This window comes from Cryptomeria japonica, chromosome 8 (assembly GCF_030272615.1).
Source record: "Cryptomeria japonica chromosome 8, Sugi_1.0, whole genome shotgun sequence".
NCBI classification, from domain to species: Eukaryota; Viridiplantae; Streptophyta; class Pinopsida; order Cupressales; family Cupressaceae; genus Cryptomeria; species Cryptomeria japonica.
The window spans coordinates 355,756,485-355,828,573 of NC_081412.1; the positions used below are offsets into that span (position 1 = coordinate 355,756,485).

General features: G+C 35.7%; 1 protein-coding gene across 1 annotated transcript; it reads left to right on the plus strand.

Moving 5' to 3' along the window:
* Window positions 1–12,719: 12,719 nt before the first annotated feature.
* Window positions 12,720–22,814, plus strand: LOC131045358 (phosphate transporter PHO1). Its single transcript, XM_057978947.2, has 14 exons — window positions 12,720–13,581; window positions 15,057–15,309; window positions 15,409–15,787; window positions 15,993–16,041; window positions 19,299–19,370; window positions 19,465–19,594; window positions 19,676–19,796; window positions 20,246–20,495; window positions 20,633–20,737; window positions 21,389–21,433; window positions 21,523–21,675; window positions 21,781–22,059; window positions 22,204–22,340; window positions 22,473–22,814. The coding sequence occupies exons 1-14, from the start codon at window positions 13,315–13,317 to the stop codon at window positions 22,558–22,560; spliced, it is 2,328 nt and encodes a 775-aa protein (XP_057834930.1). The 5' UTR covers window positions 12,720–13,314; the 3' UTR covers window positions 22,561–22,814.
* The last annotated feature ends 49,275 nt before the right edge of the window (window positions 22,815–72,089 follow it).

Consider the following 72,089-nt stretch of genomic DNA (forward strand, 5'->3'; position numbering starts at 1 on the left):
TGAGGAAATATTTGTATTTCCCAATTAATTGGCATATATTTACTAAGTAATTGAATTTGATTTATTTGTACCTACCTTTATTTTTGATTGGTCGACTTGATTGGGTAGGTAAGAAATATATATTTTTATTATGTCTTTTTTGAATTTTGTAAAGGTAAGTAAGATATATGGTTTTTGGAATTTTTCTATTGGTCGAGAAAACTATAGTCTTAAATTTAATTTTTCTATTTATTTTGGCTTGCTAGTATGTGCACAAGTTACTTATCTGACAGATCATTGCAAGAGGATTTTGGATTATGATTTAGATTTTGAAAGGCTTGGCATTTTCAGTTTTCTTCTTCAATTTTGGTTTTGTGAATTGCAGGTTGGTGGCTCTTACTTCTGCATTTTCTTTCCAGAAAAAGTTTGTCTTCTCTATGTCTGCAATTCTTGAATTTGATTCTCTCTTGGAGTTTTATTTGATTGTATAAATGATCTTCATTAGTGAATTTCAGTTGTTGTGCAAGTTTGGAATGGGAGAAGTGAAGATTTGGCTTTCTGGGTTCCTTGTGAATTACTGGTTTTTCACTATGACTATTATGTGGAAGCGTGGATATTTCCTTTCACTTGTCTTACCTATTTTTTGTCCTTGTATATCTTTTTTGAGTTCCTTCTTGTTGTTGGTTACCTTCCTCTCTTTCTCCTCTGTGCTTTTGGCTCCCATTTCTCAGCTTTTGATCAGTGGGAGAGAGATTTTCTTCTACATTTTTTTACCAGGAAGCATGAGATGAATATGTTGATGGTCTATGATGATATTTTGAGGTTTCAGACCTCTTGTGTTTGGTATAAGCATTGTTTTATACCCCTGAGGCTTCTTGAGACCTCTCCTAAGCCATATGCCTTTGTAATGAACTGATCTCTGCACTTTTATCAAAAACACCATGGAAACACCCCAAAATGCCATGAAAACTACCAAAAATTCCACCATACATACCAGGAACAACATCATGCATGCCAGGAAGGCCACTGTTTGTACCATATGCTCTGTCAAACTGACTAGGAGAGCTGAGGTCTTGATTTGCAGATTCAGCCATATTGACCAGAAACGCCACCCTAGAGACCAAAAATGTCATCATACATACCAATAATGCTACCATAATTTCCATAAATATTATCATACCTTCCAAGAATGCTACCCTAGGTTTTAGGAATGGTGAGTTGTCTCATGGGTCTCCAGAAGTCAGTTTTTAGCTTGTTTGAGTGCATCTTTGGTCTATGTGAGTACTCTAGAGGTTTGTGCAGTATGTATTAAAATTTTTAGAGTTTATTATGATGATATTTAATCCCTTATGTTGTTTCATGTTCTCCGGTAAGAAGTTTCATGCCTTATCGATGAGGTGATTCCTATGCGATTTGATGCTCCAACAAGGGGGAGAATGCCTCGTTGTTGAGGGATTGATTTTATGACTCCAGTGGGATGTGTTATGCATCACTGTTGAGGATTTTATGTTATTTTTACCTCTTTTATGATTTGCACCCATGATTGTCTTAGGTTGATGTTGCATTTGTGATGGTCTCCTTCTTTGAGTTGACCCTTGAGTCCTTGTTGCTCAGTTTATATTCAGTTGTTGTTGTGGTTATTGTACCTTCTTGAGATTTCGTGATAGTTTTACTTGTTCATTCTATTTGTATCTTTAACCTATGGCCTTGGTTCATGGATGGGGGAGTGGGCTCTTTCATGTGTTGGTTCTAGGCTGTGAGTACTAGACCTCTAGGAAGGCGGTCTAAACCTAGGATACCACAAGAAGAGTTGATGGTATAATTGCAAGTGATAACATAATAATAATTGATTAGAGGGTTGGGTATTAGGAATACATCTAATCAAGATAAATAATATGATATTGTATGCCCCAATTGGATGGACCCGGGGAGATATTTTTGGGATCCTAGGTTTGGAAGACCGTTGGAGCGCTATACCCGATCTCTCTTGAGTTACTCCAAGGTGGAGATAGATGCCACATAAGGTTAGCATGTGATGACACTCTACCCAACATGCATCCATTGTCCATATGCCTTGTTTTATTTATTTTCCCTTTAAAGGATGATTGCATTGATTTAGCACTTGTTGTACTTCGACATTGTATCCTATTGTTTAGGTCTCGTGAAGTCATGTTGTATCCTTTGGTCAATAGGTGTCAGCTTAGGTCTCGAGTGAGTTGGAACCTTTGTCATCTCCTAACATGGGAGTGGTTCCTTCATTAGTTCCACATGGTCAGGTGGTTGATTTCCTTCTTCCATTGGGATGATCTCCTTGTTGTTGTGTGTGTGGATTGGATTCTTCATGAGATTGTGCTAATGGATTCCTATGATTCATGAATAGAATACATTGTATCATAATGCAATATGCATGTGGAATAGATGATGTATTCTTATATTGTACTATCATGTATTTGAGAAAGAAGTTGTAATAGGACTTGTTGTTAGAATAAGTATTGGTCTATGGATAATTCATGTTGTAGTAGATGCTTGTAGAAGTTAAAAAGTAATCATGTAAATGGATTGGTTTATTTATACTTGAGATATATTACATTAATGAGATGGATAGTATTATGTTATTAAATGAATGATAGATAGATGAAATGGATGCATTGATCTATACTTGAGTAACTAGGTGATCATGGATACTAAAGGTTAAATGATTTGCGTAATATTATGTGTTTGGGAATTTGTATAAGATAATAATGATTATTTGATTATGTAAGAGATTATGCATTCTTGGTGATAGGTTTCTATATATAAATGTAGAAGGATATGTTGTAGAGGTTAGGAAGAATGATCTGATGTCTCTTTAATGTATATAATGATTAATACGTAAAAAAGTGCTTATGGAATCTATGTAAATGTGAAATGGAGGAAATATGTGATTTTTCATTGTATATATATATATATATATATATATATTCATTCTTTACAAATTGAGTTATGTCATGCCTTAGAATGATTGATGGAAAGAATAGAGTAGTTTCATTCAAGCTTCACTTGAGTAGTTAGGAATTTGATCTTCTTGATACATCGATGCTATGATAGAATGTTGCTAGGTAGTGACGTTAAGATACCCTAGGGAATAATATTTTTACAAGAGTATATTTGAAATATGATTATGTTGAAAGGTTTATTCAGCTGCACAGAATGTGTTTACAATGTTTCTTTTTGATGTTACATGTGTTACTGCAATTGAATAATGTTGTATCGATGTATATTAATGTTGGAATAATGTAATGGATGTTTTAAAAAAAAAATGTTAGTAGTTTTTAGTTTATTTTCTCTAGGGTATTTTGGCGGGCATTATAGTTAGAAAGCTCAGAAGATGGGTGAAATTATGGTGGCAATTTTAGAAATACCCACTTGATAACGTGCAAACCTGATGACGATGAAGTTGAGAAACTAGACTAAAAGAAAACACGTAAAAAGGACAGAAAAAAGGCTCCCAAGCCTCAACCTTGGTATCCAAGCCTAAGTACAAGGCAAAATGCATACGGGTTATTTAAATTAAAAATGCGTACGAATTTTAAAGAAAAACAAGTTCGCATTTTTTAAATAAAAAATGCATACGGGTTTTTGAAAAGACAAAACGCGTATAGGTTATGTTTAGTAAGAAAAAACATGTATGGGTTTTTCTTACACAAAGTTAGATTAGTAATATGGACTTATATGCAATTCATTTAGCATTCCATTAGGTTTTTCAGCGAGATATATACATAAAATATAACATTTAAGTATAAGTTACATTTTCTCTTTGTCTTTTAATGTAACTTATACTTTAAGTTATATTTTATGTATATATTATCAGGATGTTTGAGAGTGGTTTCAAATCTCTAGGAGTCATAATGCAAATTCTATATTTTAGGAGATCTTATAATTTTTCAGACTTAATCAAATTTCAGTAATTTGTGGGCTTGTATCATCATTCACTTGTTATCTCTTTATCTCATGCTCTTTGTATCCCCTAAGCTCTAGACCTATCTATTTTCCTATCTCTCTCATCCTCCCTTCACCTCTCTCTATCTCAGTCTCTCCTCTCTCCCCAAGCTTTAGATCTTATAATTTCTCAAACATAATCAAATCTCAGTAATCACTAAGCTCTCTCTCTCTCTCTCTAGTAAACCTATCAGTCCCCCTCTCCCCTTCTCTCCCTCATCTCTCTATCTCACTCTCTCCTCTCCTCCAAGATTTAAACCTATCTCTCTCACCCTTCTTTATATCTCCCTTCTATTCTCTAAATATGTGACACGCATTCTCTCTCTCTCTCTCTCTCTCTCTCTCTCTCTTTTTACATACCTCTTCTTCTCTTCCTCTTCATAAATATTTCTCTGTACTTTTGTCTTTCTCGCTTCCTCCCTCCTTCCTTCCCTATCTATTTTGCTTTATCTCACACTATTTATCTTCCCTCTCCTTCTCTCTACCTATCACTCTTTTCATCCCTCTCTACTTCCTTCTCTTCATACTTCTCTCTCTCTCTCTCTCTCTCTCTCTCTCTCTCTCTCTCTCTCTCTCTCTCTCTCTCTCTCTCTCTCTCTCTCTCTCTCTCTCTCTCTCTCTCTATCTATCTAACCTATCTATATCTCTCTCCTTCTCTTTGCACCTCTCTCTCTCTCTATCTATCTAGGTATTTAGAAAAATATTTTATGGGAGGAGTACAAAAAGGTAGGTTGATATAGATAAGTAGAAAGAAATGAAAAGAGAGAGAGGTAGATATATAGGTAGGGAGAGAGAGAGAGAGAGAGAGAGAGAGGTTGAGAAAAAGGTAATAGAGAGAGAGAGTGGGGAGAGAGAAATATTTATAGAAGTGATAAGGGAAGGTTTGGGATATAGAGGAAAAAGTTAGAAATAGAGGTATTTTAGGGAGGGGGATATATATAGAGAAAGAGAGAGAGGAAGATGGGAGATAGTGATAAGTTGAGAGGGGGAAAATAGATGGAGAGAGGTGGAGAGAGAAGGAGAGATATAGAGATAGGTGATATATAAAAAAGTGGAGGGAAGACTTGGAGTAAGAGGAGGAGAGGTATTTAAAGAGGGGTCTTGGGTAGATAGAGATAAGTAGCTAGAGAGAAAGGGTATGGAGATGTAACGGGGGAGGGAGAGAGAGAGAGAGAGAGAGAGAGAGAGAGAGAGAGAGAGAGAGAGAGAGAGAGAGAGAGAGAGAGAGAGAGAGAGAGAGAGAGGTGAAATAAATAGTAGAATGGAGTGAAGGAGGAATATAATTAGGGGAGACAAAAGTAGATAGGGATGGAAAGAGAGGGAGAGAGGAGATAAAGAGAACAGGAGGCAAGATAGATACCCATAGAGAGAGAAGAGATAAATAAATAAAGGGAGAGGGAAGATAGATGGGCACTTGATAGAGAGGTGGAGCAAAGAGTACCTCTCCTTCCCTCCCTTTCTTTGAATACCTCTCCTTAGGACCCCATATGACCCCTTAGGACACAATATGATGTCCTAATGGGCCATATGGTGTCCTAAGGGGTCATATGGTGTTCTAACACATGTGTGGCCCCTTATGACCCCTAATGACACCATATGACCCCTTAGGAAACCATATGACCCCTTACGACAATATGATGTCCTAAGGCATCATATGGTGTCCTAATGGGTCATATGGTGTTCTAACACATGTGTGGTCTATTCAGGCCTTATATGACCCCTAACAATACAATATGACCCCTTAGGACATCATATGCCCCTTTAGGACACCAAATGACCCCTTGGGACACCATATGAGTCCTTAGGACAATATGATGTCCTAAGGAGTCATATGGTGTCTAAAGGGGTCATATGGTGTTCTAACACATGTGTGGCCCTTTAGGACGCCATATGACCCTTGATGACACCATATGACCCCTCAAGACACCATATGACCCGTAACGACACCATATTATACCTTAGGACACTATATGACCCCTCAGGACACCATATCACTCATTAGGACATCATATGGTACCCTAAGCGATCATATAGTGTCCTCAGGGGTCATATGGTGTTTTTAGGAGTCATATGGGGTCCTAAGGGGCCACATATATGTTAGAACACCATATGACCCCTTAGGACACCATATGACCCCTCAGGATGTCATAAGGTGTCATTAGGGCTCATATGGTGTCCTAAGGGGTCATGTCATGTACTAGGATAAAAAGGGGTCATATGGTATCTTGAGGGGTCATATGGTGTTTTAGGTGTCATAGGGTGTCCTAAGGGGTCATATGGTGTCATTAGGCATCATATGGGGTCTTAAAGGGTCATATGATGTCGTTAGGGGTCATATGGGGTCCTAAGGGGTCATATAGTGTCATTAGGGGTCATATGAGGTTCTAAGGGGCCACACGTGTGTTAGAATTCCATATGACCCCTTAGGATGTCATATGGTGTCCTAAGGGGTCATATGCTATCCTATGGGGTCATGTCATATACTAGGATGTTAAAAGGGATCATATGGTGTCGCTAGGGGTCATATGGTGTCATTAGGGGTCATATGGTGTCCTAATGGGTGATATGGTGTCATGAGGGGTCATATAGTGTCCTAAGGGGTCATATGGTGTCGTGAGGAATCATATGGTTTTCTGAGGAGTCATATGGTATCATTAGGGGTCATATGGGGTCCTAAGGAGCCACATATGTGTTAGAACACCATATGACCCCTTTGGACATCATATTGTCATAAGGGGTCATATGGTGTCCTAAGGGGTCATTTTGTGCACTTAGATGTTAAAAGGCATCATATGGTGTCCTAAGGGGTCATATAGTGTCCTAAGGGGTCATATAGTATCCTAAGGGGTCATATAGTGTCCTAAGGGGTCAAATGGTGTCATGAGTGGTCATATAGTGTCATATGGTGTCTTAAGGGACCATACATGTGTTAGAACACTATATGACTCCTTAGGACATCATATTTTCCAAGGGGTTGATATGGTGTTTTAAGGTATCATATGGTGTTCGAAGGGGTCATGTCATGTACTACGATGTTAAAAGGATTCATATGGTGTCTTGAGGAGTCGTATGGTGTCCTAAGGGGTCATATGGTATTGCTAGGGGTCACATGGGGTTCTAAGGGGTCATATGGTGTCGTTAGGGGTGATATTAGGTCTTAAGGGACCACACATGTGTTAGAACACCATATGACCCTTTAAGGCATCATATTTGTCCTAAAGGGTCATATGGTGTCCTAAGGGTTCATATGGTGTCTTAAGGAGTCATATCATATACTAGGATGTTAAAATGGATCATATGGTGTCCTAAGGGGTCATATAGTTACCTAAGGGGTAATATGGTGTTGTAAGGGGTTATATAGTGTCCTAAGGGGTCATATGGTATCCTAAGAGGTCATATGGTGCCATTAGGGGCCATATGGGGTCCTAAGGGGGGACACATGTGTTAGAACACCATATGATCCCTTAGGACACCATATGACCCATTAGGACATAATATGGTCCTAAGGGGTTATATGGTATCCAAAGGGGTCATATGGGGTCCTAAGGGGTCACACGTGTTAGAATGCCATATGACCCCTTAGGGTGTCATATGGTGTCCTTAGGGCTCATATGGTGTCCTAAGGGGTCATGTCATACATATCAGGATGTTAAAAAGGGTCATATGGTGTTCTGAGGGGTTGTATGGGATCCTAAGGGGCCACACATGTGTTAGAACACCATATGGCCCCTTAAGACATCATATTTTCCTAAGGGGTCATATGGTGTCCTAAGGGGTCATGTTGTACATACCAGGATGTTAAAAAGGGTCGTATGGTGTCCTAAGGGGTCATACGAGGTCCTAAGGGGCCACACATGTGTTAGAATACCATATGAGCCCTTAGGACACTATATGACCCTTTAGGACATCATATTATCCTAAGGGGACATATGATGTCCTAAGGGGTCATGTCATGTACTAGGATGTTATAAAGGGGTCATATGGTGTCCTAAGGGGTAAGTAGAGAGGTGGATGGAAGGAGGCAAGGATGTATGACTAGGGACAGAGGAAGAGAGAGAGGAAGAGGGGAGATAGTGATAAGTTTAGAGGGGGGAAATAGATAAAGAGAGGTGGAGAGGGAAGGAGATAGAGGTAAGTGAGATATACAAAAGTGGATGAGAGAGTTGGAGTGAGCAAGAGAAGGAGAGGTATTCAAGGAGAGGGAGGGAAGGAGATAGAGGTGAGTGAGATATACAAAAGTGGACGAGAGAGTTGGAGTGAGCAAGAGAAGGAGAGGTATTCAAGGAGAGGGAGGGAAGGAGAGGCACTCTTTACTCCACCTCTCTATCAAGTACCCATCTATCTATACTCTCTATCTCCCCTCTCCCTTTATGTATTTATCTCTTCTCTCTCTATGGGTATCTATCTTCCCTCATGTTCTCTTTATCTCCCCTCTCCATCTCTCTACCTACTTCTCTTTCCATCCCTATCTACTTATATGTCCCCTGATTATCTTCCTCCTTCCCTCCATTCTACTATTTATCTCACCTCTCTCTCTCTCTCTCTCCATCTTCATACTCTCTCTCTAACTACTTATCTCTATCTACCCATGACCTCTCTTTAAATACCTCTCCTCTCACTCCAAGTCTCCCCTCCACTTTTGTATATATCACCTATCTCTATATCTCTCCTTCCCTCTCTACCTCTCTCTATCTATTTTACCCCTCTCAACTTATCACTATCTCCCATCTTCCTCTCTTTCTTTCTCTCTATATATCTTCCTCCCTAAAATACCTCTATTTCTATCTTTTCTTCTATCTCCCAAACCTTCCCTTACCACTTCTATCAATCTCACTCTCTATTACCTTTTTCTCAACCTACATCTCTCTCTCTCCCTACCTTTATATCTACCTCTCTCTTTTCACTTCTCTCTACTTATCTATATCTACCTACCTTTTTGCACTCCCCCCATGAAATATTTATCTAAATACCTAGATAGATAGAGAGAGAGGGGGGTGCAAAGAGAAGGAGAAATATATAGATAGGTTAGATTGATAGAAGTGGAGGTGATATTTAGAGAGAGAATAGTATGAAGGGAAGGAGGTAGAGAGTTAGGGGAGTTAAAAGTAGTGAGGGATGAAAAGAGTGGTAGGTAGAGAGAAGGAGAGGGAAGATAAAGAGTGTGAGATAAAGAAAAATAGATAGGGAAGGAAGGAGGGAGGAAGCGAGAAAGACAAAAGTAGAGAGAAAGAATTATGAAGATGAATAGAGCTAGGGAGGAAGAGAAGAAGAGATATGTAGAGAGAGAGAGAGGGAAGATAAAGAAGTAAAGGCAGAGCATGGGAGAGAGAGAGAGAGAGAGAGAGAGAGAGAGAGAGAGAGAGAGAGAGAGAGATTTGGGGAGGGGGGTAGAGAGGTGAGATACAGAGGAGAGATTGTGTCACATATTTAGGGAATAGAAGGGAGATATAAAGAAGGGTGAGAGAGATAGGTTTAAATATTGGACGAGAGGAGATAATGAGATAGATAGATGGGGGAGAGAAGGGGAGAGGGGGAGTGATAGGTATAGAGAGAGAGAGAGAGAAAGAGAGAGCTTAGTGATTATTGAAATTTGATTATGTTTGAGAAATTATAAGATCTAAATCTTGGGGAGAGAGGAGAGAGTGAGATAGAGAGAGGTGAAGGGAGGATGAGAGAGATAGTAAAATAGATAGATCTAGAGCTTAGGGGAGACAAAGAGCGTGAGATAGAGAGATGTCAAGTGAATGATGATACAAGCCCACTAATTATTGAAATTTGACTAAGTCTAAAAAATTATAAGATCTCCTAAAATCTAGAATCTGCATTATGACTCCTAGAGATCTGAAACTTATCCTTAAATGTTATATTTTATGTATATATCCTGCTGAAAAACCAAATGGAATGTTAAATGAATTGCATACAAGTCCATATTACTAATTTTACTTTATGTAAGCAAAACCCATGTGCGTTTTTTCTTACTAAACATAACACGTACGCATTTTTTCTTACTAAATATAGCGCGTACACATTTTGTCTTTTCAAAAACTCTTACGCGTTTTGGCTTGGATTGGCTTGGATTTTGGCTCGGTTATACGAGCCTTAACACGAACGGGTTATTTAAATTTAAAAATAACCCGTACGCGTTAGTAGTTTTTAGATGTTGTTTTAAGAGGGTGTCCACTTTTTTGCACACCATCTTGGTGCACTTACCCAGATATTTATTTTTATAACCACCTTCATTAAAAATTTGACAATAAAATTTTAGTGAACCATTACTATAAAAATTTTATTAAATTTGTTTCAAAGAAGTATTCATGAAAAAAAGTGAGCCTAATGTGTCGTTAGATGATTTAAAAATGGTGTAAAACTCATAGCATGGTTATTGTGTTTTATTTTATAAATTAAAGTGGGATTTATATTTTATAAAAAATATGTATTTCCTTTGAATATTGGATTAGGTTTTCAATTGACTTGGAACAATTTAGATCTTTCTTCTTGTATTTATTTTTTGAAATATGAAAGTAATTTTTTAATATTTTTTTTATAATTCAAGATATAATTTTATTGAAACATGGTAGAATTCACTACAATCTGATCACAAAATACCAATACAATAGTGATCCAAGAAAAAATAGTGGAGAAGTATTGTTTTGAACTAAAGCTCAAACTTTATTATTAGGAACCTTTGTATCATGGTTGTGTCCCATACTCATTAAGACCTCAGATTTTAGTTAGATCCCTTGTATTCTATTTTTTTTCTATTTTATGATGTTCACAAAACATGAGTTTGTATGTAACATTTAGATATTTATATCATTATTGAATAAATTATGTTACCGGAGAAAAAATCTATGTGTTGTATAGTCAATAAATGTCTCAATAATGTTAGTTTGTAAGTTATTTCCACCTAAAATTTCTTAAGTCCATATAGTCAAATGAACAAAAGTATCTTTTTCTCAATCTCCCTCCATCTACTTACCTTATCTCTTCTTTGGATAGTACGTGTCCCTGAATTCAAAAAGATTACTAACAAAAATTATTAATGAAAATTTAAATCAAATAATTCAATCTTATTGAATATATTCTAAATGTTTGAAAATGAAATATTATTTATTAAAGCTAATCCATTTCTATATGCTCTCTCTCACATACTTGAGAAAGATAGAAGGATTTAAATAATAACAACCAATTAAAGAATGAACATATAAAAAGTTGTTCACTTGGTTAGTAATGATAATCAAATCAAACACTCTAAGTTATTATTTCATATTATCAAGTTTGGGATAACTATAACACATCATATTATCAGACATCTTACATTGACATCTATGTTGTACAATTGATTAAATATCTTATAGAAAAGCTATTTAAATTGGGTCTCATGAATTTTATTAAAGGGGAAGATCCTTTTCTACAAAACTCCATAAAAGTTCTCATTAATAATTCTTTTTTTTAGATTTGAATTTCAAGAGGTGAGGTGAATATAGGTTTTAGGTGACCAAAACTTCAGAAGTCATTTTGTATGTAGAAATTGAATCCATGAGAAAGATTATTTTTAAGATTTAGATTTCAAGAAGCAAAATAAATAGGTTTTAGGTAGTCAAAACTTTACAAGTCATTTTGTATATAGAGGTTGAGTTCATGAGTAGGGTTCACTTCTACTTGTGCAAAGTTTGATTAGCAAATGCAAATTTGATCTAGACTAAATAGAAGCTAAAATTAGGTATCTATTACAGAATTGTAGAACTAGATTCAATATTAGAGCACATTTTACATTACTAAGAAACAATCTGGAGTCAAATATCACCAAGTCTCACATGAAGATAAGTTTCATTCTCTTTCTATATAGCTTTGAAAAATATGCTTACATACCAATCATTAGTCTCAACTTTTAATCTAAAATTAGTTACTTATATTTAATTTATTACTAAATTATCAAAAATTATATTGTTCTTTAAAAAAAATTATGAAAGTTTTAATATCAAACCAAGATCATTTTTACAATTTCATTTGAGAGTGTGAGTCTAAGTTGACACTTCTTCAACTAAGAATCAAAAGATTAAGAGATGTTTATTTTGCCAAAGTTGTATAACCTATGATCTCAGCCTATTTCTTATGATGCCAAAAACCTTGTAATGAAAACACTTAATAAATTCATTTAAAATCATTCAATTTTATTTTTTTTAAAAGATAGAATATTCTTATAATATTCTTATATAAGATAATTTAAACATACTATTGTGAGCATGAAGAGATTTTAGCATGAGCATATTGCATTTTATATCAAGATTAATGATGTTGTGCTTGAGCACAAAACAGTGAGATCTAAGAGAATCTCCAAGTTGGGTTTTAAAAATCCTTGAGCTAGGATCCTTGATGCTATTAAATTTGGAAAAGAACATGCACCCCAGGGAAAGGGAAAGATACGTTTATGGTCAGCACTAAAAACAAGTTCTATTTAAAAAAGCAAAAGCAAGGTTAAATAAGTTATCTGTCGACAGAAATGGGCTGTTCCACTATGAAAAGACGATCCCACTTCATAATATCATGATTATCTCCACTATAATTCCAACTCATCAGCGATTAGCTATTCCCAAATGCCATGCCTGCCATTACTTTATTTCCAATCCATAAAGCATTCCCCCAATTAGGTCATCTTCCATTGGCCCATACTCATACCACCACCACCATCACCATATTGCTTCAAGTTTTCAACCCACTACAAATTAGTTTGTCTTTCAATCACCATGCCCCTATACCTCTTTTCTTTCTTTCTATATTATGGGGGCCCCTGGCCAACTTTGATAAGAATGAAGAGAAAGAGAAAGAAGAAGAGCAGAAGGTCGCCGGGAATAGCGAAATGCAAGTGAAACAGTCACCTGCATAAAGGGTTGTCGCAATCGTATTGGTGTGGTGTCGGCTTTCTGTTTGTTCTAAGAATATGTACACACTTTTCATCACTCTTTTAATTCCACTGTCAATCTTTCCATCTCTCTCTCCCTTACTAATTCATTCTTCAAATCGCTCACTAACTATCCAGGGATTAAAAAATTTGCAAATGGTATGGAAATCTATTGCGAGCCTACGTTTACAACACATTACATTTGAGTGTATATATAATATTCACCAAGTGTGTGTGTCATGGGTGCAAATGACTCTTGCAGTGGCGTGAAATTCGAGAATTCAGTTGGGTTTATATGCCCAATAGTTGTTAACAGAAGAGGCAGGCTTGTTATATTTTATAATCGTGGTCACTATGTGTGGTGAGTGAGTGAGTCGTACATAAAGCACAACAAGAGGGAGGCATTTTTCATTAGTTAGTGTTGGTAGTCTTGGGAAGGGAAGGGAAGGGAAGAAATGGTGAAGTTTTCGAAGCAGCTGGAGGCACAGTTGATACCTGAATGGAAAGGAGCGTTTGTAGATTATTGGGAATTGAAGAAGGATATCAAGAAGATGAAGCTCATGCGTAAGAAGGCTGCTGGGTGCAGAAATCATCATGATGCTGGTGATGAGCCAGGATCCATGTTTAGCATTTTTGGATATACCTCCGACTCCATTGGGGATTACTTCAAGACTAGAACCAGAGCTTGGATGACTAGAGGAACGGATCCCCATGTAATCCAGGTGGGCAACCCATTTTCAACTAAACTAATGTCATGAGAGGACGTTCTCTCTTTTTTCTTCCTTTTGTTTTGTTTTTTACTCTGTGGGAATCATTATTGTTTCATGATATCATGAAAAGCAACAATAACAGTTCTGAACACTTTGTTAAAGAATCATTGTACCTTCAAATGGGGAGCTTTTTGTTTTTTTGTTTTTTTCCATTGTGTGTAAGCAGTACAGCATGTTCATGGACACTTCATTGATTTCTTTTTGGATTTGATCATCAGTGTAATCGGAAATGTTGTTGAATCGATTCCAAAAACAACTATGAGTACTATAACTTGTAGAAATCTGAATATCATTAGTTAATTCATAAAGCTCCAAACTCTCTGATTAACCAGCTTCAATAGTTGTTAAGAAACCCATTTGCAATAGAATGTTTGTAAAACTTATAAGCATTACTGGGAAAGTATGAATCTTATTTGGAAGAGTTTAGATAGCCCACATGCTATGGTTAGGACCTCACCTAAGCTTAGCAGCTATGTTAAGAGTTTAATTGCGAGCAAGGTTGATAAGATAGTACATATGGATTCAATTATGTATGTTTTTCATTCAACATTTTAAATTGCATTTACTGATTCTATCATCAATTAATGAGAGAATAATAAAATGTAACACTAGTGATATATCTTCTGAGAAAATATAATCAATCAAAGAACCAATGAAAGTTTGAATTTCAGGTTGCACAAAATCTTGAAGTTGGATATGGAACGATTTTTTTTGGTAAAATCTTTAGGTGCCATGGTCAGTAACTCCACCTTTTACAGTCACATCAACGGATATTTATGATGTAATAGCATCCATTACAAAGATGACTACAGTGCGTAAAGGACACAACGAAAAGACAACCCACAACACTTTTAACCTATAGCAAAACCCTAGCAGCCATTACTTAGTTTCTACTAAACCTGATTATTCAATACTGATTTGTAGTATGTCTGCAATCTTACTTTTCAACATTGGAATGAATGCATGTGCAATTGATTTCAAAAACAAACTCTTGATTACTTAAAATATCTAATATCAATACATCACATATCTAATATCATGTATCACACATGAATGTAACTCAATACATCACATATCTAATATCATGTATCACACATGAATGTAACTACTGGTTTTTAATGTATTTAACTATTTCCATATTCCTTTTCTATGTGAAAATGTTTTTATAGAAACTGCATATGCTCCAGGAACTGTTGGGGTTAAATTCTATTGAAATCTGCTATGAATATGTATAATAAGCTCCTAAACACAATTGCATTCATTATGATTGCTTATATCTTTATTGGGCATACATATTTCAGAACTTTCATTATAATTTCAAATGAACAAATCAAAGCTTCAAATATGTTAACTATTATTCATGTCATATTTGAAAACATTGAATCCTGGAAAACTGATTTTTGTGTTATGATATTCCTGTTTATCAGGTACGTGAGCGAGGAGAAGATGTTTATGAAACAGAGTTAGTGCAGGTGCTTGAAGAAGGGGATGCAGAGGCAACAAAGACCTTCTTTGCAAGGCTGGATGCCCAACTCAACAAAGTCAATCAGTTTTACAGGAGTAAGGAGACGGAGTTTCTTGAAAGGGGGGAAACCTTGAAACAACAAATGCAGATTCTCATCCAATTCAAATCAAGTCGATCCTTTGCCTGCAATTCACCCTCCTCTACACCACTGCAAGGTATACCACACTCTTTTTACTTTATTTTGTTATTTGGAAAGTTTTTTTCTTTCTGCCTCCTCCATCTTAAATCGCTGAATGTTTGGGTTTGAGGAGCAGGTATGGGAATGGGAATGGATTCAAATGAGGTGGAGGGAGAGGAAGGATGTGAGGAAGTGAATGAGGATTTAATGGAAAAGAAAAATGTCAAGTTTGTTGATTCACCACGAGGGAATCGATTGTGGAGAAGTAAGAAGGAGAAAAACAAATGCTGTTCAGTGAGGGGAAAGCATATGCGGGTGGATATTCCTGCCACCACGCCCTCCAGAACTATTTCTGCCATTACCCAAGTGGTTTGGGAAGACTTCATTACTCAGTCTAATGCGGGGTCGGGAGGAGTCACGCCCATCACTAGCAAGAAGATCCAAACCGCTGAAAAAATCATAAGAGGAGCTTTTGTGGAGCTCTACCGAGGTCTAGGTTTGCTTAAAACCTATAGGTATTACTATTCTATCACTTTACTTACATATAGGTCAAAATAGCCAATAGTAACATTTTTGTCATATTTTAAGGGATATATTTTATTTTTATTCAAAATTTATCTCTCTCTCTTTCTTTTTCTTTTTTTTTAAAAATAGTTCTAATTTTTGGATTTAAATTCAATTCATTTTCTAATTTTCATCTTATTATTTTTATTTATGTAGTTCTTTGAACATGGTTGCATTTGGAAAAATATTGAAGAAGTTCGATAAGGTACACTAAAAGCCATCTTTTCTATCTAAATTCTTGATCTTTTTGAAAATTGTCTTCTTATATATATTTTTACAAGAAGTCTATATATAAGACATCCAACTTCACACAAATATTGTTAAATTTTAAAAACTAAAAATTATTATATAAATTATTAAAAATAAGACATACTAATGTTAAAGGGGTTATAGCTTGATTAATGAAGATTTTGTATTGCGTTATCAATTAGCATATAGATTCCCCCAAATTTTATTTTCTAATTTAAATTCATGTTACTAAATTGAGTTTAAATATACTAGAATGTCCCATTTTAAAGTGAAAAAAACTTTAATGATGTTTGAACAACTAATTAAAATTATTTAAAATGAATTTTATAGTTTTATGCAATCTTAAACACCTAAAAATTATGTGGACTATTAATTTTTGTTTTAAATTAGATGTATTTTCCTTCTTATTAATATATTATATTATAACTTGGTTTATCTCATGGATCTTCCACCTAGAGAGTAGATATACCTTTATAAATTGAGGTTGGGAAAGAGACAAATGCCAAAGAAGATGAAGAACTATGTGATCCCTAAAAATATTGAATAATAGTTTGTTGAATATCACTCTCATCACTTGATCTATTGACAAACATTTAAATCAAATGGTGTCAAACACAATCTAATAGAACTCTTGAAAGAGAATAGGATGGGGTTATATTGTATAAGGGAATTTTGTGTGAGTCAAAACCTTATAACATTAGGAAGGTAATCCATAAGGTTAGAAAAAGGTTCTTTTTGAGAAAAAACTATTTCATATTTTATTGAAGTAGAAGAATCAATTCTTCTAAAAGAGGTTTTAATTGTGCACAAATTTATTTCTTGTACAAGGCCACCTATGAATTGAGATAAAAATAACCAAACATAGTAATATGAAGTACATTTCCATGAATTATGCCTTTATCAAGAATACGATTAGATGTGAATAATTTTTCTAGGATGCCAATATATAAATCCTTGTAAAGATGAGTATAATGTCTCAACTCAAAATTTTGTTATGAATTCCTTCACTTGAAAAGCAATCAAGAAGAATGAGTCACATAACATTACACATCCTTGCCTTGAAAGTTTGGCATGTGACATACACCTTTCACAGGGTTCTCTTAATATGACATCCTCTCCATCACAACTTCCCTTTCAATATGTCAAAGTAAATTTGGAATGCATTCACAATCACAACTTAAAATTCTACCCTTATTCTTGGATACCTCTTAGCCAAAGAATGACAATTTTTGATACAACTAGTACCTACAAAATTTTAGAAAATATCAAAAATATTAAAAAGATAAAATTTAACCTTCAATTCATTTGTCTCCTAAAATTTCAATTCTTCAAATATGAATTATTATAATTCATATAACATTTAATTTTACAATATTAAAACAGTAAATTAATTAAATTTTAAATTATTATTGACTAAATGTATTAAAGAATACACCAAATCTAATCTTTATTGCTATTAAGTAAAAATACTCATATATGTATAAGAAACTAATAAACAACCATGATGATGGTGATAGAAAGATTATAGACCTTTAGATACTTTATATGGAATTTGAGATATATTCCATGAATGCTATTGATGTAATACATCATTGAACATGGCAAACCACCAGAAATGGCAAACCTCCTCCCAGGTTCCCCATTTTATACTTTGAGGATGAAAAATCGTTAGAAAGGAAGTTTGTCGTCTAGAAATATGCAAATATCTTCTAGTCCTTGTTCCAGTTAACAAAAATAGCAGATGAAAACTGGATTAAGGATCATTTCAAGTTGTTTGGTTTAATAGAAATGGCTTTGATGAAAAGGTTGGTGGAATGGGAAGTTGAACTGAAAGTTATTATGGTTAAAAAGGGTCCAAAACCTTTGGAAGTGGTTGATTGCTTCCCCCTTCCTCCAAAACAGTCTGGACAAGAAAAATAATTCGAGTGATTGTTAATTGGGTGGATAGCTCTGCAATTCCTGCTCCTTCTTCACCTGCCCGAGGATTTCCTTCAAATAGCAAGCTTGAATGCCAGGTTAGATCAATACAATTTTTTCATATTTTTAGTTTAGTTAGGTTAGTTATAGAATTATCTTGCATACGAATTGGTTTTGGGCAAGTATTGTAAATCTTATGCTAGTAGATTTTGGCCCCGGAGGTTTTTGTCTTGATCGAATGTGGTTGATATTAGGGTTATTTTTTGTCTGGCTAAAACTCTTTAAAAACTCTTTATTATGTATTTACTGTTACTTTTAATATATTCGACTTCAGCCCATGGTTGATAAAAAAACATCATTGAACATATAAATTATGCTCATATACCAACAATTTAAGAGTAACTTTTTATAGAGAAATCAAACACTTTAAGAACCAAAATTAGGTGGTGCAGAAGGTAAGACCTAAAGATACCTTTACTCACTAATTAATAAAAGAAAATACATTAAATCCATATTTAATTTCAATATACCAATTCATAACTTAATCTACCAATTTATAAATTTTCTTTCTTCCTAATTATACAATGCATCCTTTCACCCATATGGCAATTGTATTTTAAGATTCAATGTTTTATTTATGCATGTATTTTCTCATTTTTTTTTATAATTATATGATAATTAATAATAAACTAATAAAATTTAGATATATAAAATGTCGTATAAATTTATTAAGAAATAAAATGTAAGTTTTCAATTATAATTTTTTTATATAATTGAAATTATTTCAAAATAAAATAAATTTATACTTTAAATTCAAGTAAAATTATATTTTGTTCAACATATCTACAATTTAGTTATATTGTTTAAATCATTAATTTTAAATATTTTTCTTTAAAAAATGATAGGTTATCTTGCATTTTTGTTTGGGTATTATTTTTTTTTTTCTAAATACATATTAGAATCTTAAGTAATAGCTTGAATATTTAGAGATTTGATTATGTAAACATTTTTTTAATATTTTAGATTACATTCTCTTCTTCTATTCGGTTAGTATGGTCTATTGTTCACCTTACATTTCTCTTTTTGGACTATCTACATCTAGATGATGAATCATAAAATGTATTCCAAAACATTGATAAAAGGAAAATTATCCAAATAAATAAGCTAAAATATTCCAATTAAGCTAAAATATTTAAAATATATATATATTTTTAATAGATATAATTAAAATCAATGGACAAAACTTAGTTTGTATTTTGTTGAATACAAAATGATATCTGGATCTGTAAATACCAGGTAAGCGACCAAGAAGTTGCTCCCGTGTATCTCAAAGCTGTGGAGAGGTCGTACTTCAACAGTTCTGATAAGGTATGATTGCAAAGGGTATTAGATAAACGTTAGTCATACTGGAATTCAAATATTCTTATTCTTGATAACAGAATTCATGGTAGCATATGCACAGGTGGTGAAACTTGCGGACGAGGTTGAATGTATGTTCATTAAATATTTCACAGAGGATGACCGTAAAAAGGCCATGAAATTTCTTAGGCCAAAGCAAATCAAGGATTCTCACGCTGTAACATTTTTCATCGGTATGAATATCTTTGACAATTAACAGAGCTAAGCAATGAATTTTAATTCATGTGTTGGTGATAATTTAAGAAATGGTGCAGGCTTATTCACGGGATGCTTCTTAGCTTTGTTTGTGGGTTATGCCATCCTGGCCCATTTGAGCGGAATGTATACAGATCCTACTCATTCTGGATATATAGAAACTGTTTATCCAGTTTTCAGGTTGGATTTTCTTTTTCTTTTTCCTTAAGATTTTGGTTTAAATCAGTACTCTTTTTGAAATCACATTAATATATGAATTTTATTATAGAAATTAGTGTGACTTACTACTCTAATCTTCAATTTGTTTAGGTTGTTCATGTGAAATCACACTAGCTTCTATAATAGAACCCACTTACAAGTATGATTTTAGATGCATAATTTAGACAAGTCAAAATATTTTGACTTGTGTGATTTCAAATGCACAATCTACCTTAGACTTATTTAGATTGCACGTCTAAAATCATATGTCAAAAGATGAACAACCAATAAGTAGGTTCTACTATAAAAAGTTGTGTGATTTCATAAACAAGTCAAAGCTTAAAATATACTGTTTGAAGCTCTCTTATTTAAAATAATGATGAAATCTGCACATACTTCTTTTTTTATTGTATGTTTGCATCCATTTGCAGCATGTTTGCGTTGTTAAATCTGCACATATTCTTATATGGATGCAATATCTTCATGTGGAGGAGCGCAAGGATCAACTATAGCTTCATATTTGAATTTTCGCCAAATACAGAGCTGAAATACAGAGACGTGTTCTTAATGTGCTCAACTCTGATGACAGTGGTGGTGGGAGCCATGGTTGCCCATCTCACACTGCGAGCCAAGGGATTCTCTCCAGTTGAGACAGATGCAATTCCTGCTTTCTTGTTGCTGGTATATATATTTCTACAATTTCACTATTATATAACTTGCTTCAAACATATATTTCTACAATTTCACTATTATATAACTTGCTTCAAACTTTTATTTGCAGACTTTGCACTAACTAAATTTGTTGGAATGATTGGCAGGTTTTCGTTTCTCTGCTCTTTTGCCCTTTCAATATTGTTTATAGGTCTACTCGCTTTTCCTTCCTTAAGGTTATGAGGAATATCATTCTTGCACCTTTGTATAAGGTATGCAATAAATAAAGGAGGTGGTATTTTTTTGTGTAGGGTGTGAGGTTATCATAGTAATATCATAGTTTAATTGTGTAATATCGGGATTTCATTGTATAATTATAATTAGACTGTCAAATATACTAATTCATAACTCATGTAAATAATAGTTTATACAAAAGAGATATGATTGATTGATGAATCATCATTGGTAGCTTTTGTCTGTTGGGTTAAGATGTTAATATCAGGATTCAATCTTGTAATATAAGGATTCAATTGTACAATTAGGATTCACTTGAATCAAATTCATTAAATCATATTTCATCAATAGTATTTTATACAAAACCATCTCATGAAAATGAAAGAGACATAATTGATTGATGAATCACCATTACTAGCTTCTACATGTTAGATTATGATGTTAATATCAAGATTCAATCTTGTCATATGAGAAGAAGCCAATTGTATAATGAAGATTTACGTGCATAATCTTTGAATCAAATTTATTAACCCGTATTTCATAAATAGTTGTTTATAATTGATGAATAAATCATTATTATTTGCTTCTATCTGTTAGATTACAATACAATCTTGTACAATGAAAATTCAATTGCATAATAGTTGAATAAAGAATGAAAGAAGTGATGTATCATCGTTGCTGCCCTGCAGGTGGTCATGACAGACTTTTTCATGGCTGACCAGCTAACCAGCCAGGTTACTTTAGCCTCCCCAGTTTCATGCTAGCATTTTATTCTGGAAATAATTTCTCATTTCCTAAACCTCAGGTGGATATGTTATTTCAGGTGACACTTCTAAGGCATTTAGAATTCATTGTATGCTATTACATAGGAGGAAGTTTTCGGTCAGATGATTATAGTACTTGCACTCACAGCAAGACGTACAGAGAAATGGCTTATGTTGTTTCATTTCTCCCATATTATTGGCGAGCATTACAGGTCTGCTTCTCCATTCTAATTAAACAGCCTGAGAAATGTATAATTTCGAATAATTTTTTATTTTTATTTATTAAATGTGTGCCTCTGGTTTGGGTGTGTATATAGTGTGCGAGGAGGTGGGTGGAAGAAGGAGACGCAAATCATCTTGCAAATTTAGGAAAGTATGTGTCAGCCATATTTGCAGCTGGCGCAAGGCTAACATATGCTATGTATCCAAATACCTGCTGGCTTATACTGGTTGTACTCACCTCAACTATTGCAACCATATACCAACTGTATTGGGATTTCGTTAAAGACTGGGGATTGCTTAATCCCCATTCCAAGAATCCCTGGCTAAGAGACGAACTCATTCTCAAGCACAAGTCTCTGTACTTCATCTCTATAGTAAGCAACACATCTCTATAACTCTCATTACCATGAATTCACACTTGGGTATGGAAGTGTGCACGGAAAAGTTTCTTTTTCTATTTACTAATTTATATGATAGTATGAATTTATGTTGATAAATATTTTCGTTTGAAAATGCAGGCATTAAATTTTGTACTTCGACTTGCATGGGTGCAAACGATCATGCATTTGAATCATGGGAGTTATGGATATAGAGTAATTGATTTTGTCTTGGCATCTCTTGAGGTTGTTCGACGTGGTCATTGGAATTTCTACAGGTATAAACATTTCAACCAGATATAAACAACATTTTACTTGTTTAAATAAGAAGCTAGCTAGTTGTTTAAACCCATCCCTCTATGTAGTGGAATTGAAAGGTATTGATAGATTTTGGTGGAGTGTTGGTCCAGGTTGGAGAACGAGCATTTGAACAATGTGGGTAAGTACAGAGCGGTGAAGACAGTGCCCTTACCGTTCCGTGAGCTGGAAGTGGAGTGATAGAAAGATAGAATAAACATCAGACCATGCCATCCAACCAAGCAAGACCTTGTGTTGATTGTTACTGGTTTGATTGTGTGACATAACCAGTATTAATTTGTATTTACGTACCATTTCTTTCAATGGAAGCCATGGAATCAAGGTATGATAGCTTTGAGATCCACGAACTTAGACTCCCGGGTAAATATTACATGGAAATGGAGATGAATAATCGTTGCCAATGAATTTGAATGGCCAATTAACTAAATTAACTAGTAAGGAGTTATATGCTTTTCTTATTTATCAGGAAACCCTGAGTCCTTCACATTAACATTAACAACTCAACAAATATAATTTATATTAATTCTACTTTGCTTCAAGAAACTAGAAGGGGAATGCCCCAAGGGGAAGGTCCCGGAGGGGACAAGCATAGAAGGCATTTCCTTACAGATCTATTTCCCCATTTGGGAAGGTTTTGAAGGAGTGCTTCTTCTTTGGAGAAAGGAAGGGCGCATTAAATATATAATATTTTTTCAATATAATAGTATTTTAAATTGTAACATTCAAAGTCTATTATAAATTTTATAGACAATATATTTTTAAGAAATAAAAATTATGAAAATATAATTTTAAAAGGTTAAATGAATTATTTATATTCAAAATATTTATGTTATATTTGATTAATATTTTTATAAAGACGAAAACTTGCATAATATCTATATTTTAGAAGTTGGAGATTAAGAAATTTCACTTAAAAAATAAGATGATAATAATATATTCTTTTCTTAATAAATTACTTAAAATTATTTTAGAAAATGAAATATTTTTTAAGTATAAAAAGATATAAGATAAGAATCAAGCTAGTTTTAAAATTTAGCATTCTATAATTGATTAGGTTTTATATTCAAAATTATTCATTATAATTTAACATTTAAAAAGATAAATCTTTTTTAATCGTAAGTTGACCAAAATATAATTATAAAGATTAGCACGTCTAGTGACTTATAAGGTACTAGATGAAGATGAAGAAAATTAAACAATCAACGGATTCTAGACTACAATGTATGTTGTGATTAAATATTATTGCAAAAATATAAGCTTGTATATGAAATATACACTTAATATTTAATTGAAAGAATATGAATGAGGAGATTTATAAGATTTGGTTAGGTGAAATTCAAACTAAGAAATAATAAATATTGTAATATATGTCAATTATGACAATGAAAGAAAAAGTAAGTATGCAATACATAAGAAAATGGTAAAAACAAAATTTAAAATTATAAAACAGGGTTACAAAATGTACTATTCATGATTTCTCAATTCTAAAATAAAAAATAGATTCAATAAAAAATATAAATCCCTATACTAGATTTATTTATATGTCATTTATTAAATTCTACCTTGAAAAAAAAAAGATTTCAAATCCTCAATATACAAAACTACTGGCGGTTAAGATATAGAGATTTTACCTTCTTAATGTAGACCCTCTCAAATTTCTACATAGAGAAGTGTCTTAGAAGACAACCCACTAATAGAGAAAGGGTTCTTAGGTTGTAGAGTAATATGATGGAAAGAAGAAATCTTTTGCATTAATTAAATGACTAGTCTCATTGACAAAAATATAATGGCTATCCAAAAAAAAAATGTATTTTAGAATTGTGAAATTCTAGAACAAATTAGATATTTTGTAAGAAAATTATAAAAGATAACATGAATCCTAAATATAATCTTTTGGATTATTTAGTGTACCTGTTTACGAGATCTAGTATATTTTAGCAATAGTGAGTATAAATAATGGTATCTACAAAATAATGTTTTGTGATGTGAATATATATACAAAAAAAATAGGATAAAGTCTTAATGGCTGAGATAGTCATAAAATTTAGGAGCATTTTGAAGATCATGCAATCTACGGTTGTTGACTATGACTTAGGACCTCAAAATAAATAGTTGTAATATATACTTTTAAAATTGCACAATTAAGAACTAATTTATGCATAAATATGTAGATATATTCTCTTAGACATCATTTCCAACAATTTTTTTGGTTATTAACTCTATTAGAAAGAAATCTGAGGGATGTAGACTAGATTTTTGTACCCTAAGGCTTTTTGGTGTTGTAGTCTACCTTGGATTTAGTCTTATTGAGGCAACAAGGAAGTATATATCCTAACCTAAGATTAGTTGTGAATTAGAATAAAAATCTCATAGACACATAATAGATCAAAACTCAAAAGTATTTGAATTATTTGTATTCAATTGGCATTCATTACATATCCTTATACTCCTTATATTCATATATTCACTCTTTCATTCTCTCTTATTCATCGTTACTACTAGCGAATAGATCTCACTATATACTTAAAATTACAAAATGGAGCGTTGTTCTCAGATAGTATCCCTATATTATGTTATATACTTTGTATCTCACATTATGGAGACTTCTTCTGGTAAGATGTGGAAACTTCTCAAGATGTGTTTTTGTGCCATGTTTCCCTACCAATATAATCCCCTCTTCAAAAATTTGACTTGTCCTCAAATCAAACTAGCTTTGATGGAAGTTTGTCCTTGTAGATATCTTGAAGAGAATTAAAGTTATCATCCCACTACCTTTTCATTGAATGAAATTGATTGATGTGAATCTATATTTGTACTACTTATTTGTCAACTTTTGGAAGCATAGTCAATATCTAAGTACATTCTTTGAAAAATTATAATCCTTATATAGTATTTCAACGATGTGGTCTAACCATAGGCTAAAAAGCTCTCTTAATTGTCACAATTTTTTTTTAAGATTTATCTCTTTGCTCCTAAACCTACTAGTATTGATCATGGAGGTCTTCAATGTTTTCTTTGTCACATCCATCTATATCTTTCATCGCATCATAAGTCTATGATATCTAGAGGATCCAGAGTTCTATGTTTTCTAGCTAAGCTTTGATTAGGACCATAATGGTTGGCCACTACAAGCAATATTGATATAGTTGATTTATTTCTCCTTTTGTAATCTTTGTTGCATTGATGTGAGTCCCTAAGGTAGAGTGGGAAATAGCACATATTTTCCTCTCTTCATCCATCTTTTTAAAAAAAATTCTTGCAATTTTTGTTTAAGTTTATCCTTTTGTATGGAGAATCTTGAAGTAACTCATCTATCAATGTCCTCAATTGTACCATAGCCGATTGTGGAAGGTTCCCCTTGAGGTCAAGGTACTTTCCATGTATCTCATTTATTTCTTCATATATCTTCTCTAAATATTGTGCATGTGGCTTTAGAAGCTCATCCTGAGCCACTTATGAAAGATATCCCCCAATTGAAACTTTTGCAAGGGAGATACACTCCCTATATCAACTAGTGACCTAGCCAATGGTAGATAATGTAATCATGGAGATGGCAACGATTGTATCTATTGTTGTTTGGCTAAGAAATCTTTGATATGTTGCATTAGAAAGATTGTGGAGGTGGAGGTTGTATCGGTCTAGGTAGTGGGGGGGGCTCCTCTATTGTGCAATTTATTTTGCTTGTTCTTCATGTATTTAGTTGTACACTTCTGTTGTTGCATGTACTATTTATGATTAGACATGTTGGGTGGCTTTTGATTTCTCCAACATTAGTTTGTGTATTATTTTCTTTGTCTTGATCTCTTTTGTTTGTATCTCTTTGACCTTCTATACTTGTTGAGGTGTGATGGTTAGGAATACTATTTTGATAGACAAGCCATTTGACTTCTCTTCTTATTTGGTTTTCATTTATCTTTGGAGCTTGAGTGTAATGGCTAGGGGGTCTAGTAATCTAATCATGAGTTAAAGGATATCATATACTTGATTAGTGCCTATTTTATCGTTTTCTTGTTAGGAGGCACCCGTCACAAGGTACTTCTCTAGTGTCTTGGTTAAAATATTGGGTTGGTAGAGGGTATTTTATAATTAGTTTCATTTAGCAAGGGGAATTTGGTTGGTGTTGATGTTCTCTTGGTCAGGTAGCCTCTTCCGAGATTATTTCTATTTCTTCCTCCATGTTTGTCTTTGGTTCCTTGTGTGCTTGTACTTTTCTTTGAGGATTTTTATTTTTATTTGAACCCATCCATAGTAGAGCCTATGCTACCTATTTTCTAATGATTCCTATTTTTTATGTGTCGTGTGTAACTTCCTTTTGACTTGTCAACTAATTCTGGCTTCCGTAGGTACTACATGGGGAGTTGTTGTATGCAATCTCCTAGAATTTATTCCAGGGGTGGATCCACTATCTATATTTTTCTCTTTTGTCTCTTCTTCCTCCATGGACTCCTTTTTAGGCATCTCGCATTTCTCATGTAGATTTGGTATTTTTTTCTATTTTTTTGCAGATGTCTATTTGGATATTGATTCCATGTACTCTTTTTCTATGGGGATTCTCTCCTCTTTAGGGTCTCTAGGTAAACTTAACAATCTTTCAACATAACAATCCAATGCTTCATCCAATGCCTCATATGGAATTGACAATATCCATGAATTTTAGAGCTCTATCACATCCATAATTGTGAAATTTTTATCTACCCAAAATACTATGGTATCCAAATATTTTTGGACTAATGCATTTGAGATTCTCCACTAATCCTATATTTTCTTTTGAAAGCCCTTAAAGTATTTTCCAAATACTTGTGTGTAGACATTAGGTTCTAGAAAATTCTTAACATACACTTAGATTTGTTTGATATCAATCTATTTGTGTCCCACACTTTGAGCTGTCATTCTAGGATAACTACATAAATTTAAAGGAAAGGAAAATCAATAGAGTATCATACTAGAATTGATATCCTAGTTTCTTAATCTAGGATGCATTCTCCAACAACTCCATTATTAGAACTTCAAATTGTCAAAGTCTTTACCCTTAATGACTATCTAAAATGTGGTGTGGATTGCAATTGTAGTGGAAAAACCTTCTTGATTGGTGAAATAAATTTTGTACACTATCATCTTTGTTGCATATTGCACCACTAGGTTTGTAATAGGATTGATCTTTAAGCTCCTTCCGTTAATAGTGGCTATCATAAAATTTTGGACCTCTATGTTTTTGATGCCCTTCTTTGAAAGAATCTCCTCTTGCACTTATAATCTAGTAACAACTTGGATGACCTCTTTTGTGATGCGGTGAGGTTTATCTAGGTACAAATATTCATCATTTAGTTGGCTCAATACCAATTGGAGACATTTTTTCTCTATGGTGAAATTTAGGAAGTCTTTCCACACATTAAGTTTCTTCTCCTAAATTTGGGCATACTTAGGTTTGTACATTTTAGTACGTAGTTGTAACAAAGTTTTGTGCAACTCCTCAAATCTGGTACAGTCGGTCTCCTCTAGTGGTGAGTGACTATACCTTGTCATGTCTTATTTGTATTTGACATTGATTGGAACCCTCAAGAATGAATCCTCCAGATCTATGGCCATTGTCTTGTAAGGAAATGTTTTGTATTACAGTTGGGGCTTGTCTATGGTAGCTACAAGAACAGGGGCAACAATACTGATGAGTTGCAATAATGAAATAGGGAGGGGTAGCTAGGATTTTTCACAAATTGTTGATTTCACTAGAGCACAATAGTCATGATACCACAAGTGAGATGAAAGTGAAAAGTGAGTGTGATGATAGGAATCGGGATATTTTCATAGACTTTCCTAGGATAGTGTTGGTGCCCAAAACCACAGATTGGAAAACCAAAGACTTGCCTAATCCTCAATTGATCCAATCAGCCTTGGCCAAAACAGGGATGGTCAAAGACCAAATCCCTCTACACTTTAGGCTCCACTAAACCCAGGTGGGTGTACCTTACACTCTCAAGCACAAAGGAGGTTTGTTTATAGTGAATTTAAAGTTTTATTAAGATATCCTTCTGCAAGAATGAAAATAGTTTCCTGCTACTATACCTTATTATGTGCTTTTATTTGAATGCTTCTTGAATGTTGATAAAAGGAAATGAATGAGAATGTATTATAAAAAATGATTGCTCTTAAGACTTGCAGAAATTGTGTACAGATCAATTCATATAGGATTCAGAAGAATGTTTCTCTGATAAGGACCTTATGCATAACAATCCCAACCCACAGAAGATAAATAACAGACCAGTGCCTCTATCCAGATATATAGATGTTGCTTTGTGGACAACCAATTCGATCAACTCAAGAGAAAACATTAACTATCACTGTGAAGGTTTCAGTATGTGTTACATAAATAATAATAAAACTTATTCTGTATTTAGCGCAACATCATGTGATGGCACATCACATCAAGCCCAAAAGTAGATTTATCAAGAGGACAAAATTAATTCATCAACACAGAAAGTATACACAATATTTTGAATAGAAACAATGAACCTTGTATATTAATCTTGGAATAGGTATTGCATACAAAAGATACACTTGAAGATACTCCATTACAATCAATTTGCATCAACAGGTACTTCTTCTTCCCATAGACTTCTCTAGTACATAATACTACAACCCTTACAAGCAGTATGAAAATCTATCTCCTTTACATACAAAATGACCCATTACAAATACACATGCTAAGAGATACGAATGAAAGGACACACCCTTTCATTATCCTAAACAACTAACTGAACAACAACTAAACAACCTAACTAAAACATCAATTGCACTATAAACATAAAACTAAACAATGAACTAAGATTTTCGATCCAGTCACTATCCGCACTTCTGAATGTGTCGCAAATAGCCTACATCTTTGTAGGTTGTAGTGTTGAATACTGCATCCTTGGCTGTGTTCTCTATCACGTAAAAGTTCTCAAACTGATCGGCCATGTCATTCATATCAAGAATATCTGTCTTGGCAATGGATTGGGCTGCACTAAGCAAAGACTTACACTCAGAAAGCCATACGGTCTTATCCTTAATTACACCTGCATCATCTACCAAACTAGGAACCCCATGCTAAACAATTTGCTGGCACTCATCAAATTCAGATTCATCATGTGTGACCAGCAAACCCTGAACCTTCTTCTTTACCTTTTCCCTAGTTGATGCATCTTGTAACAATAGGTTGAGTCTATCTCAAACTCTCGTATAAGAAACCATATTATCCATGTTCCTCTGATATACATCCCAAAATTTGTCCAATGCCTTCTCCATGTTATCATATCTTTTACTCATCAATACACAAGTAGTATCAGCCCTGATGCTCTTCATCTCCCTCCTCAACTTAGTGTGCTCATAAGCTAGTTTTTAAAATTTCTTCTTCCAGTGGCCTCCTGAATCAGTAATTTGAGGGATCGGATGCCCACTCCTCTTAAGGGTTTCCTCATATAAAGCCTTATATTTATTTTTCTCTGCTATCTCATGTTTCATCTGAGCCTTATTGAATTTTGAGATATTAATACCTATGTCAGCAGTGACCATAGGATCTCCCTCTCCAACTTTCAGGGTCATCATGTGACCAAAAGCTTTATCCACATCTATGATTTTTGGCCTTTTATTCGGGGGGCACAATGCCCATAACAACATTGCTTGTTCATCAGGATCATACCTCGATCCAATGAATATATCATTAACCCCTTGGACATTCAACTTGAAGTCCTTATTTTCTGCATGTAATAAATTATCAAAAATGAATGATGCACTTAGATCCCATCTTGGGAAAAGAATATACTTGCTTCCACTAGCAACTGTCTTCCTCTCTAAGGGATCATTGTCTCCAATTCTGCATCAATATCATATTTAAGCTTCTGCAACATTTCCTCCTCGTTCTCTGGTGTGATATTTGGCATTTCTTCCCTCAGCTTCTTCCCTTTGAAGTGGTATAAGAAGGATTTAAACTCTTTAGACTTGATGAATTGATCCTCTGAAACAAATGAAGTGTGCTCTGTCATCCTTTCATATGTTTTTGCATTTAGCACAATGAGGAGCTTATCCTGTGCTTCTGGTTCCTTCTCTTTCTCAGGTGCATAGAGCTTGGAAACTACTTCGTTCTCCCCTGAATCACTTTGAGCTTGGTCTCCCTCCATGTTTTCTAGTCTCTATCTTCTCTCCTCCAGTTTCTTCTCCAAGGTCTCCATAACCTTTGCAAGCTCCTCCACTTCCTTATTTTTACAGATGTCTTCAAACTCATCTTCTGAATGAAAGTAATGTCCCAACTCTTATATCTTCTTGCTTGTATGGATATAGCCCTTAGGATCATAATGCGTTCTAGATGTGTGCTAGAACAGGTTGTACTCATCCACCAACTTCCTTTCAATAACATCATATGCTCTGGTAGATACAATTTTAAAATCTAGGAAATGAAGTGTGCCAGGGAGGAAGGTTTGCTTGTGTGCACCTCCGAAATGTTTGTCATTAGAGACACTTAATTGCCTTACAATTTCCAAAAAAGCAATCATGTCCGGTGCAGGCTTCGGTAGCACATAGGGGTAACCTTCAAATCCATAGCATCGAACAAAATTGAAGTTTTGGAATGAGTACCAATCACCCCAAGTGTGATTAACCTTTGGATTTTTGTGCTCATGAAGCTTAAGAAACTTCTTTAAATCCTCAAAAAATGATCCCTGCAGAGGCTCACCAAAGAGAAAGAAAATTGGCTTAACAGAGAATTCTTCAAATTTGAGGTAATGAGAATTTACATATCTGTAATCCCAGAGAGAAACCCATAACTGCACTGGTTGATCATGTCCATTCTTCCCAACTGTATTTACATTCAAACCTTTTGACCATAACCCTCTAAATCTCTCATAAAATAAAATAATATGCATTAACAACGAATAATGCTTGAAATGCTTGTCTGGATTTTCTTTCAAGTTTATGAAGCCTTCATGAAGTCTATCCACCAGGTATGAAGCAAAATCAAAATCTCTAGGCTCATGTCTCTGAATATCTGCTGCTAAAACCAATGGTCCTATGTTTGCCACATCAGGAGCTTCAACTCCTCCAACTTGACCACATGCCATATATGTATACTATAAATATTTCTTGAAAATAGTCATGTCATAAGGAGGACCATCTTCCTCTGTTAGCCTCCCCTTCTCTGCTTTGTGGATAGCGAGGTTCCAAACCTGGTATGTAGTATCCATTTTTTTGTATTCCTCTTCCAAATCCACAAAAGATAAGAGCACATTCGCCTCTAGATCTACTGCAAAAACTTCCTGAATTGTAAAGTGAACTAAAATAGTCTCGTTGGATGACAAAATGCATCGCTTGTTTGTATCATTATGTCTTACCAAGAGCTTCAATATATCAATATTTACAAAGACATTAGGTACCATGAGTTTACCTATATTCGTACTCCACGGGTTTGAAATTGGCATGGGCTCATCCCTATAGAGGTAATGAAAAAGAAACAGCTCGTGCCCTTGCACTGTTGTGAATACAACTCCAATTTATATGTACCTGTCTTCCAACTGGTCATGAATAGGCAAATTCACCTTAGCTCTACATGACCTAGCTCCTGGAGAGCCCATCTGATCTATCATGTCTTGATTTAATTTCTTTTGAGCCTCACTGACTTCACCCTTTGATTTTTTTGACGTGCTATTGGATATTTCAATGACCTTTCACTTCCCTTTTGAGCTTGACCCTTCCATCTCTGCAAATTCTTCTGCTCTATGCTCAACAACTCAAAATATTTCTTAATGAGCACCTGATAACTTTCTGCAATAACTTTGTGCAAAATGTTGTTATGCAACACTAGCTATATATCCCCAAGGAGTCCAATCTTGTATTTAATTACTACAATCTTGATGGATCTTCTTTGTGTGGTATCGGACCTACTCAATGGAAGCCATTTTGTCAGTTTCTCACATCAAGACCTTCAATGAGTAATCGGCGAGACTTTTCTCAATGATTCAATTGTCTGGCGTCGTTTGTTATGACTTTACTTCTTCTTACCTTCTGATCAGCACAAGCTATCCCGATTGACTTATCGGGGTCTCAGGATAGCAATTTTTCTCCTATCCCGATGGTTCACTTTATCCTGATGGGCACTCCTTCAGTTTCAGCTTTGCTTTTTGTTTTCACGATCCATTGACATAACTCTCCCCGATGCGTCCGCCTTTGGTTTTCTTTTACTTAACCCATCGGGTATCAGTATATTTCATTTTATGTACCTCTGATGCCCCGATGATCTCAATATATCAGTCTACAATCTGATTAAGCTCCCTATGTTATAGACATAACTCACCCTGAAGAACTCCTTGCAACTCACCACCCATCCTAACAGTCCTATCGAGATTCAGCATAGCATAAAATTTCTTCTTTCGATGTCCTAATGAGTCCTCACTTAATGTTTACTTTATCGATATAATTTACACCGATATCCTCGTAGGCGCTTTTATCTTCATCGGGGGTCGGAATAGCCTTGTTCTATTCCTCCCGAAGTCCCGATGAGTCTCTAATGCACTTTTATGCTTTATAATTCTGAGTCTGTTTTATCAGTATAGGTAATACCGATGGTTTCGCCTTCTGATTCTCCATGTCATCAAGGATCGGCCTAACTATTTTTGCACTATTCCGATATGGTCTTTTTATCTGATGGGCCCACCTTCAGTTCCCTTCAGTTATTGGGTATCAGGATAGAGTTGTTTCATTATTTCCGATAGGTCGATACATACCGATAGAAAATACCCACCTTCTGCCTCATCAAAACAAGCTATCCCGATGGTATGATTTTCCAAGAGCGATGTGCTGAATATTACTTAAGTGCTCTAATGAATCTTCCCTCTAATTCATTGGTATATGTCATGCCGATAATCCTTCTTTTGCTTGCTAATGCTGTTTCATCGGGACTACTTATGCCGATAATTAATTTTTTGCAATTTTGAACAAATGAGCCATCCACCTTGAATATTAATGATCCCAACTACCCCACATGGTCTGATACATACTAGAAAATTTTTTTAGATTATACCATAATGACTTCTCCACTGATAAATGCTTCCATACTGGATTCCTTATGCAGTCTATACTTAGTGCATGCCCTTGGTGTGCCCAAGTGATACCTTGACATTCCTGAAACAACTGATCCTTAGAGAACTTTACTCGTGCTAATAAGGTTCCTTCACATGCAAACCAGCAATAAATGCTCATATGATAAAAGAAAAGGCCTCCATATAGCACAAAATATTTTGTAAAAATATGTGCTAATAGTGGCTCTTTCTGGGGATGTATGTTCTCTTCAAGGACATAGCAAGATCTTATTTATCTCTAGAAAGCAAACCAAAAATAAAAATTGAAAACAGAAAGCAAAAAGAAATTTAAACTATTATGATACAAAAATACTTCGTGCTTATCAAGAGAAAAAATGCTTAAGATACTGAGCATGAACCGAGAACTCTTGCACGTGACCATCAGTATCCTTCAAGTAATAAGAGTTTTCTCCACCTTTTTCTGAAATGATAAAAGGTCCTAGCCAAAGTGCATCGAACTTTCCATGCTTCCCTTTATCCCGATCTTTGCCATTCCATTTTAACACCCATTCCCCTTCTTCAAATGACCTGTCACATGCTTTCTTATCATGTAAAGCCTTTACCATTTGTTGTCTTTGTAGGTTTCTTTCCCGAGCTTCTCTTCTACATTCATCCAACTCAGCCAATGCTATCAATATGTCTCCCATAAAGTTTACTTCTTCTGAAAATTCCTCCGCAACAAATTTATAAACTGGGAGCAGATTATTCAAGGGTAAATGTGCTTCTTTGCCATACACAAGCTCATATGGAGCAAATCCCGTGGACTTCTTAACTCTCACTCTGTCAGCCCATACTGCTAATGTCAATTTTGAATCCCAAGCTCTTTTATTATTACCCAACATCCTTTTGATAATTTTAAACAAGTTTTTATTGTTGGATTATGCTTGTCCATTTCCCTGGGGATGATATGGTGATGAATATGACAAAGTGATGCCATAATTTTCACAGAAATAAAAACTCATTTGACCTGAAACACATCCCATTATCTACCACAATCTTTCGAGGTACCCCAAATCTAGTCAAAATGTTTTCCAAAAGAAACTTTATCACCACTTTGCTGGTAGCCTATCTTGTGGGAATGGCTTCAACCCACTTAGTAAAATAATCATTAGCCACCAAAATCCATTTATGCCCACCACTACATTTTTTTTCTATCTCATCTATGAAGTCAATACCCCACATCTGGAATGGTTCCTCTATATGCATGGGTCTGAGAGGAATGGATATATTATATTTAAGCTTCCCTGAAAACTTTTGACAAGCCTCACATTTCCTGATATAAGTATGGAAATCCTTGAAAACTTGAGGCCAATAATAACCAGTATTAAGAATTTTATGAGCAGTGGTCTTAGCTAAGAAGTGGCCCCCACATACACCTTCATGTAAATCTTTTAAAACAACAAATTCTTGACACTCATCTAGACATAATAAAAGAACACCATCTCTATTCATCCATTATAGGTCTCCATTAAGTAATACATACCTAGATGTTTGAAGGTTTAAATTTCTCTTCTGACTATCATTTAAGTTATCCAAACATTTCATGTATTTCAGGTAATATACAATATTTGCATACCAGGGACACCTCTCAATGCTAATTCGTATATCCTCTAGCTCTACCTGATTTACTTGTGCTGTTTCAAGATTGGATTCTGCCATCAACTTTGCTAGACCTTGACCTCTTACCAACTTTGTGATTTGTAAATCAATATTGAATTCTTGGATCTATTTTGTCCATTTGCATCTTCTTCCAGTAGTTTCTAATTGTCTGAAGATGTCTTTAACAACAACGTTTGGTACATAGGCAATAACAGTGGCACCAACTAAATAAGGTCTAAAAGATTTCACAGCTTTCACAAGAGCATAAGCTTGTTTTTCATTCAAATCATAATTCAATTCTGATGCTTGCAATGTTTTTCTATAAAATGCCACTGGTTGTTCATGACCCTCATCATTCTTTTGTAATATGACAACAACAATAGTATGGAATGAGGCAAATGAAAATACTTGAAAAGGTTTAGAGAAATCAGGTGATTTTAAAACAGGCGCTTCCTTGATGGCTCTTTTGATATTTACAAAGGCTTCAAGAGCTTCATTAGTCCATTTTATTTTATCACCCTTTTTCAACATTTTAGAAATAGGCTTTATGATTTCAGAGAAATTTGAATCAAACCTTCTCACAAAGTTGATTTGACTGAAGAAAGATTGGATTGCTTTAACAGTTTTGGGGATTTGAATTTTATCAATAGAAGCAATCCTTTCTAGATCAATTCTAACTCCATCTTTTGAGACAATATGACCTAACAATTTTCCTTCAGTAACCCCAAAATGACATTTTTAAGGATTCAAAGATATGCCATATTCTAGTGCTCTAATAAAAATCTTTCCTAGATCATCACAATGATTTTCTGCCTTTTTAGAATAAGCAGTCATATCATCCTGATACACTGCCAAGATACAATCAATCATACCCTCAAAGGCCACATCCATAGCCCTCTAGATTGTAGCTCCTGCATTTGTCAGTCCAAAAAGCATCCTAGCATAAACATATGTACCCCACAGTGTAGTGAAAGCAGTTTTGAACTTTTCTGCCTCCCTAACTTTGACTTGATTATAGCCTGAGAAGCCATCCATCATAGATACCAATTCATTCCCTATGACTTTCTGCAACAGAGATTCCATGTTAGGCAAAGCATAGTTATCTTTCAAAGATGAAACATTTAGATTTCAAAAATCTATACACAACCTAATATCACCATTTTTCTTTCTTACTGGTACTAAATTTGACACCCATGTTGAATGCCTTATAGGCTCAATAATCCCTGCATTTCTCATTTTCATTAACTCCTCCTTCATCTTAGGAGCCAAGGTAGGTTTTATAGGCCTTTGCTTTTGTCTGAAAGGTTTTGCATCAGTCTTCAAAGGTATCTCATGCTAGAACAAATCTTCCCTGTATGCTTTAAGGTCATCATATGACCAAGCAAAAACGTGCCTATACTTCCTCAGCAGATTAATCAATTTTGTTTAGATTTTTGGTGTGAGCTTCTTTCCAATATATACTTCTCTTGGGTTGCTTTCACTTCCCAAGTTTACCTTTTCAACATCCTCACAGCCTCTTGAATTAGGCCTGAAATTCACTACATCTTTATCATCAAACATTCTTTCAAGCTCTATCAATCCTTTTGGGATTTTATTAGTTTTTAGCTACAATACTTCTTACCCAAGTACAGTTGCTTTGTCATCCTTGTACTCCACAAGTCCATTCCAATCAATCCGTTGGTGCTCATACTGATCTTCACAAAATAAGAATTTTAGTAAATCCTTGTCATCATCAAAGACTTGCCAACTTTTTACATTATCAGGCACTAATGGTTTGGTCTCGATTTCCACTTGGGTAATGTCATCCAAAGGGATGTCATTGTGCTTGATAGACAAGTTAGCCATGAAGTCTGCCCAAATATTATTGGATCTTTCAGTCCAATTGATGGAGAAAGCATCAAATAATTCAATGTGATGCCAAAATTCGTTCCTATAGTTTCTTAATTTTTCATTTTTTTCAGCAAATTTGTCTCTAACTTGTGAAATGGCTAATTCTGAAAGTTTTCCTTATTAGAATGGAAAAAGCAAGTTACTTCATCAGGATCAACCTCTTCTATGAGATATGGAGATCTTGGCTCTCTATTTATCCTCACCGTTGTCCCTTCTACTGGAATAGTAGCATAGGATAGATCGAGTTGAATGTGATCACCCACCAAATTTGACCATTGCCTAGACAACAACATTCCGTAGTTTGCAAGAACTTGTACCACTGTGATGTCTGTCTTATATGTGGTATTTGGGAAAGATGGAAACCTGAACTCTACGTGTTTCATAATACCCATCACAAGTATAGACCTTTTGTCCATGGCATAACACTTACCATAAGGTGTGTCAACATGTATCCCGAGCTCTCTCATGACATCTTCAAGCATGATGTTCAATGCTGCCCCTGAATCTATCATACAGTTCTTGACCATTTTATTGTTAATTAACAATGTCAAATAGAATGGATCAAGTTGTGTGAGGGTTTTTGTGATAGACGTGCCTAAGTAAATCACTGGAGGATCCTCTTTCAACCTAGAAGCATCTTTGTTTATATCACCAACATTTGATATAATTTTCAAGGTCTCATCCTTATATTCTGGAAATTTCATCACTTCAAGCAAGGGCATACAAACTTTTACCTGAGACAATGCTTTAGACATAAAAGTTCCACAGTTTGAAGAAGGCTTACCGATCTATTTTTTCTCCACTGGTTTGACCAATTTTGGCATTTCAATTTGTTTAGTCTTTTCTGGTTCTATCCCTCTCTTGGTACCCGCATCCTTGGCCTTGGCTGCGTTATTATTGGTTCCTCCTGATTTTGTGACCTTGGAAAAGATACCTACTGGCTTGCCCTTCTCATTATTTACATTCCTATTCCTCAACTGGTAATTACTTTTCACTTGTTCCACAACTGCTATAGTGAAAGCTTTCTTCTCCTCTTCAATCAAATTTCTCAAAGATGGCAATGCTTCCTCTTGAAACAATTTTCTCAAAGTAGGGATATCTTCATCATCATCAGAAAAAACCTATTGTATACTATATTGCAAATTCTCTCTTCTTTGATGCACATCAGAATATTCTTCTTCTTCAGATAAATCCTCATTCATTCCCCAATATGGATTAGATGAAAGGGCATTCATAGTTAGTTCATAATCCTCATTTTTATCTTCTTCTTCTATCAAACCCTAGGCAATCATGCACTATTTTGTAGCATGAGGCAGATTACATACATCACACCATGGATAGTCATCTACAAAGTTTGTGGCTTTTTGTAGTGGGTCAGGAGTCTCTTTGTTTGTATTTGGTTTTACTGGTTTTCCATCTTTCCAGTTTGTGTTATTTGGCATGTCATGCAACCTTGTCCTATTGTATTTTATTTTCTTATTGTTCTTGTATGGTGGCCTTTCATTATTAGTTTGCTTACCCTTCAGGTCCTTAAGAATGTCCATGATCTGAGTAAGATCATCTTTCTTGGGAATCTTGGAGTTGTACAACTTTGGATCATCTCTCTTAGCAACCTTACTAGCCACCTTCCTATTATTTTCAATAGTAGCAGTTGTCTTGAATGCTTTCTGCAAAGTGTCAGGTCTATGAGACAAAATCTCATAATGATTTTTGCTATCAAAAGCACTCAAATAAAATTTAATAAAAAATGAATCAATAGGTCTGACATCTCTGGGTATTCTATTTAATACTTTATTATATCTTTTATTAAATTCAGCAACTGATTCATTTTGATTTTTCCTTATACTTGTTAATTCATGGGATGCAAATGAAGGATCACTGTGATCTCCAAACTCTTCCAAGAATAGCATTTTAAATTCCTACCAGCTACAAATACATCTATTAGGAAGGCTTCTATACCATTCTCCTACATCCTCTGTTAAAGATTGAACAAACAATTTCATAAATACATCTTCATGAGGAATCTCAAATTCCTCGATGATATTTTGTACATTAACTACGTGCTGCTCTGCTGAATCAACTCCATTTCTTGAGAATTTGGGGGTTGCTAGTCTTAAATCATTAGTGATCTTATTTGGATAACCAACAATACTAGTGAAATACAACTGTCTGTATCTTTCAATGATTAAGGGTTGTCTCCCAACATGATGGTTGCTTTGATTGTTCATAATTCCTATATTGAATCCACTATTATTGCCATGATTTCTGTTGTTCCCATTGTTTCCACCACCATTATTATTGCCATTATTATTATCATTATTATTGTTCCTACCTCCACCATTGCCACTTTCATAATTTCCATTGTTACCTCTATTATGCCCATTATTTTGATTGTTGCCATATCCATTATTTCCTACATGGTTACCCCTATTTGTGTTAATCCAGTTTCCATCATTTCCCCCATCTCCACTCCGTCTTCCATAATCCTGCCTCTCCTCACTTTGATCCCTATGCACATCCCTCCATCTTCTACTTTCATTTACCAATGGGTTATCATAGGTTACAAAAGGCTGGTACATTCTTCTCATATGAGGGGGACTATATTTTGGAACTACTTGTTTCACCTCTCTCTTCTCCTACCTTGTTTGTCTTGGGGCTTGAAATATTATTTCTCTCTATTCTAAGTTTCTGTAACACCCACTCTGGTTGCCTTTTAAGTTCCCTCGCCATCTTGGCATCATTGGCATTCATATCAACCATCCTAAGAATAAGTTCATCCCACTATTTTTCTTCCTGTTCCTTAGCAGTCATGATCTCATCATGGCTATGTCTATTATCCTTTACATTTATTTTATAAAAAGGATTTTCCTCTCTATTCTCAAATTTGCCAGTAGATGAAGAATCTTCCTCCCTACTAGAAATCTCTTATATCCTTCAAATTCCATGTTTGATTTTTTTCCCTTTGTTCCTTTTCTTGGGACTCAACTAAACAAAATCTTCTTGTCCTTTGTGCAGAGACCTCCTCCCCTGCATAAATCTTATTGACAAATTCCTAGGGATTTCTCTTATTTTTGCAACATGCCAATTATTATTCATGTATTAAATGTAGAGTCGCCACCTCCTAAGAGGAAGTATTACCAATTTAATTGATCTTCCAGGATCTCTCCTTTGGTAGATTCTAAAACAAACTACCAAAGATTCTGAAAAAATCCGTATGAACAACTCCCTAGTAGAGTCGCCAATCTGTTGTGTGACTCAGATGGGGAAAACCAAACTTATCAAATCTTCAATGAAAAAACACTAGAGCTTCTAGGTGAATGTCAAACTATGTATGATAACTCCCCAGTAGAGTCGCCAATCTGTTGGTGCCCAAAACCACAGATTGGAAAACCAAAGACTTGCCTAATCCTCAATTGATCCATTCAACCTTGGCCAATGAATAGGGATCGTCGAAGACCAAATCCCTCCGCACTTTAGGCACCACTAAACCCAAGTGGCTGTACCTTACACTCTCAAGCACAAAAGAGGTTTGTTTATAGTGAATTTAAAGTTTTATTAAGATATCCTTCTGGAAGAATGGCAATAGTTTCCTGCTACTGTACCATATTATGTGCTTTTATTTGAATACTTCTTGAATGTTGATAAAAGGAAATGAATGAGAATGTATTATGAAAAATGATTGCTCTTAAGACTTGCAGAAATGGTGTATAGATCAGTTTATATAGGATTCAGAAGAATGTTTCTCTGATAAGGACCTTATGCATAACAATCCCAACCCATAGAAGATAAAAAACATACCAGTGCCTCTATCCAGGTATATAGATGTTTCTTTGTGGAAAACCAATTCGATCAAATCAAGAGACATCATTAACTATAACTGTGAAGGTTTCAGTATGTGTTACATAAATAATGAAAACCCAATTCCGTATTTAGCGCAACATCATGTGATGGCACATCACAGCAAGCCCAAAAGTAGATTTATAAAGAGAACAAAATTAATTCATCAACACAGAAAGTATACACAATATTTTGAATAGAAATAGTGAACCTTGTATATTAATCTTGGAATAGGTATTGCATACAAAAGGTACACTTGAAGATACTCCATTATAATCAATTTGCATCAACAGATAATTCTTCTTCCCATAGAATTCTCTAGTACATAATACTACAACCCTTACAAGCAGTATGAAAATATATCTCCTTTACATACAAAATGATCCATTTCAAATACACATGCTAAGAGATAACAATGAAAGGACACACCCTTTCATTATCCTAAACAACTAACTGAACAATAACTAAATAGCCTAACTAAAACATCAATTGCAGTATAAACATAAAACTAAACAATGAACTAAGATTTTCGATGCAGCCGTTGTTTGCACTTCTGAATGTGTTGAAAATAGCCCGTGTCTTTGTAGGTTGTAGCATTGAATACAACATCCTTGGCTGCGTTCTCTATCATGTAAAAGGTCTCAAACTGATCGGCCATGTCATTCATATCAAGAATATCCATCTTGGCAATGGCTTGGGCTGCACTAAGAAAAGACTTACACTCAGAAAGCCATACGGTCTTATCCTTAATTACACCTACATCATCTACCAAATTGGGAACCCCATGCTGAATAATTTATTGGAATATAGATTTCAATTCCTTCGCAAATTCATCATGTGTGACCAACAAACCCTGAACCTTCTTCTTTACCTTTTCCCTAGTCGATGCATCTTGTAACAACAGGTTGAGTCTATCTCGAATTCTCATATTAGAAACCATATTGCCCATGTTCCTCTGATATACATCCCAAAATTTGTCCAATGCCTTCTCCATGTTATCATATCTTTTACTCATCAATACACAAGCAGTATCAGCCCTGATGCTCTTCATTTCCCTCCTCACCTTAGTGTGCTCATAAGCTAGTTTTTCAAATTTCTTCTTCCAGTGGCCTCCTGAATCAATAATTTGAGGGATTGGATGCCCACTCCTCTTAAGGGTTTCCTCATATAAAGCCTTATATTTATTTTTCTCTTCTATCTCATGTTTCATCTAAGCCTTATTGAATTTTGAGATATTAATACCTATGTCAGCAGTGACCATAGGATCTAACTCTCCAACTTTCAGGGTCATCATGTGACCAAAATCTTTATCCACGTCTATGATTTTTGGCCTTTTATTCGATGGGTACAATGCCCATAACAACATTTCTTGTTCATCAGGATCATACCTCGATCCAATGAATATATCATTAAACCCTTGGACATTCAACTTGTAGTCCTTATTGTCTGCATGTAATAAACTGTCAAAAATGAATGATGCACTCAGATCCCATCCTGGGAAAAGAATAATACCTACTTCCACTAGAAACTGCCTTCCTCTCTAAGGGATCATTGTCTCCATTTCTGCATCAATATCAACTTTAAGCTTCTGCAACATTTCCTCCTTATTCTATGTTGTGATATTTGGTATTGCTTCCCTCAGCCTCTTCCCTTTGAAGTGGTATAAGAAAGATTTAAACTCTTTAGACTTGATGAACTGATCATCTAAAAAAAATGAAGTGTGCTCTATCATCCTTTCATCTATTTCTGCATTTAGCACAACGAGGAGCTTATCCTGTGCTTCTGGTTCCTTCTCTTTCTTAGGTGCACAGAGCTTGGAAACTACTTTGTTCTCCCCTAAATCACTTTGAGCTGGGTCTCCCTCCATGTTTTCTAGTCTCTATCTTCTCTCCTCGAGTTTCTTCTCCAAGGTCTCCATAAACTCTGCAAGCTCCTCCACTTCCTTATTTTTACACATCTTCAAACTCATCCTCCTAATTAAATTAATCTCCCAACTCTTGTCTCTTTCTGCTTGTGTGGATGTAGCCCTCAGGATCATAATGTGTTCTAGATGTGTGTTGGAACAGGTTGTACTCATCCACTAGCTTCCTGTCAATAACATCATATGCTCTGGTAGATACAATTTTAAAATCGAGGAAATGAAGTGTGCCAGGGAGGAAGGCTTACTTGTGTGCACCTCCAAAATGTTTGGCATTAGAGACACTTAATTTCCTTACAATTTCCAAAAAAGCGATCTTGTCCTGTGCAGGATTCGGTAGCACATAGGGGTAACCTTTGAATCCATAGCACCAAAAAAAAGTAAAGTTTTGGCTTGAGTACCAGTCACCCCAATTGTGATTAACCTTTGGATTTTTTTGTTCATGAGGCCTAAGAAACTTCTTTACATCCTCAAAAAATGATCCCCACAGAGGCTCACCAAAGAGAAAGAAAATTGGCTTAACAAAGAATTCTACAAATTTGAGGTAATGAGAATTTACATATCTGTAATCCCAGAGAGAAACCCATAACTGCAGTGGTTGATCCTGTCCATTCTTCCCAACTGTATTTAATTTCAAACCTTTTGACCATAACCCTCTAAATCTCCCATAAAATAAAATAATATGCATTAACAACGAATAATGCTTGAAATGCTTGTTTGAATTTTCTTTCAAGTTCATGAAGCCTTCATGAAGTCTATCCACCAGGTATGAAGCAAAATCAAAAGCTCTAGGCTCATGTCTCTGAATATCTTCAGCTAAAACCAACGGTCGTATGTTTGCCACATCAGGAGCTTCAACTCCTCCAACCTGACCACATGCCATATATGTATACTGTAAATATTTCTTGAAAATAGTCATATCATAAGGAGGACCATCTTCCTTTGTTAGCCTCCCCTTCTCTGCTTTGTGGATAGCGAGGTTCCAACCCTAGTATGTAGTATCCATTTTTCTATATTCCTCTTCCAAATCCACAAAAGATAAGGGCATATTCACCTCCAGATCTACTGCAAAAACATCCTGAATTGTGGCTACTGCAAAGTGAACTAAAGCAGTCCCATTAGGAAACAAAATGCATTGCTTGTTTGTATCATAATATCTTACCAGGAGCTTCAATAAATCAATATTTACAAAGACATTAGGTACCATGAGTTTACCTTTATTCATACTCCACGGGTTTGTAATTGGCATGGGCTCTTCCCTGAAGAGGTAATGAAAAAGAAACAGCTCATGCCCTGGCACTATTGTGAATACATCTCCAATTTCTCTATATCTGTCTTCCAACTGGTCGCGAATAGGCAAATTCACCTTAGCTCTGCGTGACCTAGCTCCTGGAGAGCCCTCTACTCTATCATGTCTTGATTTAATTTCCTTCGATCCTCACTGACTTCACCCTTCAATTTTTTTGATGTGCTACTAGATATTTCAATGACCTTCTGCTTCCCTTTTGAGCTTGACCCTTCCATCTGTGCAAATTCTTCTGTTCTATGCTCAACAACTCAAAATATTTCTTAATGAACACCTAATAACTTTCTGCAATAACTTTGTGCAAAATCCATTTATGCAACACTAGCTATATATCCCCAAGGAGTCCAATCTTGTACTTAATTACTACAATCTTGATGGATCTGCTTCGTGTGGCATCAGACCTACTCAATGGATGTGTTGGCATATGCACACTCCAATGAGACATTGTATGTGATTGAAGGTTTTGTCATTGATGGCAACCTTGCAATCTTATGGCACCAGCAAAAGCATTACACTGGTATCAGCAGATCACACTCTATACCGGCACTCAGGACACCGACACCGACACAGAAGAAAGGAAGTATACCGGCACAGAGGCCGACAGGATTTTGTTATATTATATTTTGTTTATTATTGTAAAAATGTGTACGCCAACTTGGAAAATTGTAAAATGACTCTTATATATAAAAGAGATCATTGTAGACATTTGTGATGATGTGTAGAAGTATTATAGGAAAGTATTAGGCAGACTTATTGTGCGAAATATAGGTCAAGGGGTATATGTAAAGAACAGAGTAGGAACTAGTATTGAATTAGGCATTGGAGATGCTATTGTAAAGTAGTACAAGATATTGGATTTGTATAATCCTTATTGTAAGTCAGTGAGACTTCCCATTGAGCAGTGAGCTCTAGGCAGTTGGCCTTCTTGCATGTGCAGGCCCCTATTGTAAGTAATATTCTCTTATTGGCCAGTGAGTGAATATTGTAGGTCACAAATCCCACTGAGGTTTTTCCCACACGGGTTTCCTCGTTAAAATCTCATGTTATGGTGTGCTTTTCATGTGGATGTTCTTGATTTTGTTTATTGCATTATTTCTTGCATACCGGTACACTGTTATATTATGTTCTGCATGTTTTAAGTTAAGAAATTCTAATTACCAGTTAGATACTGATTCACCCCCCCCTCTCAGTATCTCGGGATACCTAACAATTGGTATCAGAGCTTGGTCCTCTATTTTCAAAAGCCTAACAGCTTGAGGAAGATCTTGACACCGGTAAAGATGGAAAATCTGATGAAGCAACTAGAAGGAGCTCTTACAGACTATGATGCAAAAAAACTGAAAAATATCAAACTAGAATACGATTTAAGGGCAGCTCAGGACATCATTCAGGTAGTTCAAGAAAATTTTACTGTTGCAAGAAATAAGAGAAGAGAACTTTGTGAAAAATTGCAAAATGAGAATGATGAAAAGGAATCACTTAATGATATGATAAGCAAGTTGAAACAAGAGATCATGACAACAAAGAATGAAATGCAGGATATGACTATGAGATTTTGCAAAGAGATTGAGGATAGGAAGAAGAATGAAGAAGAATTGACCAGAAGACTAAGTGATGCAACAAATGAGAACACAAGACTTAGCTATGAAAATGACATGTTGAAGATAGATATGATGCATACTCAGAATGACTCAAATGAACTTATGAGACAAAAAGAAGTCTTAGAAAGAGAACTAGAAACTGCAAATCAACATAAAGAAAAATTCAAGAAAAGCTCAGAGGAACTTGGCACCTTGCTGAAGAATCAAAAACCTAAAGGTGACACTTCTAGAATTGGCTTTGAAGTTGGTGAAAGCTCCGGTACTGCAAATACTCAGGATCACAACAAACCAGTAAGACAACATAATGCTTATAAATTCAATGGAAAATGCTTTAGCTGTAATAAGTATGGTCATAGAGAAAATGAATGTAGATCTAGAAATTATCAGAATATCAACACACCCATCGGTCAATGTTCTAAATGCAACAAAGTAGGTCACAACTCTGAAAACTGCAGAATGAATGTGAGATGTTATGTTTGTGGAAGATTTGGACATTTATCTAATCAATGCAGAGCACAAACCAGCATAGGTTATGGGAAAGCTATTCAAAAAAATAATGTAACTTGTTATGCATGTAACAAGATTGGGCATATTGCAAAATTCTATAGAAGTAAAGGAACATCGGTAAATAACAAAAGTTCTAGCTTGAAAGGTAAAGAAAAAGTTGAAGAAGTTAAGCAAGAATTCTCAAAACAATGGATTAGAAAAGTTGATCTAAATATTGGGAATACTCCTCCACCGGTAGAACAAACCAATACTTCACCGGTAGAACAGAGTGATGCTTCACCAAAAGAACAGAGCAGTGCTCCACCAGCAGGAAGTTCTTCATCTAATTGAAGAAAATTTCCTTGAGGGTTTGGCAATCTATTGATACATGTGCTATTATTCCCTCGGTTAGAGATAAGAAGTTGGAAATTACTTATTACCGGCAAAACAATGTTAAGTGAATACTTAATCGGCATGCAATTAATGTGGTAGATAGCGAATAGACACTATATAATCAAGGTTTTGGCTCCATTTCATATCACCGAGATTTAAAATTTATGAAGAGCATGAAGACTCCGAGCTAAGGCATTTCGAGCAAGAAGCAAGAACACTCAAAACAATCATCCATCCTAAGGCAGTAAAAGAGATTTAATCATGGCATCCTTCTCTGCAATTGAATATATAGCAAACCCTACTATTGTTGAAGTGATAAAAAGACCTAGGCCCGTATTTTAGTTAGTTCCCAAGGTAGCAAAGAAAGATGATACCTTAGGTGCTTTTTCTCAAATTCCTAAGGGAGTTGTTTATGCTGAAGACCCCAGAATGTACATCCACTGCAACATTGAAGAGTTAGGAGATGAAGAAATTAAAACCATGTTTAAAACTATGATATGTGATAATACCAGCAATGTAAAAGTTGAACACAAGATCATTGAGACCCTAGGATTTACAAAGATCCTTAGCATTCCTGAATTCCCTAAGGATGTGATTAGGATAGTCTTAAGAAGGGTACATGGAGAATTTTTCTGGTTAGATGCAGTCCACAAGATCACCAAGGAAGTTGTGAAAGTTGTCATAGGGTTACCGACCACCGGTAAAAGACTAGATAAAACCAAGAAGGTTTCCAATGACCTAGTTATAAACCTAACATTCGACAAGAGGTCCCTAAGAGTTAATGATGTAACATATATCAATGTGAGATTCATCAGCATGATATTAGGATATAAAGCTACTCATGCAAATAGACTTAATTTAGTTTCAAGCTTATGCATTAAGACTGCTTATGACATGGTCACAGACAATGCAAAAATTGATATATGTGAGTTGTTAAAGGATGAATTAATTGACAACCTTGGAAAGATCGAGAAGGACAAGAAAGGAACTTTTAGGTTTGGAAATTTGTTAGTATGTCTGATGCTACACATAACAAAACAAGTTCCCGGTATAGGTTACAAAGAACTTGGATATGATATACCGGTAGGCAAACAATTAACAAAACTATTCAATAACATGGGTGAGAACAAGGAAAACAATATTCATGACTTTTTTCAAGTATTAAAGACCAAAATGAAGAAAACAATAAGGTTATCACAAAAGATTGTAGACAAATACAAAGATGAAATATGCTTTGTAATCAAGAAAGATGAAATCTGGATGGAAGCAGTCATCCCAAGGATAGTTTGGGTAACCGAGATGGGATATGAAATAGATGATCACATAGTTGAAACATATGCTAAAGCACTTCTGGAAGCCCCCAGAGAACCTAAGGAAGAAGTATTTGGTAGTGCAGAAAATATTGAAAGACAAATTCAATCAAAGAAAAGGGTGAAAAAGGTTGAGGCAGTTGTAAGGAAAGGTTCCAGACAAGCAAAAGCCATCAAAGAAGATGTATTGAAGAAAACCGGTATAACAGAGGATGAGTTAACAACTCCACAACCTGAAACTCACCTATCACCAGTAGGTACTTCTTCAGGAAGTGACATGCCTGCAACTTTCAAAAGAGTTGTAAGAAAAAGAGATCACCGGCAACCACACCCTCACCCAGGAGGACAAGGCAAAAGCAACAAGAAGTGAGATCTCTAGTAAGAAAGGCCACACCAAAGAAGAAACTGACACCCAAGAAGAAGAAAAGGACAAACAAAGACTTGGCCCCTCTTGATATACTACTAAATGAAATCATAGAGGAAGGTAAATTGAAGAACATAGAGAAAATATATGACACTCTAACAACTGATGAAAAAGAGCAAGTTGAAAATAGTGTTATATTACATATGGATATGTACAAGAAATTTTTGATGGAAGTAGTCAATGAAATTCCTGATGAACTATTCAAAAGACTAGAAGCAAGAAGACAAGCAGTGATAGAACTAGATAAGAAAATAAAGATTGAAAAGATACTTGTTGTATATCTAGTAAACTCTCCACAAGAAATTGATGACCTAATTGCTCAAGCCAACCGGACAGTATTTTCTACTGCACACCGGCACGTTGCTTTAATGGTAGGAAGAGTTAATGTGGTAACAGAGGAGACAAAAAATGGATGGGATATATTCCTAGTTGAGAAAGAAAAACAAGAAGAGTATAGGAACCCAAAACCCATAAAAGTTTATCAGAAAGATAGAGACAAGGGGAAAGGAAAAGTTGGTGGACCACCTAGTATCAAGGTTAGAGACAACTTACCCCCACCTCCTTTAAATACTCCACCAGTAAAATCAACAACTACTAAAGATCAACCGACAGTTGAGAGTATGGATGTAAGGGATAATAATCCTAATCCTAAAGTTTTATATACTGTGGATGTTGATACTTAGAAGATCAACATAGTGGTAGACAAAGATACAATAGATAAGACAGATATGGCTAGTGAGCCTCCGGTAGCTGAGGAAACGGAATAACTCACAGGAGAAACCGACAGAAGATAAAGAACAAAAGGTAGAGACTCAGACACAGACTGAGGCAATGCAACAAACAGAGGAACAAACAGAGCATAAGGCTTCGGAACAGGAATAGGTACATAAGGAAACAGTACCACCGACAACTAGTGAAAAACCATTGCTTAAAGAAATGAAGACACAAACAGACCTACCAGAGGTCAATACAAGCATGGTTACTTCCACCAATACTCAGATTGTTGATACATCATCAAGCTTCAAATCAACTAATGTGACTGAGGTACTACTTGATTCTATCAAGAAAATAACCAACTGCAACTCACAAGCTTACAAAGCAATTGATGATACCATACCAATTTTGAAGGCAATTTCTCCCAAATGTAATATAGACAATAAATATTCTTTAGGACAACTGGATACACTATGTAAATATATCTTAGAAAACATCAAGAAAATAAAAGAAGAGTCAGTGAAGGATAAAGTAGAAGTTGAAAAACATAAATTCTTTGATGAGCAAATAAAGAAGTGTAACAGAGATTTTGACACACTTCTACTGGAATTATGTAATTTGTTGAAAGAGTACAAAAATTTGTACAAAGATACCTGTAAAACAAAATTTTTGGCTGTAGATATAGACAAGAAAATGAGCAAGGTATAGGATGAGATCAATAAACTTGCAAATAGTTTTGTCAACTCACCTGATACATTATCAATTTTTGAGGAGAAGATAACAAATTTTGAGGAAGAACTACTTAAATTGGAAAGAGAGAAAGAAAGGATAATAAATAAGGCAAAACATTTGAGATCTAAACTAAGTCCAAGATTGGACTATCTAGCATCTCTGCAGAAGGAAATTTCTGAGGCACTAATACAGGGAAGCAAAACACCGGCAGAGCATTTGCAGCATCTCACCAGTATAGTGAAGAGAATAGAGACAACAATAAAGGATAGCAAAAAGTTTATGGACAATATAAACTTGATTTTGGGAGATCTTTTTCAAATTATAACTACCCAACTACAAGGTTGAAACTACAAACTCTACTGACATCTTGACAACCTTTGTCATTGATGCCAAAGGGGGAGTAGTGGGATGAGAAAATTCAAATCACAGAACAGGAATCATATGCTCAGGGGGAGCACACACATTTTTGGTAACATTTTTGGACTTCACATTTTTGGATCATTTTTGGACTTCACATTTTTTAAATTTCTCATGAGTGTTGCCATCAATGCCAAAGGGGGAGATTGTTGGCATATGCACACTCTAATGAGACATTGTATGTGATTGATCCATGTCATCGGGGATCAACCTAACTACTTTGCACTATTTTGATATGGTCTTTTTCTCTGATGGGCCCGCCTTCAATTCCCTTCGGTTATCGGGTATCGGGATAGAGTTGTTTCATTATTTCCGATAAGCCGATACATGCCGATAGAAAATTACCACCTTCCGCCTCATCGAAACAAGCTATCCCGATGGTATGATTTTCTAAGAGTGCGCACCATGCTCAATATTGCTTAAGTGCCCTAATGAATCTGCCCTCTGATTCATCGGTATATGTCATGCCGATAATCCTTCTTTTGCTTGCCAATGTTGTTTCATCGAGACTACTTATGCCAATAATTGAAATTTTGTAATTTTGAATAAATGAGCCATCCACCTTGAATATTAATGATCCCAACTACCCCACAGGGTCTGATACATACTAGAAAACAATTTTAGATTATATCATAATGACTTCTCCATTGTTAAATTCTTCCATACTGGATTCCCTGTGCATTCTATACTTAGTGCATGCCCTTGGTGTGCCCAAGTGATACCTTGACATTCCTGAAACAATTGATCCTTAGAGAACTTTACTCGTGCTAATAAGGTTCTTGCACATGCAAACCAACAATAAATGCTCATATGATAAAAGAAAAGGCCTCCATATAGCACAAAATATTTTTAAAAAATATGTGGTAACAGATAGATGCATGTATTATTGTAGTCATTTCTAGTCTTTTCTTGTCATTTTTTGCCCATTACTTTTTTTACAGCTAACATTTCTAGCCTTTATTTCTACCTACTTATCTAGTCCATGATACAATATAATGAAACTATTTTACATGTGGATGTGCTTATGTCAAATGGTGTTTATCATACTTTCCTAATACCATATGGGATTTTTAGGGTTTGTAAATAGGGTTAGGGTTTTACTGATTAGGTTTTTTTAATTTTTCTTTGGAATATTTTCCTTATACTTTCTTGTTGATAAGATATCCCTTTTCTAATTATTAGTGCAAATATAATTGTTAGCGATTTTTCTTGCTACCTTCAGTCCTAAGGAGAAACACAATAACCTAGAAAATGTAATCAATACTATTAATAGGTTGAAGACAAGGAAAATCAACGAACAAGGCTATAGGGTAAGTGCACCAAGATGGTGAACAGAAATTGGCCACATGCAAAAAAAAAAATGAAATTTTTCATAACCTGTTTGTGTTGTATGAAATTCAAAAATGTGCTAGGCTTGGTTGGGACTAAAATTTGAAGATTTCCCATAACCCGTACGAGTTATGCAAACCTAATGGGAACATTCACAATTTCTCATTGATAATATGATGAAACTATAAGGATCAGGTCAACTAATGAGAGGGGGGTGAATTAGTAGATAGAAAATAAACTAAACTTTCACCAAACAAACTTTCAACTTAGAATCTAATCACTAAACTAACTGGTTTAGTCACTGTATCAAAAACTACAACTACATTGTCAAACTTTACCGGTTGACCAAAACATTAATGATACAATGTAACATATCTAAAACTCAAATACCATTTAACCAAAATATTAAACCACTTCACTAATATATGTAATAACTCATTTTAGATCATTTTCAGTCATCTAAACATATCTAAATGGATTTGCCAGTCATTCATATCAACCATATCAAAAGACATCCACAAAATCATTCACCACTTGACATAATGATTTTTCACGTGGAAACCCAAATGGGAAAAACCACGGTGGGGATGAAGACCCACAAGTATTCTGATGGTCGCCCTGTTAGGAGACAAGCCTTGTTAGAAGCTTATACAATAATGTCCCATTAAGAATAGATCCAGTTAAGGACCACCCGGTTAAGGGATTGACTACAATACCCTGTTAAAGGCAATACCCTGTTAGAGGTAACCTCGATGGAGGATTTGAAATCCAAGCTAATGAATCACCTTGATAGAGGATTTCAACAAGAAGCCTATTAAAGCTTACCCAGTTAAGGGATTTAATTGTTGTAATGGTGAGAGAACAATCAGTTCTTTGCTGATCTGGTAATAGCGCTTCCTTTCTTAATTAGATCCTTTATTGCTCATATCTACCTTCACAACATTCTGCAGACACACCTTCTAGTTAGACAACAATCACACAACCAAATTTGCCAACAAAATTACAAACAACTCATTGACCTTAAAAACAAATATAATAGGTCGGTAATACAACACAAAACCTACAAATCTCATAGAGATTACAAACATATCAGTTCAATCTTGACCATTAGATTACAAAGAAATCAAATACACATTGTTCTAGACAACTTCAACCGCTCCTGGATCACCACACATTGGATCATGTAGCTCATCACACATTTTTCACTTCATGCTATGCATTTGATCATTCCCAAGATAAATGATTATCTCTACATGCCAAATCCACTTCAAAACTCATCATGTGCATCATTCTTACGTAGCATCTTCATCTCCGATCATGATTTGGTCATAGATCATCACAACCGATTCTCCAAGCTCCATCAGTTAGGGTTATCAGTGTTAGGTCCTGGGGACAACTGAGAGGGGGGTGAATCAATTGTCAAATAAATTCAAACCAAAACAACTTAACCAACTTTAATGCTTAATACCGGTGAACCAGACTTTTATGCCAGTAGATAGTTTTATTAGTTAATTATAGTACTGGTAAAGATTAATGCATGAAATAGAAAGACAATAACATCCACAACACATTACACCAATATTTGTACGTGGAAACCCTGTAAGGGGAAAAACCACGGTGGGAAACCTTACCCACAATCAGATGATACTACTGCAGATAGTATGTGTATACAAATGGGGTCTGCACATGCAGAAAGGCCAAGCACCTAGAGCTCACTGCTCAAACAAAAATAGGAGTCACACTGACTACAATTGGATGGTTAAATCCAATAAGGATGTACTGCTCAAAATAGCATCTTACTATGTTGGATTCAGTACCGGTTTAGTTCTGATAGTCTTCACAAAAACCCTTCACCTTCAAATGATGTCTGCATGTAAAGCTCTGCTTATTCTTGCATATACTGAATTATTTCTTCCTTTTCATTCCACACTTGATCTTATAAATAAGATCTTACATTTATATCATAACCTAAGACCAATTTTAGTAGGTTGGCTCTAAAGGATGTTACAATAAAATCAATTGACAAATAAAACAATATCTGATGCAATAACTAATTCAACATGTCGGCTTGATGCATTTACAATAATAATAAAACATCTCCATAGTGTGTCGTGCTGATCTGGAATAGATAAGCCTGTCGGTGAATGACTTGGACCTATTTGTTGGTAACAACAAATATGCAAATACGCATATGCCAATGAACAAATCTCCAAGACAAAGTGTCCAAATAATGTCTTCAACATAACCAGGTGTTTTTCATGCCATTCCAAGTGCCAGTGAACATTATATCATGTCGGTGTACCACATACCGGTGACTGTGCATAAGTCATTTGCTTGTCGGTGAACATTGTCAATTCTTCAAAATGCCAGGGTTGATAAGTAATAGTAGGTGTTGACATCAATGACAAAACCATACCAAAATACCAACAATCTCCCCCTTTGGCATTGATGGCAACACAAGATGGAAAAACCATCAAAGTGCCAAAACAAAAATGACAAATACCAAAAACCAACAATCTCCCAAAAGGAGATCTTAACCAAAAATCAAAATACAGATACAGAGAGTAATCAGTTTCTCTCAAAATAACAATCTCTCCCCAAATGAATAATCTCTCCCCAAGAGATAAAGTGTTTTTCCATAGATATCTCTCCCCCTTTGACATCAAATGCCAAAGACAATACAAAACCAGATTCAAATACAAAATAGCAACCACTTCTGTCTACCAACTACTCCCCTTGAGAAGTAGCTTCCTCATCAAAGCCGGAGTAAAAAATTTATTTGTTAATTCTGCTGGTTGATGACAAACATCAACTGTCTAAGTCTCTACCAGTGGGGGTATGACCCCAAGCTGATCTCTAAGATATTCAAAGGTCTCCTTAGGCAGAGGTTTAGTGAAAATATCTGCAATCTTCTCTTTAGTATTCACATAAACTAGTTTTACTTCTTTTTCTTCAGCATTCTCTTTCAAAAAAATCAGTTTGATAGAAACATGTTTAGTTTTAGAATGTAATACCAGATTCTTAGATATATCAATTGCTGCAATGTTATCACAATAGATAGTTATGGGTTCCTTGCATTTTACGTTTATGTCCTTCAACATTTGCTTAAGCCATAATACCTGTGTACAGTTAGTTGTTGTTGCAACATATTCTAATTTAGCTGTTGATAAAGATGTACAACTTTGTTTCTTACTCAACCAAGAAATTAATCTGTTGCAAAGAAAAAATGCTCCACTGGTGGTGCTTTTTCTATCATCCAAATCTCCTACCCAATTTGCATCTGTGTATGCACATAATTCAAAGTTTTCATCTCTAGGATACCATAAGCCAAGATTTGTAGTGCCTTGTAAGTACCAGAAAATCCTTTTTACTATTGATTCATGATTTTCTCTAGGATTACTCTAAAATCTTAAAACAATACATATTGTATTCATAATATCAGGTCTTGTTTGTGTTAAATACAGTAGGCCTCCTATCATAGATTTGTACCTAGTCAGATTAACAGGTGTAGATTCATCCCTTAGTGATAATTTGTCATTTGTAGTCATAGGTGTGCTTACCAGTTTAGAGTTTTCCATCCCAAATTTCTTTAGTAACTCCTTCAAGTACTTGGATTGACTCAAGAATATACCTTTATCAATCTGTGAGATCTATAATCCTAAAAAGAATTTCATCTCTCCAATCATAGACATTTCAAATTCTTGTTGTATTTCAATAGAAAAGTCTTTACATAATCCATCTTCTCCTCCAAATATTATATCATCAACAAAAACTTCTATAACCAAGATGTCATCATTAGTCACTTTGTAGTATAAGTTGTTGTCAGCATTACCTTTAGAAAAACCAATCTTCAAAAGATACTTATCCAATCTTGCATACCAAGCTCTTGGAGCTTGCTTCAACCCATACAAAGCTTTTCTTAACCTACAAACCATATCTTTGTTATCTGTCAAGGAAAATCCATCAGGTTGTTCAATGTAAACTTCTTCTTCAAGATCTCCATTCAGAAATGCACATTTAATATCTATTTGATATACTTTGTAGCTCTTGTGTGCTGCAAAAGCTAAGAATAATCTGACTGCCTCAATTCTAGCTATCAGTGCAAAGGTTTCATTATAATCAATTCCTTCTTTCTGAGAATATCCCTTACACACTAGTATTTCTTTATTCCTGATTACCTTACCATCTTCATTAAGTTTGTTTCTGAATACACATTTTGTTCCAATCACATTTTTATCTTTAGGCCAAGGAACTAATGTCCATGTGTTATTTTTCTCAATTTGTTCTAGTTCCTCTTCCATATCTTTAATCTAGTGTTTATCTTCACATGCCTCATTAATTGATGATGGTTCAATTTGAGAAATAAGACATACCTCTTCATTTTCTAGACTTCCTCTTGTCATAACTCCTTTATGCTTGTTTCCAATTATCTGATCTTCAAAGTGATTCAATCTTACATATCGAGGTGTCTTTGTTTGTTGTTGTTCCTCAGTTACAGTGGAATTTTCAGATGATACCAGTGTAACTGGATCTTCATCTGTACTGGTGGGTTCAATGTAGATTCATTTGTTAGAATCTCTATTGCTAGTTTAGAGTCTATATACCTTGAAGTTCCTCTAAATTGTTCATCAATCTTTACATTTGTACTCTCAACAATTTTCTGCAATCTTTTGTTAAAACATATATATGCCTTGCTCTTAGATGAATAACCAAGAAATATTCCTTCATCACTTCTAGGATCAAATTTGCCAATATAATGATCTCTTCTAATATAGCATTTACTTCCAAATATTCTGAAATATTTAAGAGTAGGAGTAATACCAAACCATAGTTCATGAGGGGTCTTACCGGTTTCTCCTTTGATGTGAACTTTGTTGAATGTATAGACTGTTGTGCTTACTGCCTCTCTCTAATATACATGTGGTAAATTTTCTTCAGATAACATACTTCTAGCTGCATCCAAGATAGTTATGTTTTTCCTTTCAACAACTCCATTCTGTTGTGGTGTCTGGGGTGCTGATAACTGCCTTCTGATTCCATTCACTTCACAAAATGCATTAAATTCCTTAGATGTAAATTCTCCTCCTTGATTTGATCTTAGACATTTGATTTTCTTACCGATTTCATTCTCTACCATTGCTTTGAATAGTTTGAACTTTCCAAGTGCTTCTGATTTTTCTCTGAGAAAAGTAACCCAACACATTCTAGAATAGTCATCAATGATTAGCATGAAATATCTATCACCTTGTAAACTTTTAGTTCTAGCTAGACCACATAAATCATTATGAATTAAGTCAAGAGCATTATTGGATTTTTCTGCAATACTTTTAAAAGTTTCTCTAACTTGTTTTCCAAATTGACATTCCTTACATACCGGATTGTGAGGTTTGACAATCTTGGGTAAATCTCTAACTGCCTTAGTAGTACTGATTTTTACCATGCAATCAAAATTTACATGACAGAGTCTTTTATGCCATATCCAACTTTCATCAATATGTGCAATCAAGCATGTCTTTTCACTATTATTCAAATGAAAGATATTACCTCTAGTTTGATTACCGGTTGCAATTTCCAAACTAGTTCTGTTCATAATTTTGTATTTACCATTTTTGAATTGTAACTGAAATCCTTTCTCAACTAATTGACCAACACTCAAAATATTATGCTTTAAACCTTCCACATAGTAAACATTGTTTGTATTATGCTTACCATCAAGAGATATTGTACCTTTACCTTTGATCAAGCAAGCTTTGTCATCTCCAAATCTTACTAGACCTCCATTATATTCTTGAAAGTTCAAGAATTTACCTTTATCACCAGTCATATGATGTGAGCATCCTAAATCAATGATCCATTCATCCTTAACTTCAACTTTAGCTTCCAGGGCCTTCTCTACCGGTTGATCTTATGTTATAGCAACAAAAACCCATCCATTGTCTGTCGGATCTTCGTCAGAATCATTAGTGACACCTTCATCAGCAAGATAACAAGATTTATCTTTATTCTTCTTAAATTTGTATCTCTGATATTCAGGGTTAGGCTTGTATGTTCTCCTAGCTTGTTCTCTTAGTCCAACATGTCTATCAGGGCATCTAGAAGCCATATGACCAATCTTATTACAGTTAAAGCATTGAAAGGGTGCTTTACCTTCATACTTACTTCCAACTGGACCTTTAGGCATTTTCCTTGCAAATAGTGCTTCAAGTTCTTCAAGTTCTTCAGTTTCTCTCCTGCTTTCTTCAAATTCTCTTGCAAAAAAAGAATTTCCAATAAGACTTGTCAAATGATGGTGCAGATGATGTTGATGCCTTAAAAACTAAATCTACCTTTATAGTAGCAACAAGACCAAATTCCTCAATTTCAAAAGATGAAAGTTTTCCAATCAATGTATTCCTAGTTACTGATGTATTAGGCGTTGTTCTTAACTCATTTATAGCGATAACCTTCATTTTATATGCCGGTGGAAATCCTCTTAAAACTTTTGAAACAATTTCATCTTCACTTAAGGTTCCTCCACAACATTTAATACCCAAAACAATTTCATTTACTCTTTCCATAAAAGCAGAAATCCTTTCATCTTCTTCCATTTTTAGATTTTCATACTTGACCCAGAAGCTTTCAAGTTTTGCAATTTTGACTATGTAATTTCCTTCATTTAATGTTTCCAAGTGATCCCAAATAGCTTTAGCAGTTGATCTATCTGATAATCCCATGATTTGCTGATCTGATAATGCACTCAAAAGTGCTTCTCTAGCTTTGCAATCATTTTCCACATCTTTTCCTAAGGTAGGTGGATTAGGCTGACCAGGAGTAGGAGCAGTATAGCCATTCTTTGTAACTTCCTAGATGTCCTTTCCAATGCAATTCAAGTGTGTCTCCATCCTGATCTTCTGTATGCCATAGTTGGTTCCATCAAGTTTAGGATTGTCTTTCCTAAAATAGTTAGTAGACATTGGATCTCCTCAAGTTGTTAAACTTCTGCAAAAAGAGGACTAGGCTCTGATACCAATTGCTAGGTCTCGGGGACAACTGAGAGGGGGGAGGGTGAATCAGTTGTCAAATAAATTAAAACCAAAACAACTTAACCAACTTTAATGCTTAATACTGGTGAACCAGACTTTTATGTCGATAGACAGTTTTATCAATTAATTACAGTTTCGGTAAAGATTAATGCATGAAACAGAAAGACAATAACATCCACAACACATAACACCAATATTTGTACGTGGAAACCCTATAAGGGGAAAAACCATGGTGGGAAACCTTACCCACAATCAGATGATACTACTGCTGATAGTATGTGTATACAAATGGGGTCTGCACATGTAGAAAGTCCAAGCGCCTAGAGCTCACTGCTCAAACACAAATAGGAGTCACACTGACTACAATCGGATGGTTAAATTAAATAAGGATGTACTACTCAAAATAGCATCTTACTATGCTGGATTCAGTACCAGTGTAGTTCTAATAGTCTTCACAAAAACCTTGGTTCACCTTCAAATCATGTTTGTGTGTAAAGTTATGCTTATTCTCTCATATACCGAATTATTTCTTCCTTTGCATTCCACACTTGATCTTACAAATAAGATCTTACATTTATATCATAACCTAAGACCAATTTTAGTAGGTTGGATCTAAAGGATATTACAATAAAATCAATTTACAAATAAAACAATACCTGATGCAATAACCGATTGAACATGTCAGCTTGATGCATTTACAACAATAATAAAACATCTCCATCACGTGTCGTGTTGATCTGGAATAGATAAGCCTGCCAGTGAATGACCTGGACCTATTTGTCGGTAACAACAAATATGCAAATACGAATATGCCAGTGAATAAATCTCCAAGACAAAGTGGCCAAATGATGTCTTTGACATAACCAGGTGTTTTTCATGCCATTCCAAGTGTCAGTGACCATTATATCCTGCCAGTGTACCAGATACCAGTGACTGTGCATAAGTCCTTTGCTTGCCGGTGAACATTGCCAATTATTCAAAATAACAGAGTTGATAAGTGATAGTAGGTGTTGACATCAATGACAAAACCATACCAAAATACCAACAATCGGTTGATCTCTTTGCTTCAATAATACTACCGTTTGCCTTCATTACTTTACTACCAGTTGCTTTATTGCATCATTACCGGTTGCAATACATCTTCATTACCAGTTTCCATTGACATCAATGATGACACTATACTTCATCAATGCAATCTTCATGCAATGCCAACACTCATAACCCATACATGTTATGCAAAACTAGAAGTTTTGGCCTTAGTTCTACACCCGTACGGGTTATGTAGAACTAGGAACCAAAGAGGAAGTGGGGAGATAAATAGATGGAGAGAGGGAGAGGGAAATAAATAGAAGAGAGGGTGAGAATGGGATTAAGAGAGGGAGAGGAAGAGAGAGAGAGAAGGGGGAGAGAGAGAGAGAGAGAGAGAGAGAGAGAGAGAGAGAGAGGATCCATAGGAATAGAGGGAGAGAATAGGATAAGGAGAGGGGGTGAGAGAGAGTTAGAGAGAGAGTAGGGAGATGGGGAGGGAGAGAGAGTTGGAGAGAGAGTAGGGGTAGGAAGAGAGGGATAGAATAGGATAAGGAGAGGGGGAGGGAGAGAGTTAGAGACAAAGAGAGAAGTGGATAGGAAGAGAGGGAGAGAGATAGAGAAAGAAAGATAAGGGAGGGAGGGTGAGCATAGGATTAAGAGAGGGAGAGAGAGAGAGAATGGGATAAGGAGAGGGGGTGAGAGGGAGAGAGAGAGAGGTAGAGAGAGATTAGGGAGAGGCAGAGGGAGATAGAGAGTTAGAGAGAGAGAGTAGGGGTAGGAAGAGGGATAAAATAGGATAAGGATTTGGGGAGGGAGAGAGAGTTAGAGATAGATAGAGAAGGGGATAGGAAGAGAGGGAGAGAGATCTAGGGAAAGAAATAGAAGGGAGAGAGGGTGAGAATAGGAGAGAGAGAGAGAGAGAGAGAGAGAGAGAGAGAGAGAGAATAGGATAAGGAGAGGGGTATGGAGGGAGAGGGAGAGAGGGGTAGATTGGGAAAAGGAGAGGGAGAGAGAGGGAGATTGGGAAAAGGAGAGGGGGAGAGGGGGAGAGGGAGAGAGAGGGAGATTGGGAAAAGGAGAGAGAGAGAGAGAGAGAGAGAGAGAGAGAGAGAGAGAGAGAGAGTAGAGAGAGGTGGAGGGAGAGAGAGTTAGAGACAAAGAGAGAAGGGGATAAGAAGAGAGGGAGAGAGATAGGGAAAGAAAGAGAAGGGAGAGAGGGTGAGAATATGATATATATATAGAGAGAGAGAGAGGGAGAGGGGGTGAGAGAGAGAGAATGGGATAAGGAGAGGGGGTGAGAGAGAGAGAGAGAGGTAGAGAGAGATTAGGGAGAGGCAGAGGGAGATAGAGAGTTAGAGAGAGAGAGTAGGGGTAGGAAGAGGGATAAAATAGGATAAGGATTTGGGGAGGGAGAGAGAGTTAGAGATAGATAGAGAAGGGGATAGGAAGAGAGGGAGAGAGATCTAGGGAAAGAAATAGTAGGGAGAGAGGGTGAGAATAGGAGAGAGAGAGAGAGAGAGAGAGAGAGAGAGAGAGGAAAAGAAGAGAGACATGCATGTATACAAACATATATACATATATGTATATATAACTATATATATGCATATATACATACATAAACACATATTATATATGTATGTCTATACATATGTGTAGTAAATCCTAAGTTTACAAGCATACATTTTGATGTCTTCATAACCCATATGGGTTTTGTGAAACTCAAAATGATGGTTTTAGTTCTACATAACCAGTACAGGTTGTGTAGAACTATGAATGGTACTTTTTGTTTTTCAAAACCCAAGAGGGTTATCTTGCACATTAGAACCCATGTCGGTTTTGGCTTGGTAAGAGGGTTGGAAAATGACCCAAGGCTTGCAAGCCCATTTTCCCTCCATTTTTGTCCCTTTACACATTTTTTCATCTTCCAACATGATTTATTGACTTCATTGCTTCGTCGTCATCAGGTTTACAAATGATCAAGTGGGTATCTCTAAAATTACCACCATAATCTCACACATCTTCTCAGCTTTCTAACCATATAATTTTTTCTATTTTTGGACAACATTAGCATAGTAAAGTTTAATTTTCTTTACTAGTTCCTTGACAGTTCTCACAGGCATATGTCTACCATTTTTTTAATAAATTTTGATAAAATTGACCGAATTCAAAATAAATTACATATTATTGTTCTACACTATATTCTATACACTTTAAAATTATTTTTTTGCATTTTCGATTATTTTCATGCAAGTTATACCCAATGCACAAACATGTACCAAATTTTTAGGATGTGGTCACTTCAAAAAATCATTAAAAAAAATACTCCATGGAAAATTACAAAAAAATAAACTTCTAGATCTCACAGGCCACTTATACGCCCTTTTTGTTCACCATATTGGTGCACTTACCCTATACAAGCCTTCTACTCTTCGAGCTCCACAAAACTCAAGAGGGTATTCCTATTGCAGGCCTTGAAAATGATAGACTCATGACAAACTAAATAACAGACCTATTTAAAGTGGAGGTTCTAAGATGTATGATGATGCGTATTTTATATTTCACTAAAGTAAGGCATAATCCCATTTGCTTTGCAAACTACTGACAACAAAGCATAAATCTACACCGACTCCTACAAACATGAAAGGGAAAAGACATTTTGAGATTATTTCTAATTCTAAAAATTGGATATAAACCCCATGACTAGTGCCTTCCTTAGGGCAGCAGAGTAAACCTACAACATGAAAATATTCTAGCCAAATAAATTAAACATAAACCTCAGTGAGTTTATAATATCAATGCATTAAATTAATATCCTCCATTCTAGTTTTGTTGTAGCCATTCTTCTTAATACTTCACATACACAACACCATTTCTCTGACTTGTTAAAAACAATTTAATCTTGTCCTTGAAGAGAAGCAAAAAAAAATCCACTACAAAGAAATTTGTAGAGATAAAATAAAAGATCCTTGATCATTTCTCTCATTAAATAGTGCTTATACATTAAGGAGAATGACACAAAACATGTAAAACATTCTTGCAAAATGGTAAAAAACTATTTAAAAATAGTAAAACAACTGCATGCTGAAAATCTCATCCTACATGCTCAAATTCAAGACATGTACATGGAAGCCTTGCTTCCAAAAAATTACATAAGAACCCTTACAAATGAGGAGAAGAGAAGAATTAATATAAAGAGGAAACACCCTAAAATAAATCTAGAAATGACATCTGGCTTCTTCCTTGTTGTTGATTCAAATATGAATTTGAATCTTGTCTCTCTTTTCTCCTTACATCCTTGCCTTTCCTAGTGAAAACACACTTCAAGTGTGATCAAAATATTTTCCTCAAAGTGTGTAATAATCAATAGTTGTACATATTTTTTCCAACTTATTCCATTCTCCATATGAATATCCTATGAAAAGAAGTTATTACATTTCATAGAAAGTGTCCCATGTTGGAGCTTATCCCTTTCGAGAAAATAATTCCCCAAGTGCATTCATTTGCAACTAATTTCCTTTTTAAACGAATGTTCCACATGAAATTATTTCTCCTCTTTTTTGAAGTGATCATATGTGATGTATCCCTTCATTGTGGTGATAACATTCATTTCCATGATTTAGCATATAAGAATCTCACATTCTAGTGAAAACACTTCCTCCAAAGTGAATAAAATTTTCTTTGTTGCATCATTATATTCTCACCCTTTTCACATTTTACTCAATGATTTGTCTTTTACTAGGATGAGAAATTAACTTACAATACCCTATTCCTCAAAACATTTTAGTTCATGAGAATTACCACATGTGGTTGTGATACCACACTTTAAATTATTTTGTTGCTCAATACTTGAGATGAGAGAATAATTTTATCACTACTACATTGTACCTATATCTTAAATAACTTCCCATCTGTCTGTTTCCTCTATCAATAATAAACCACTGATTTTGAGCAACCAATATTTCAACACATTTGATATTTTTGTACCCTGCATTAATTTCAATCATGATAACACAACATGGTGTGTTGAAACTCCATCATTTTCAACCAAGACCGAGGCAAGCAATCGATTCCCTTCACTGACTTCATCACATCATCATTGGCATTATTCGATCTGTAACCTCACATTACAGAGCACCTTTATCAACACATTACTAGCGTACCCAATTCATTAATCTCATTTGAAAACACTAAATATGGATGTGCATTGTGTGTATGATCCCTACAAACACTACCATTTCACCTAACATAAATATGCAGCTCATCCTCAAGCATACAGATGCTAGAAATAATAGGCAGATGCCCACATTGTGTACTGTATTAATTTGTTCAATTGCATCATATTATTTATGGACAATTCTCTTCCAAATATAGCCAAGGACACATAATTTGGAGAGACTTGGATTCAAACAACATATTTGGAGATTTGGAAATAGAATCTCTCTATTCTAGTTTTGTAACAACAACCAAAACTTTCTATTAAGCAAACATCTTGAACTCTCAAGCACATCACTACATATATTATCTACGGGCACAAAGATAATATATCCACACCATCGCTTGAATTTGATCTTCCCTGAAATCCATTAGGGAACATTTCCTTATCAAATGATGCATTGATTTATTCAACCAAAACATGACTTCAAATCCAGGTTCGTATCAAACTGAAACAAGTAACCCAATTGCATGCAACACTTAAGAATAATTGTCATTTCAATGATCAAGAAAAATCAAAACCAACCACAATGATACCCCCAACTGCTTATTATTATGCATGTAGACTTCTCTATGTGGTCCAAGAACAACCTCTAATAAGAGGGAAAAATAAAGATTTGGATGAATAAGAAACCATCACCACTACCACTGCCAAACAACAACCACATGCTTCTACCTCGCATGTGGAATATTTATTGTATCAGATACATGCCAATGATAGAAGTGCCTCCTTTTCACGATATCCAAATTTTGTGTACTCATATTTAGTGGAAACATTTCTTGTGATTTGAATCTTGGATTATGTTTGATCACTTTCTTTAAATTAGGCAATGAGCATTGTCTCCATCACTTCTATTACCATATTTTTTTGTTGGATTTTATAACTTTTAGGTTGGATGCATTCTAGATAGAGTAGAGAAAGTTTACACACTGACCCATCACTGTAGGCACCATACACAAGTATTTATAGAGTGTAAAGAATTCTATAGAGGAGGGGATTTGTCACCTCTAAGATGATAAACCTCAAAGGACAAATCGATCTGCTACTACCTCACTTATATTGGCGCTAAAGGTGAGCCATGGGATAATAACAAAATAAGAACTATACTAATAAAGAAGTGCCCAAGTAATTAAAGCATAGAGATAAGAAGGTCTCGGGTTTGGGTTTTGGATGCCAACGCGGTGCACTATTGTTTGTACTATCAGAAAACATAAAAAATCATAGGAAGCTCACAGTTAGACCCTTCAACTACGTCGAACCTGTTCGCCACCTGCACATACAAAGATGAGGGAGAATATTGGTGTTGTATAGGGGTCTACCTCAATCAGAGCCCCACTTTGGTGTTTCCACCTCCACAAACAACCAGATAGATAGATAGATTTGGTAAAAGATAAAAATGATAAAATGCAAATAGAAACTATAGTCTTCTTAATGGAAGCAAACCCCTATTGCAAATAGATAAAATGATAGATTGATAAACTAAATACACCTAGATAATAGATACACTTAGATATATGATAAACAAATTGCATGAAATGATTAAAGATAGATAAAATATAAAAAGAAGACAAGGTGTGTAGCCAAACCCCCATTTTCGAGATAGGAGCGTGATGAAGCTCAAGATAGATGTTTTGTGATTGCAAGATAGTTGCAAGTGTTGTAGATAGAGATAGCTTGATAGTGTTCTTAGAGAATTCAAGAGAGAATCAAGAGATCAAAAAGAGCCAACGAGGAGTCAAAAATCGCTGAGAGAGAATCCAGAGAGTGTAACCCTTTCAAATAGACAAAGAACGGTTTTTTAATCTAGAAAGGGGTGTGGAGGACCCTTACAGTCAAAAGCAAGCCTAGGGACACACATTAGAAGGTGTGTGACTTACTGTAGGATTTGAGATTTTGTGTATCTATTGGGACATTAGAATGATGTACAAATGTCTGTGTGGTGTGCTTACGTCCAACCAAAGATAGGCCCAAATGGGGTTTTAGGGAAAACGAAGGCACTTTATCTACGAGCCCATGAGGTCAAAACGATGTAATTTTGATCATGGACCTTCCATTAATGCACCAAGCAAATGCATAAGTGTCATAAATGTACTAGGTGTAATTTAGGACACTACATTTTGCCCCCACTTTAGTGGACTGATTGACCCAAGGGATCAGGCATAATAAAGTAGTTTTAGAAAGATAAATTCATTAAGCTCATGCAGTGCAAAGAATGCAATAAGTGCAATAAATACTTTGTCCAAAAATGATACTGTAGAGGCCATCGAGGTCAAATCAGAGATCATGGACAATGCCCCCAAGTATCCATGAGAAACCACACTATTCAATGTGATAAATTCCATACTATAAATTTGAAAATTTGTTTGCAAAAAAAACGAAGGAATCTACTTCGGCGAGAAGAATGCTTAAGAAGCATTAGTATGCATAGAAGAGAAAAATATAATGAAGGCAAGTATATGCCTCCTCATGCTTTTTCCCCAGCAAGGTGGGGGAAAATAGGAAGGAAAACAAGCTAAAATTGTCCCAAAGTGGCCGAGAAAACTTTGGGCGAAAACTAGGCTATATACTTGAAAGTGGGCCCCAGGTAGGATCATTTTCACTATTAATCGTGGGCATTTGAGCTAAGATTTGAATAGTCTGAGAAAAAATTTCATGTAGATGAGAGCATAGGGTGAGAAGGATCAAGGAGCTACAGACCGCAGTAGAGAAGGGCGATGAGCCTGAGTAGGTACGCCTCAAATCACACTCCTATGTGTAATTGTATGCAATTTTTTAGCATTTTTGTTTTTAGCGTTGTGCAAGCGTCCAAGGGACATGTTCGGGTCCCATCTCTGCATGTTATTCTAGGACACATGCTGTCATATAGGGACCATGCATTCATCCTCCCTAGACGCTAGCATCCAGAAGACGTGCTAGCATCCAAATCAAAATATTGATAGAGACTGATGGGAAATTTTATCTCTGTGTAGACTCTATTCGATATGCTAGAGAATACGTTGGGCCATTTTCTTCAAACATTGCGGGACCAAGCAGAGGAGTTTCTGGTAGTAGACATGTTATGCCTTGCATATCTATTTCCCCGTTAGACTCCTTGCATTGAAATTTGGGTCCCCTTTGCTTTCTTTTTGTTTTGTTTTCTTTTCCCTTTTCTTTCTTTTCAGTTTTTGACCTCGAAAATCCAGAGTCCCGAGGTCCCTTTGCTTTCTTTTCAGTTTTTGACCTCGGAACTCTGGAGTCCGGAGGTTTTTGCGTCTTCTACCTCGGAACTTTGGAGTCTCGGAGTCTCGAGGTGGAGCTTCCTTTTTAAGCCTAGAACCCCAGACCCCCAGAGTTCTGGGGTGGGGTGTTCCTTTCCTCATGTTGAGCTCGGAACCTAGGGACCCCAGAGTCTCAAGGTCGTGTTCAAAGCGTTCATATGGACGGGCTTGGGATGAGCTATAAATAGGGATGAAGGACTTTTTAAGGTTCATTTGTGCATTCAGAGCTCCTTTTCCCTAGCTCCAAGCCGCAAACCCCTAGACTCCTGAGCTTTCCTTGGTGATTTCAAGCATTTCGATTCACCAGGCTAGTGATTTTTCCTTGCTCTTTTTTTTTTGGTGTTTATAGATTAGTTTTGTTTTTCTCCTCATTTTGTTTTGGTTGTTGTTTGTTTTCTTGTTTGCGTGCCCTAGTTTTAAGCCCAGAACCTTGGACCCCTGGAGTTCCGGGTAGCTCAGTTCAACCTAAGCCCGAAACCCCAGACCCCTAGAGTTCCAAGCGGCTTCAGTTCAACTGAACCCCGGAACCCCAGAGTTCTGGGCCTTCTTCACTTGTTCCTAGCCCAGGACCCTGGGACCCCGAAGTCTCGAAGTAAATCAACACTTATGCTTATTATCAAAAACTGAGGATTTGTGTTCTCCTTGCAGGTTCGAGTGGTTAGATGGACTCATCCTCCAACAAAAGAAGCAAAGAAATTGATAGACTCCCAGCCACCATGAAATATCATTATCAAGGATAGGTCTATGTTTCAAAGCTAGAGGATCAAGTCAAATGGGTCACAGATACTAAAATTGGCCATATAGAAATTGAGGATATCAAGGCTCAATTGGATAAACCTAGTCTGGAGGCCCTTCACAGGAGAATCAAGAGATCCGGCCTAGTTGAAGATACTATCTTCCCACAGTCATTATAGGCACCAGAGTTCATAATGACCATTGCCCCATTTTATAACCCAGAAACTAGAAAGTGCACAGATGCACAAGGAAAAGCAGTCATAGACTTGTCTCCAGATATGCTTGGGTTCATCTTTGGAATCCCAACTAGGGAGGAGGTATTTCTGTTAACCAAAGAAGAGGCCTTAAAGGCATGGAATGACAAAATATCAGCTAGTAAGAGGCACATGAATACAAACTAGTTAGAAGAAGAAAGAAAGATAAGACTCAAGGCAACGGAGATCCTGAGGGCGGATTTCAAAGAGCCTCAAAGAGATTTAATCATTATGCTCAGTAGGGCCTTTGGCAAGCTGGATTGCAAGCATTTTCATCCCTGGATGTTCCAATTTATGAGCACTATTTTAATAGGGAAACAATACTTTGATTGGCCACATATCCTCTCTGACAATATCTGTAAGTAGATGAAAGAAGTTCAGCATACCCAAAAGTTATTTTTCATGTCATATGTCATCTGGGTAGCTGCTAGAGCTAGAAAGTTTCCAGGGCTACAAGTAGAAGGTCAATTGGGAAAGGATGAAGGACAAAAGAAGATATGGGAGTATTATGCTCAACTCACTCTAGCCAATGTAAAGACTCATTTTAAAAGAGTTAATGATGCCTTCATTTTCCCAATAATAATCAAATTGATAGGAGATACAGGATATCAGACTAGCCCAGAGGCCATGGCTATCATCTGAGAGTGGGCCTATTGGTTTATCCAAAACCCACACTCTACTTACATCAGGGTTAGTTGATTAATAGGAAATCCAATGTTGCTGCCCCGATAATGCAATGATAGGATAATTTTGCTAGAGTATGTGAGGCAGCTTGTGGGCCTCCAGTCACTGTTGTCATCAAAACACAAAGCAGGTATCAATTTCTCAGTTTCGTTTGGATACTTTGCATGTTCCAAAATACAAGTAACAAAATTAGTAGAACAAGAGCTTCAAGATTTGAACTTGAAGGAATATGATCATGTTAGGGAGTTTTATGATCCCTACAGGAAACTTAAATAGGCTATGCCTAAGGCATATGAGGGGCACAGGCCCAACTTGGAGGACTTTTGGGCCAACCTGCAAGACAGTTTTGAGGTTAGGGAGAAGACCTATAATAGGTTATCTGTGCCACAGGTAAGAGATTTCGGAATTGAGACTAACCTCCCTAAAGACCTTAGGGATGATGGGGACTTACTTGATCTAGCTTATAGGGAATCAGGGATAGATAAAAGGCCCCTCTCCCCAATAAAATGGTCTACAAGTGAGGACACAAATATGGAAAAGGTCTCCCAAGTGGTCATCAACATGACCAAGCAATGGTTACGCTAGAGGGTAAGGCCCAACGTCTCAAAGGTGAAACAGAAGGAATCCACTTCAGGGGTACCTCAATCAAGGGGCCATAAAGAGTACACTTGGAAGACAAGGTAAGCCTCGAGACAAAATACATCCACCAATCTAGGTGAAGAAGACAAACCTCAAGAAAGTACTGAGGACTTACTCAAGAAACTCCAAGAAAAGATGAGGGAATCTGAATTATTAAAGAAGACAAAGGACCTAGGAGCGACCGATGGATTGGGAGCGGTACCACTTGCAAAAGTTCTCCCATCGAGGATGGCTATAGGGCACACTAAAGGAGAAGGTACCCATGAGAAAGAAGAAAATATAGAAATTATTGAGGAGATAACCACTCAGCCACCTTCAATAGATGCCACACAGGCTCCAGGCACCAGTACCCCTGTACCACCACTAGTCAATATACTCGCAGGGCAGCCTGAAGTGCAAGGCTTCAGATCTATCACTAACGAAATTAAAGTTAGAAACATCGAGTTTGATTCAAGTTAGGAGGAAGAGGATCTTGAGCAACAATGGTCGCTGGAAGACGAGTAGGAAGGGGATGAGGTAGAAGACATATTGAATGAAAGATTGATTCTAACCCCTCAAGATCAAGAAGACCTTCTTAAGGATATCGAAGCTAGGCAAGGGGAAACAGAGGCAGGGTAGGAAGAAATGGCATTTAATGAGGAGGTCAGTGGCAAATTAGGAGAGTTACATAAGAAACAAGCTCTCCAAATTAATCTATCCCACCAAATTACCTCACCTCAGGATCTTGGGCAAACAGAAACATAAGTAAGAGACGAAGTAGAGGAGTAGGTAGAGGTCCATGTTATAGCTGTAGACATAGTATCGCATCAAGGTGACAAAGATGAAAATATACCACAATGGCTTGAGTTAACTTTTGAGAAGAAAAAGAGAAAAGAAGAGCTTCCCAAGGTTACTTTACAACAAGTAATCACTGAGGAGCCACCGAAGGTTAAGAAGCTAAAAATCATTCATCATTTATAAAAAATGGACTCCAATGAAGTGATTGCAGATGTGGCAGTTCCACTCCAAGTTGAGGGACAAGATTCTCCCAAGTATCAAATATCCTAGGTAAATTTGGGTAGACAAACCAAGTGGGGAGAGATAGATACTTTGGAGCTAGCCACAAGTGTTGTTAGGGGGCATGTAGAAAAAGGAGCATACTTCAAATATGGAGCTCAAAGCGCAACTAGGGAAATACAAGCAACTCCCGATTGAAATGAGAAAACCTCTAGACTCCTATAGAGATGATGACCTACCTTCAACCTCATCGCTGCCAGAGGGAGAAGTAAAGGCACTAGTGGAGGTGAGTCAAATGGCTGTTGCTGCCAAATCTTGGACCCAGGTGAATGTAGCTAAGATTAGATTGTTCTTGCAGAAATGGTGGAGATATATCATAAGGCAGTACAGGAAGGAAGAGCTTTGGCTTCCTATTCCATGGAATGGGAACGAAAGTCAAACATTTTCAATAAACAGTTTCGAGTTTTGAAAAAGATACTGCAGCTAGGGGAAGAGACAGTGATAAAGGAAGACCTCTTAGGGGGTGACAGCTATAAAAACTTACAGTCTTATGTATACATCTTGGAGCTGAAGATTGAAATGTTTCAGCAGTATATCAAGGATATGACCGAGATTTGGGACCCTCTCCTCAGGGAAATTTTGTCATACGAGAGTTTTGTAAAGAATATGCTAGGACCTTTTGGCCTTAACTTAGCTAATACAGGAATAATGAACCAGCAACAAGTTTTGAATCAATGGGATGCATATGAGGCACAACACCTAGGACCCATGGCCCAGTTTGATGTCACCCTTATGGACAGGTACACATATCTGATTAATCAGTGTCAGGAGGTGGCAGACATGATGAAGGAGTTAGAGGAGGGGAGAACGCATGCAGATGAACTACTGAAGAAGTATAAATTTAGAGTTCAGCATGTAGTTGATCTTTCGATTCAAGTTATTTCATGTATAGTTGATAATTATAGAGCTTTTATCAAGAAATAAAGGATAAGCACACAATTGCTAAAGATGGCAAAGCTTTTTTTATAAGTCCTTAATCTTGTATTTTTAACTGTGGCTCCTACTCAAGTTCCAATTTTGAGAGAAATTATGCATGATTACGAAAACATGGCTCACCTAGTAGGGTCTTCGTAGTGCTCATGCAGTCCCCATTTCGTAGTTGTTAAGTGGAGTGTCAAGGCAGAAACTTGCAAGTTAACTGCAACTCCTAGTTTCAGTTCTTAATTTAGGGTAGGGTTATTTCCTAGATAGTAGGGTAAAGAACTTCTATAAATTGAGAAGTTGGATTCATTTGTTGGGGTCCCAAATTGATGATTTGTGGCCTCCTTAGAGATTTTAGAATATTTTGCAGATTGTTAAGACGTTTGAGTTATTTTTGTTATACATTCATTGAGATTAATATGAGAAGCAACTTGTAGATTGCCTGATCTACGTTTATATTCTACCAAATTGTTCTATGTAATCTGGTAACGTCTATTATTTGGAGTTAGCAATGTGGTTTAATATTTTTTGTCTATCACCTTATGAATCATATTGTGCACATCAATGGTGTATGAGAATTATTGTGATAGGCCATATTGTTGATGATTTTATTTCCATAAATTTGTGAAATTGATGATTTTGCAGGTTTTCTGGAGGTCCGTTGTTGAATGCTAACTTGGATAATATTTGATAATTGCTTGGATTGCAGGGAACTAATTGAGTAGTTCATTAAGTTGTTATTATATTGGTCTTTATTGTTATTTTCTTGTTTCCCTTTATGCTTCACATTTTATTTCCCAAAGAATCTTAAACTATAAAAATACAAAAAGAAAGGAAGTAC

Excerpts from the sequence above, each read along its gene's own strand:
- LOC131045358 (XM_057978947.2), top strand. The coding sequence starts at position 13,315 with ATGGTGAAGTTTTCGAAGCAGCTGGAGGCACAGTTGATACCTGAATGG. Across the intron at positions 19,797-20,245 it reads ACTGTTTATCCAGTTTTCAG|CATGTTTGCGTTGTTAAATC; the intron begins GTTGGATTTTCT and ends ATCCATTTGCAG. Across the intron at positions 21,434-21,522 it reads CTGACCAGCTAACCAGCCAG|GTGACACTTCTAAGGCATTT; the intron begins GTTACTTTAGCC and ends ATGTTATTTCAG.